Here is a 71672-nt window from a genome sequence, read left to right as displayed (position 1 = left end):
ATTTTCCCAGAACGCTGCTGCACCAGCCGAATATTCCCGCCTGTTACCGTAAACCGTTATTAATTATTAACGAATGGTGATATCTCCTATACTAGGATTTATCTCGATATTATTTCCCTGTATGTCACATCAGTTAACCACCTTCACTTCTCTGTAATTATGTAAACCAGTAATATATCCTGTTGAGTGTGCTGGATTTTCCCCTCAGCAGCCAGATGATAAAAACTTGGCCAAACACGTCATGACAGTAATATCGCTTCTCAATGCGGAAACTAATTCGTTAAATAGCTCTAACATGACTGAACCTACTTTGAAAAAAAACAGCTGTCACTCTCCGGTGACGCCGCGCGGCCGACGTCACGATCTCTCCCTGCGGCGCGAGAGCAGAGCTGTCGCGGTTCCGTGTAGCGCGGCTTCTGGAATGATCGTGTCTGTTTTTGCTTTCAGATCGCGGACCTTCAGGCGCTCCACTGCTCCCGCCAGGTACTGGCAAGTATCACGATTTAACTCAAAACTGGCTTTTGACTTGTTTGTGGGGGTGAATGAGTAAAATAGAACTGACAGTCTAGTGTAGGCATTTCATGGGGAGAAGTTTTGAAGCACATGAGTCAGGCTTGTTCAGAGAAATCTGATAAGCCTGCACTTCCTCTTTTTCTGACACAAATTCAAGTCTACAGGACATTGATAGTAAAGTGCTAACTTTGTGTGGTACACAACTTTTATATTCTGGAAATATAATGATATCTGTGTTTGTGCTTGTGCTTGTGAATGTCAGTGACCTGCTGGCTCTTGTTCACCCCACTGAAAATGCTCAAATAATACTTTGCAATTGCCATGGTATTTATCATTTTCACATATGTGACCCTGGACCACAAAACCAGTCATAAGGGTCAATTTTTCAAATTGAGATTTATACATCATCTGAAAGCTGAATATATAAGCTTTCCAATGATGTATGGTTTGTTAGGATAGGCTAATATTTGGTCGAGATACAACTATTTGAATATCTGGAATCTGAGGGTGCAAAAAATCAAAATATTGAGAAAATTGCCTTTAAAGTTGTCCAAATGAAGTTCTTAGCAATGTATATTACTAATCAAAAATTAAGTTTTCATACATTTACAGTAGGAATTTTACAAAATATCTTAATGGAACATGATCTTTACTTAATTTCCTAATGATTTTTGCCATAAAAGAAAAATCAATAATTTTGACCCATACAATGTGTTTTTGGCTATTGCTACAAATATACCCCAGCGACTGGTTTTGTGGTCCAGGGTCACATATAGGTATATGGAGTGTTTGCACTTACGCCACAGTTTGGTCAGTTAACCGGATGCGTGGCCATATTGGCATATTTGGATGTAAACAACAACATGGATTGCACGGTTAATGTACTACTGAATACTGAATGTATGCCGTCTAAACAACGACAAAAATGTGTGGAAGCTGCTTAATCATATAGAGAAGGACTTGGCAGAAAAGGGTGCAATATTCTGGCAAACTAAAGTTAAAAGGTGGAAAAGATATGTACGAGCAGTATTAATTGAGACGTTAGCGTAATAATTCAACTATCTGACCGGAAATGAGAAGAACAAACAGAAATCCTGGGTTCATTTGTTCCTCAGACAATTTTTTGCACTCTTCTCCTTTGTTATAACTTTTGTCAGTCTACAGTAGTCCAAATGTTTTCCCTGTTTTTTACTGATTAGTACAGCCCAAAACAGCAGCAATAATCGGCAAAATATGCAAGTTTCATTCAGTTCAGTAGTGTTGTTTATGTTCAGTGCTGCCAATATGGCCGGTTGATGATGTGTCATGAAAATGCTATTTAAAAAGTCTTTATGCCATGAACCAAGGCACTAGCTGTTCTGATACTAACACTTCGTTTTAAGTGAAAATTTCTCTCTTTCTTTCAGATAACCAGTAGCGGTCTGGCATCTGGCCAGGTGGAGAACCGTGGTCTGATCTCTCATGCCCCCAGCAGCCCCGCAGGTACAGCTGCTTATGACGAAACGTAAAAACTACTGCAGTGAATCGATTTTAAAAAATTAACTAATTAAATAATTGTACATTTTTTTTAAATAATCGTGATTAATCACAATGAATCCCACCCAGCAATAAAGTTTTAAATATATGCAATTTTAAATTGCAATAATTTTAGAAAACAAACATGAAGACAGTATATTTTAATATTTGTTAAATATTTTTTGTATGACTGAAGGTGAGTATCACTGATAACAATATTACTTATGTCTCTTGGAAATTGTTCTTTTTTCCTAATATTTAACCATTGACTAGGCATTCAACATTACACTATAATTGAGAGCTATTTTAAAATTGTATTTTTTAGACTTAAAAACGATCTTCACATAAACCCATTATTTACCTGTGCCCTTTAGCAAGTAGGAAATGTACAGAAAATGAGTAAAGTTAAAAATATAGAAGAAGATCCTTAAAGCTACAAAAGTTGATTTCCTCTTTTTCTTTTGTTCTTTGATTAACAGACATCACAGCAGCTGGTTATTAGCTTATTTGGCTGCTATTACTTTAAGAGCTGCCGCTGCTACACGTGACGTGGATCTGACACGCATGCTCGAAGTTTCATTTGCGCTTTAATATAAAATGATAGAGGACACCGCGCACTGCCACATTTGTATGTGCAATTGAAGCGCGCGTGCTACAAGCTCAGTATAACGGCTGACAGGACAGGTAAATTTGTTTTTACTGACATATGGCCTGACGACATCTTATCTGACTGCAGTTCACTGCTGTTCCACTGACACTCTTCGTCACTTGCACCTTTCCCCCTTTCCCGCACTCATTTGGCTAGTGCCTGGCGCTAAAGTGAAGTTCGAGTGCGAGTCTGAAAAGTCTCCCATTTAAAGTGGTCGTAAAGATGTTCAGTGACTAAATAAACACACTTCTTGTCAAGAAAAAAAAGAGATAGAAGCAGTTGTGAGTGGGGTGGCCAACCCTAGCCCCGTTAAATATTTTTAACGTCGTTAAAAAATTAAAACAATTAAGCGCCTGTGTTAACGCTCTAATGTTTGACAGCACTAGTAGTCATTTCAAAAATTAATTCTGACAGAATACCTGTGATGTAACATCTGTGGTTTTGTGTTTTTCATTTTGTGATTAGGAATGGAGAGCAGTCAACCAATCACCATCACAGACGCCGTCACACGGCGGAAGAAGAAACGCAGAACTCGGGCCGCGGACAGTTTCACTGGCAAATTTAGTGGTATTAAACCATCTAGAACATTACAGAAACTCTTATTAATCCTATAATGTGCACCTTGTTGTTCTTGGTTTACCCTCAGCATTTTTTTAGCCTGTATAATCGTGCATCATCAGATCTTTCAAAATGTTTGATTGCACATAACATTTCCTGATTGGGTAAGGTGTGACTCAATTCACAAGTGTGTGTGTGCGTTTGTGTTGTAGATCTGTACAAGCTGACGGACGAGCTGCTGGGTCAAGGAGCTTATGCTAAAGTCCAGGGCTGTGTGAGTTTACAGAACGGCAGTGAGTACGCTGTGAAGGTGAGATGTGAGTAATAGGGATATTAAAAAAAACATCTTTGAAGTCCTAATTCCACAAATTAAAGCCTTAAAGAGGGCTTAAATCAGAGCGGAAAGTCTTAATGTTATAAAGTCATGGCATTAAATGTTGCATCCACTGCAAAAAATGAATATTTTACTCAACATTTTTGTCTTTATCCAATACAAATATCCTTTAATCAAGATAAATTTGCTTGAGATGCAAAATGAAGTCTTGTTTTCTGAGAAATTGAACAAAATGAAGCGAGTTTGTTTGAAACATAAGCAAATATCTGTCAATTGGAAATGAAAACTTGTTTTCCCTTTAAGTTAAGTTACATTTTCTGAGCCCACTGGCAGATATTTGTTCTTTTTTAGTCATGAACTCACTTCATTTTAATGCATTTCACAGAAAGCAGGACTTCTTATATTATTATGCTTGTCAAGTAAATGTTTCTTGATATTTGCACTGTAAAACAAGACCGAAAGACTGATTAAGAGCATCATTATTTTTTGCAGTGTGATCAGAAGATACATTAAAAGCTGTTTTCATATTCTAGTGGTTTGGAACAGAGCTATTCAAAAGCTATTTTGAATAATTCATAATGTTTGTCAAACAAACATAATAAAACTTTTTTGTGTGTAACGTGTGGTTACTTTTCTCAGATAATCGAGAAGAATGCAGGTCACAGTCGCAGCCGAGTTTTCAGAGAGGTGGAGACGCTTTACCAGTGTCAAGGAAATAAGTATGATCTTATACCGCAATAGTCATTATACCTAATTATACTTTATATGTAATTAAACCTAATTCCAGAATTTACTGTAATTGATTTAGTTACTATTATACATAACTGCTCAGCTGCACACTTTGTGTTTCTCTCTACAGGAACATTCTAGAGCTCATTCAGTTTTTTGAAGATGACTGCTGTTTTTATCTGGTGTTTGAGAAGCTGCGTGGAGGTACTGTATAGTTATAGAGATAAAATACAGATGCATTCTCATTCTCAGTTGTTTTTTTCTAAATAGTTTTCCTTTTCCATTTCAGGTTCCATTTTAACACACATCCAGAGTCGAAAATACTTTGATGAGAGAGAGGCCAGTCATGTGGTCAGGGATATAGCACATGCACTAGACTTTCTGCACAACAAAGGTAAATACTATACATTTACTCTGCAGTCCACTGACCATGACTTAGTGTGTCATGATAAAGTGTGTTTACATAAACTCGTCTATCTATTTCCACAGGAATCGCTCACCGGGACCTTAAGCCTGAAAATATCCTGTGTGAATATACTGATAAGGTAACACATGCATTTTGACTTTGGTGACACCCTGTGTAGTTTGTCTGGCTACAGAAGGATTAGGGTTGAGAGAATCCAGAAAGACTAGAAACATTAATGACATACATAAAACATTAATGTACACTACTAAGAAAAGTCTGAGATGTAATAACTGGGATAATGTAACTATTTTCTGTTCTATTGTGATTTAAAATGTGATTTATTTCTAAATCACAGAGCTTCATGGCCATGATTTACTAATTTGTTCAAGTACAACATGGCCACAGTTTACCAAAACATGGGAACAAATTAGTAAATTAAATTAAAGGAGAAGCTCACTTCCAGAACAAAAATTTACAGATAATTTACTCACCCCCCCTTGTCATTGAAGATGTTCATGTCTTTCTTTCTTCAGTCGATAAGAAATTGTTTCTTGAGGAAAAATTAAAAAAATTATCTCCATATAGTGGACTTCAATGGTGCCCCCAAGTTTGAACTTCCAAAATGTAGTTTAAATGCAGCTTCAAATGGCTCTAAACGATCCCAGGTGAGGAAGAAGGGTCTTATCTAGCGAAACGATAGGTCAAAAAACAAGTTGACAATACTTTTTAACCTCAGACAATCTTGTCTAGTTCTGCGTGAACTGTTTTTTCCGGTTCAAGACAGTTAGGGTATGTCAAAAAACTCCCATCTTGTTTTCTTCTCCAACTTCAAAATCGTCCTACATCGCTGCAGACGTACCGACCCAGTGTTTATAAAGTGAACATGCAAAGAACAATAAACGCCCTTTACAAAAAGAGGTAAAACAGCAATGTAGAACGATTTTGAAGTTGAAGAAGAAAACGAGATGGGAGTTTTTCGACATACCCTAACTGTATTGACCCGGATTACATATGGGATTATTTTTGTGCCAATAAGAATGAACGTAACTTTATAAAACTGAACGTAACTTTCCAAGAAACGATCAAAAATATGCCACTGCAAAAGAAGAAAAACACAATGAAAATGAAAAAATGAACTCAGTCGCACGAATTTAACATGCTCTTCAAATATACTTCATTCTTTGTTAACGATTTTCAAAGAATCGTTTTCGCGAATCATGGATTCTGAATGCGTTGCCACAGCTTTCGCTTACGCTTCGCAAATTTTCGTTTGCTGTTTTGGCACAAACCTCTCGTGGGGGCGGGCTTAACAGTGATCTACTCTGATTGGCTAATGAGCTTTTGATGGACAGTTGCTCTCTGACCTGGAAGCACGGACGGTGACGTCAGTGGCGCAATACGTCGTGCTTTGTTTATAGAAACTATCAGAACTGTTGCACACTGTACATGAATAAAACTTTTATCGATGTTATTGATTAACGTTACTTTAGCAACACAAACTTACTTCAAGCTGCCCTGAGGGACAAGCTGAGGTGGAAGATGATGCCGCTCTGTGTCTCTCCTGGGAGCTCATCTTTAGAAACTAAGAGACGACCGTAGGTGAAATACTAATAACATTAATACTTAATATAAACAAAGCACGACATATTGCACACCCCAACAAATTTTCCAATATGCGCGCCACTGACGTCACCGTCTGTGCTTCCAGGTCAGAGAGCAACTGTCCATCAAAAGCTCATTAGCCAGTCAGAGTAGATCGCTGTTAAGCCCGCCCCCACGAGAGGTTTGTGCCAAAACAGCAAACGAAAATTTGCGAAGCGTAAGCGAAAGCTGTGGCAACGCATTCAGAATCCATGATTCGCGAAAACGATTCTTTGAAAATCGTTAACAAAGAATGAAGTATATTTGAAGAGCATGTTAAATTCGTGCGACTGAGTTCATTTTTTCATTTTCATTGTGTTTTTCTTCTTTTGCAGTGGCATATTTTTGATCGTTTCTTGGAAAGTTACGTTCAGTTTTATAAAGTTACGTTCATTCTTATTGGCACAAAAATAATCCCATAATTACACAGACTACACATGCATAATGCAGAGATGAGACAAGATGAGCATTTGAGGTTAAAAAGTATATAAATTGTCAGTTTGCTTCGAAAATGACCAATCGTTTCGCTAGATAAGACCCTTCTTCCTCTGCTTCACCCAAAAATATTATTCTTCTGTATTCTTCCAATTGACCCTTCGGAAAAACCCGCTCTCCGTAGTTACTGTTACTATGTCTGACAAACAGTGCCGCTCTCACACTACACATCATGTTCTCATGCAGTGAAAAATACATCGCAGAACAAATAGGAAACTGATAACACGCCGACAGACAAGTCAAAGCAGGTTACTTCTGGTATAAAACAAGGTCTCAGCGTTAAAATGTTGTCTTTTTTTAATAAATTCAAACAATAAATGCCATTTTGTGGCTCTTTAATGTGTCGTGACAGATCACTATATTGCCTTATTAGATCAATCGACACGTGAACCGATCGTCTTTTCTTATTTACTTAGAGCACGAAATAAACTAAACAAAAGAACGTAATTTATTTATACCATGGACAGATGTCAATACACACAATTTTTCAAGTTTAACACCACCGAAGTTAATCTACCCTTCTATCTGGTTTGTCAGACAAAATGGTCAGTTTGGCTTTATGATTGGTCAGATCGCCTGTCAATCAAGCTGTTTGTGAAGGGTCAGTTGGAGTTAAATTAAAAAATGTCCTGGCTCTTTCGAGCTTTATAATGCCAGTGGCTGTTGAGATTTTGAAGCCCAATAAAGTGCATCTATCCATCATAAAAGTACTCCACACAGCTTCGTGGGGATATTAAAGGACTTTTGATGTGAATTGATGCACTGCACTTTCGCGTTCGTCACCGTGTTCGCCTACATCATCCGTTGGAACGCCACTCTTGTGAACGCGCAAACGACAGTTAGCAGAAGCTACACTGTAAACAATAAAAAAACACAATTTGTTGAGTCAGCTTAAAATAATTTGTTACCCTGCTGCCTAAAATAAGTTTGGTGAACTTGAATTGTTAAGTTGTACTAAGTAACAACTTAGATATTTGTGTCTGCTAAACTTAACGGATGGGTAAGTAACCCAGCTGCCTTAAAATTTTAAGTTGATTCAACTCAAATATCTAAGTTGTCACTAAGTATAATTTAACATTTCAAGTTGAATAAACTTTTTTTGAGTTGACTGAACTTAAAATTTTAAGGCAGCCAGGTTACAAATTATTTTAAGTTGACTCAACAAATTGTTTTTTTTACAGTGTAGCGATTATGGTTTATAAATTTTTAAATATGGATATTTTTCTTAACACAAACACATCAAATTACATTAGAAGGCCTTTATTAATTCCCTGGAGTCATGTGGAGCACTTTTTTATATGATGGATAGATGCACATTTTTCTTCAAAATCTTAACAGCCATTCACTGCCATTATTTTTTTTTATATAGCCCCGATTAGCCTTTTTTAACAAAAATCGGAAGTGACGTCAGCGCAGGGTAAAGTCAGTTCCGCTACAGGTCTGTGCCTATTATATTAATATGCTCTTGTCTCAAATAATGCCTTTTACCTTTTCTTTTTTGTCTGCTTTCCAAGTTGTTATATAATCAACAAAGAAACAACATTTTACTTGTTTGTAATTTATATAGGCACTCAGACCGGTACTCGTCAATATAATATATGCGCAACATAGCGCCAGCTATAGTTTCTGTTCTCCATCTCCGGTATATTTAAGCGTATTTTCTCAATTTACTCAGTCATTTCCCTCGAATCACTACATCGTGGTAAATTATGACAGCGTTTATATCCAAATGCACATTTCCCCAAGAATAAATGAAACAATTCTGAGTCCGGATGATGCATAAACTCAATACAACAACGTAATCCAGATCCAAAAGGAATAAAGCCATTAATCGGAGTCATGTCTTATTTAGTATTATATTATTTTATTATGTATATCCCTGGGCACATTATGCAACGTACATTTACACCCTAAAGTTAATAATGCAAAGGAGAGCAAGTAGAAAATACAATATTACTTTCATAATAATAATAATAACAATATTAATCGCGAAAAAAAATGATGTGAAGAGTCATAATGCACAGCCAGCACCAAATACAGTACGGCAAAACTCAAAACTGTACTGTATTATAAGTGCTAACATTCATAATTAAATAAACATAGTATTTGTGATGACCAGACGCTGACACAAAGTTTTTGAATAAATGTTTGCTATTTTTAGAGTAAAACACCGGTATATATCATAGTATCATAGTATCTATTTTGTAAAAATAGACTTTGATTCCCGAACTTACTCTTGTTCAGTACGGCCGCTGCTGTCACCGGAAAAACGTTTACCCTGCAAACGCCAATCCGGAAGCCAGAAACACGGAAGTGTGAAAAAGGCTAATTGTATTCCTCTGAAAGAAGGAAGTCATATACACCTAGGATGGCTTGAGGATTAGTAAATAATGGGGTAATTTTTATTTTGGGGTGAACTATCCCTTTAAGAACTAACCAGTTTTAATTGTAATGAGTTTTTTTGCTCTTACTCAGGTTTCTCCTGTAAAGATCTGTGATTTTGATCTTGGAAGTGGAGTGAAGCTGAACAGTGCCTGTACCCCAATAACTACCCCTGAGCTCACTACACCGGTAACCACATCCTCACATTTGTGCTTTCGGCACCCTACAACTGTAAATGTGTAGAGTGGCATGTTTTGAGGGATGCTTTTTGTCCTCTAGTGTGGCTCAGCAGAGTACATGGCTCCCGAGGTGGTCGAGGTCTTTACGGATGAGGCTTCATTCTATGATAAGCGCTGTGACCTCTGGAGCCTTGGAGTGATTCTCTACATCTTGCTCAGTGGGAGTCCTCCCTTCACCGGCCACTGCGGCACCAACTGCGGCTGGGAACGAGGAGAGACGTGCCGTGCCTGCCAGGTAAGGCACATGCTGATTCAAAAATGTAGAGAATTTACGTCATCCAGCAGACAACTTAACAGTGTTGTCCTTTCGTGCTCAGAACAACTTGTTTGAGAGAATTCAGGAGGGGAAATATGAATTTAGGGATGGAGTCTGGGCTCAGATATCAGCCGATGCCAAAGATCTGATCTCGCGACTGCTGGTGCGAGATGCCACTCTACGGCTGAGTGCCGCTCAGGTCCTGAAGCATCCCTGGGTGCAAGGGGTAAGTCTTAAGCTCTGTTTTTCTTAAAGACATTTTAATTTAATCTTTAATAGGGATGGCCATAATAGGGAATTTCTGGGCTGATATCTGATAATAAAAAAGTGTTTTTAGTCAGTAATTTAGTACTAAATGAATACTTATTGCATTTTAACCCTTTCAGTAGGAATGACTAGATAATTAATAGGGTTTTTTCACCCAAAAATGAAAATTCAGTCATTTATTACTCACCCTCATGTCGTTCCAAACCCGTAAGACCTTCGTTCATCTTCAGAACACAAATTAAGATATTTTTGATGAAATCTGAGAGCTTTCTGACCCTGCATAGACAGCAACGCAACTGACACGTTCAAGACCACAGTTAAACCACAGTGTTATGAAGTTATGAGAATACTTTTTGTGCATAAAGAAAATGAAAATAATGACTTTATTCAACAATTTTTCCTCTTCTGCATCAGCCTTCGCCGTGTTTTCATGAGAGTGACAGAATTTTAGTTTTTGGGTGAACTATTCTAGTAACCTTAAATTTTTTAAGAAATTTGTACTTTTTATTTAACAACAATGCAATAAATACATCAAAAGGGACAATTAAGATTTCTACTTTGTAACAAAAACCTTTAATTTCAAATAAATACTGTTCTTTTAAACTTTTTATTCATTAAAGAATCTTGGGGAGAAAAAAATTATCACGATTTCTACAAAATTATTAGGCAGCTCAAAGTTAAAATGATTTTTTTGATAATAATAATTAAAAAAAGAATATTTCAAAAATTCAGCCTTGCATCACAGCAATAAATTACATTTTAAAAAATATTTAAAAAGAAAACATTTTAAGTTGTAGTAATATTTTACATTATTACTGTTTTAGTGTATATTTATAGTCTTTTTTTTTTTTTTGTAAAAATAAAAAAAAATCCTTCTTTCAAAAATATTATAAAATCTTACCAACCCCAAATTTTTGATTTATAGTATACATTATACAAATGAAATGTAATTATATAAAAACTATATAATATGTGTGTGTGTGTGTGTGTGTGTGTGTGTGTGTGTGTGTATATATATATATATATATATATATATATATATATATATATATTTACAGACACACTACCAGTCAAAAGTTTTTGAACAGTAAGATTTTTAATGCTGAAAAGTCGCTTCTGGTCACCAAGCCTTCATTTATTTGATCCAAAGTACAGCAAAAACAGTCAAATTTTGAAATATGTTTATTATTTAAAATAACTGTTTTCTATTTTAATATATTTTTAAATATAATTTATTCCTATGATCAAAGCAAAATTTTTAGCATTATTACTCTTCAGTCTTTAGTGTCACATGATCCTTCAGAAATCATTCAAATATGTTGATTTGCTGATTGCAATATGCTGATTTTTATTATTATTATTATTATTATCAATATTTAAAACAGCTGAGTACTTTTTTTTTCCAGGATTCTTTGATGAAAACAAAGATCCAAAGAGAAGCATTTATCTGAAATAAGAAAGCTTTTGTAACATTGTACACTATACCATTCAAAAACTTGGAGTCAGTATTTTTTTTTTTCTTTTTTGGGAAAGAAATGATAGAAATTAATACTTTTATTTAGTAAGGATGCTTTAAACGTATAAATAGTGATGATAAAGACATTTATAATTTCAGATAAATGCTGTCCTTCTGAACTTTCTATTCATCAAAGAAACCTAACAAATTCTACTCAGCTGTTTTCAACATAATAATAATAATAATAATAATAATAATAAATGTTTTTATAATAATAAATGTCCAAAAACTTTTGACTGGTAGTGTGTATATCATGTATATCATTATATGTACATTTACTTTTATTACATTTTTATTTACTCATTTAAATTTTCAGAATGCACCTGAAAGAGTTCTTCCAACTCCTCGTGTTCTACAAAGGTATTTGATTTTGTTGCAGTAGATTAAGATCTTCCAGTTTCTGTAATGTTTCTAACCGTCTCTCTGGTTGAACCCACAGAAACTGCAGCACCAAAGACCTGACACAGTTCGCAGCTGAAGCCATCGCGTTCAATCGGCAGCTGTCTCAGAAAGAGGAAGAGCAAGAGGACTTTGGTGCCGTGGTCTGCTCTATGAGGCTCTCCCCTCCATCTAACTCTAGATTAGCCCGACGCCGAGCTCAGTCCCAAAAACTACGTGCCAATACTTGACGCCTACCCACCGCACAGGTGCTCCAGTTATACTCGTGCACACCATGGTGCATTAGAACCCTTCATACACATACGGATGGGTTCTCAAGCAAACCGTAATCCACTCTAACCCCACGTATATGCACCACAAGCTCAGTGCTACCAACATGTAGCACAGACTAACCTTACACATACAAACCAAAAACATCAAGACGTTTCTAATTTATTTACACGTCTTTGTGAGTCATGTGAGTTTTGTTTTAAGCATCAGAAAATGTGCTTTTTGAAGTATTTATTACCAAATATTTATGGCTGGTGGTGATTGTCAGTCGAATATAAAAAGGGTGCTCAGCTCTGAGGGAATCTACAAAGGCTTTTAATCTACATTAATATTTATATTCTTAAAACTAGTTTTAACCATTTTAAAAGCCATTTGAGTTACTGTAAAGCACTGGACCTCTTGCTTTGTGACTTTTCTATTGTTTGTTTTATATAACGTCTAGCTGTAGTGTACTTATAACTGAGCGAATAATGTTTAGGTTTATTTGAGCTATGTAAATCCGTTCTGTCTGAGAGTAACATACCTTAAAATAACTTTCTGAGGTGCATCGCTATGTATGTCTTAAATGGAAATGCAATCGAGAGCTATTGCTGCTTTACTGAGGGTGCTGATGAGGTGTTATATCAGATATTTTCAGCTCAGATAGGTAGTAAATATTGCACAGTATGTATTTTTCATGTCTTTTCAGATTTCAGATGAATATATTTTTTCATTTTATGTATATTTTTTCATGGTTCTGCTTTGTCTTTTAGAGTGTTGAACATTATTTTGTTGTAAAGTTAAATATTTTTCTATGCATCAGGGGAGTTCAGTTAAAGAGATGTGAGTGTGTTTTAATTTTTCGGTTTGAGTTTAGTGCAAATTGTGCCAGTTTTAGGGGGCAGAGCTCCCAATGTGCAAAATAACGAAATGACCTCTCTATTACCTTTTGTATTATCAAATTATAAATCATACACGGTTGGTTTTTCCTGTTATTTCTTGCTCAAAATGCTATTTGAGGTAAGATGAAATGGTAAGAATTGTAAGTGGTATTTAATGTATGTACATTTATAAGTAAGTGTTGGGAAACATTTCATGTGCCAGGGATGACACTAGGGGGCGCTACCTCATGTTAATGGCTATGTTCTCAGTATTCAGTGCTTCTGTGATACTCTAATGGAGTAAATAAGGCTTTCAGAAATGCTGTCTGTGGAAACTTTGGGACAGACCACAGGTGTTAATTTGGTTTTCCAGTTTTGAGAAATAAAGTAGTTTGCACTGACACTTGAGTCTTTATTCATTGCACTTAATAAAGCAATACTGTGGATTGTTACTGTGTATAACAATGTAAATTTAATGATTGATATCATTATTTTGATCACACTGATTTAACCTGGCAAGCATGAAGATTTTTTTCTTTTCGTAAATTATAATAAATGTACCTCATGTAAATGGCCTGAATGAACAGCCAGTGCACACTCATTCCTGTGAGCACCTGAACGCGAATAAACACAGTAGACGAAAGGACAGGAATATAAACCTTTCCTCAAGGATTTTTTGCACTGAAAAGAGCGTGCTTTTATTCCTTTCTAGTCATGTGGAGGAGACTGAGGGGACAGGACTTGTCCTTCGATATGAAAGTATCACGACAACTTAGATGTGTAACAACTGTTTGCAAGTGAATTTACATTCTGCTAGCCGTGTTTGAGCAGATGTTGTGCATCATGTAACTTGTAATGTTTTAGCCAGACCTGAAAGCGTTGAAGGTTCATATGGAGGACGTAGTGTTGATCTCTGAGTTTAAGTGATGAAGCTGGACTCAATAGCGCCTCGGGCGGTGATGAGCGGGATTGCACCCATTGGAAGCGCTCAGATGAGTAGCTTCATCACAATCCGCCCAGACAGAAACGATGCGCTCCTCCAGCGGCTGAAGTTGAAGAATCACCAAAGAATCACCTAAAACTCGCGAAGATTCGTTAAATTAGAGGACAACACCGATCAACCCTACGAAATATATTCTTGTGGTGAGTTTAAAGAATTTACTTTTACCTGAAGAGCCGAGAGGCATTCATTTATTTTTAGAGTAATGTCGCCCGCGGTTTAATTACTGAGCTTGAATGTTTTTATATTGATTGGGTCTCTTAATAGGTTGTGTTAAATTACATATATTTAAATTGGGCCAAAGTCAAAAGGCTATAAATAGATTTAATTGGAAATAGAAATACAAATAATTTATACAAGTATAACATCTATCTATCTATCAATCTATCTATCTATCTATCTATCTATCTATCTATCTATCTATCTATCCATTTATCTATTTATCTTAGGTAGATTAAAAACAAAAATTATCTATCTATCTATTTATCTCTGTTTGTCTGTCTATCCATCCATCTATCCATTTATGTCTGTCCATCCATCCATACATCTATCTGTCCGTCCGTCTGTCCGTCCATCCATCCATCTATCCATCTATCTGTCTGTCCATCCTTCCATTCATCCATCTATCTATTTATCTGTCTGTCCATCTATCTGTTGATTTAACTATCTATCTGTCCATCTGTCCGTCCATCCATCTATCTGTCTGTCCATTCATCTATCTGTCCATCCGTCCATACATCTATCTGTCCGTCCGTCCATCCATCCATCTATCCATCTATCTGTCTGTCCATCCTTCCATTCATCCATCTATCTATTTATCTGTCTGTCCATCCATCCTCCATCCATCTATCTGTCCGTCCGTCCGTCCATCTATCCATCTATCTGTCTGTCCATCGTTCCATTCATCCATCTATCTATTTATCTGTCTGTCCATCTATCTGTTGATTTATCTATCTATCTGTCCGTCCATCCATCTATCTGTCTGTCCATTCATCTATCTTTCCATCCGTTCATACATCTATCTGTCCGTCCGTCTGTCCATCCATCCATCCATCTATCCATTCATCTGTCTGTCCATCCATCCATCCTTCTATCTATTTATCTGTCTGTCCATCTATCTGTTGATTTATCTATCTATCTGTCCGTCTGTCCGTCCACCCATCTATCTGTCTGTCCATTCATCTTTCTGTCCATCCGTCCGTCCATCCATCCATCCATCTGTCTATTTATCTGTCTGTCCATCTATCTGTTGATCTATCTATCTATTTGTCTGTCCATCCATCCGTCTGTCTGTCCATCCATCCATCTATCTGTCTGTCCATTCATCTATCTGTCCATCTGTCTGTCCATCCGGCCATCTGTCCATCCATCTATCTGTTCATCTGTCCGTCCATCCATCCATCTGTCCATCGATCAATCCATCTATCTGTCCGTCTGTCCATCCATCTATCTGTTCATCTGTCCATTCATCTATCTGTCCATCCATCTATTCATCTATCTGTCCATCCATCCATCTATCCGTCTATCTGTCTGTCCGTCCATCCATCCATCTATTATTCTATCTGTCCATCTGTCCATCCATCCATCCATCTATCTATCTATCCATCTGTCTGTCCATCCATCCATCCATCCATCCATCTATTCGTCTATTTGTCCGGCCATCCATCAATCCATCTATCTGTCTGTCTGTCCATCCATCTATCTGTCCATTCGTCCGTCCATCTATCTGTCCATCCATCTATTTGTCTGTCTGTCCGTCCGTCTGTTCGTCCATTCATCTATCTCTCCATCCGTCCATCAGTCTTATTATATATAATATTAAATATAAAAAATATCCATGATGTTCATGATTAAATTCCTTATGCAGACATAACGTCTGCTTAAAACACTGACATAACTGTTACACCTTGTCATGCAAACATACTGCGTAATAAAGTTTTATGATAGACTAATTTCCTCACAACCAAAGCTTTCACATCATCAGACTCATCTGGTCTTGACGGGACTAATTGAATTGGCTCGGCTCAGGGCCGGTGCTGACATGACACACAAACAGGCAGGCGGATGTTCGAATACTCATTACTGCTCTCCTCCTCGTTCTCTGTTTTCTCTCTCTCATTTCCCCTTTTTATGCAATGGCCGAGAAGGTCAACGGCATTTAGAGACCATGGTTTTCTCGAATCAAGATGCCCGGCCTGGACTAAAGAAGTCAGGTGAGAAAAGGGCGCTCCGCTCTCAGGGGTTGCCCTCGCCGGCTCTGTGCTGCGCCTGTGGTCTCTGCATCATGCTAGCGGGCATTAACATCACCCTTGTGGGCGCTCTCGCCTTTACCAAACTTCTCCCCTTAAACAACCCTCCCATCATCATCGGGCCCATCCTCCTCCTGGTGGCCTTTTCATTTTTCGGAGCATGTTGCATCTGCAGTCGACGACCCATCGGACAAACCTCTCGGATATCTGCCGGACGGGAACGTTGGCCGTTAATGAGGATGGGCGGAGCTGTGTTTGAGATGGAGACCAGTGAGCCCACCCTACAGGACACCACTGCCATTCAGCTCAGTCCAACTAACTCTCCAAGCTCCTCCCACCGCTGCAGCCCCACCCACCTTCCCGGGACTTCGCCCCTCCCTTCAGAAACCTCAAAGGGCACTGATTTGAGTTTACAAAACCCCACAGTTGGTGATTCGTACTCATAGTTTGGACATCAAACTCTGCGAACCTGCCTGCCTGCAAACGTCTACAATCATGGTCTTAAAATGAGACGTTTTTTACAGACATGTAATAGACCCTGTTTGGGACGAATTATTTGATGGGGGCGGTAATGAATTTCGCTCACAGGGTTAGTCTGACCTTTGGAAGAAGACTTTGGTGTTGAAATAAGAAAAGCATATCATAATTTCATCATCTCAGGCTCAGAATAGTATGAAAAGGAAGACTGGCTAATAAAGAATTATTGCAGTATCAATTTGAAAGTGTTTGATCCTGCGCTTCCATCTTTTCTGACAAATCAGATCTGGCAAATTGACTGAGCTGAAGTTAGTCCCTTAGAAACAGAAAATCGAGAACAGTTTTGGCTGGTAAAGGAATTTAGTTCATGAAGAAAAAAACTGACCTTACTCTAAAAGACTGCAGTGGAAAAAGATGTTTTTACTTAATTACGTGTCACATGTATACAATACAATAGTGAGTCTCTGGTAAAGAATTGTTGTAATCTGTGATTGTGGAATGTGTCTGATTGTATTGTTTTTGAAGATAAAAAATGTTTAGTTGTACTTGGGGGTGGGCGATATGACCACCTTCGATTTCAGTAATTATCAGTAAAATTTACTTAATGGTAACGATATATATCACAGTATAGTTATTTTTGCTTTAAATAAGGTCTTTATGATATCCAGTTATTTCATAATTCTTGTCTCCAGTGTCAATATCACAAAAAACTTGTCTAAAAACAAAACAAAAAAAAAACTCAAACTCACTGAAGACAAACTAATTACAAGCTACAGGACAAAACAACTACAGTAAAACAAATAAGAAATGCTACATACACTGTATAAAGTAATCAAATAATACTTAAAAATACTGCATATTCTTCACTCTGTAAATTAAATATATATATCTTAAAGTTACAAAAGTATGATGGCATTTTAGTGCCACTTTAAAAAAAAATCGAAGAATTGTGAAATGAAAGTCGTAATATTTAAAAAAAAAAAAAAAAAAATCAAAATTACGAGAATAAAGTCGTAGCAATACGAGAATAAAGTAGAAAAATTTTGAGAATGAAGTCAAAATTATGAGAATAAAGTTGAAATATTTTGAGAATGAAGTCAAAGTCGAAATTACGAGAATAAAGTCAAAGTATTTTGAGAATATAGTTGAAATATTTCGAAAATAAAGTCGAAATTACAAGAATAAAGTCGAAATATTTTGAGAATAAAGTCAAAAAATTTTGAGAATAAAATCAAAATTATGATAATAGTCAAAATATTGCATTAATAAAGACAAAATATTTCAAGAATAAAGTAAAAATTCAGAGAATAAAGTCGAAATATTTTGAGAATAAAGTTGAAATAATGAAAATAAAGTCAATATTTTGAGAATAAAGTCAAAATAATGAAAATAAAGTCAAAATATTTTAAGAATAAAGTCAAAATATTTTGAGAATAAAGTCGAAATAAAAATAAAGTCAAAATATGTTAAGAATAAAGTCAAAATATTTTGAGAATAAAGTCAAATTACGAAAATAAAGTCAAAATATTTTGAGAATAAAGTCAAAATATTTTGAGAATAAAGTCGAAATAACGAAAATAAAGTCAAAATATTTTGAGAATAAAGTCAAAATATTTTGAGAATGAAATCGAAATTACAAGAATAATGTCGAAATTATGAGAATAAAGTCAAAATATTTTGAGAATAAAGTTGAAATATTTCAAGAATAAAGTACTAGAATAAAGTCTAAATATTTTGCACATAAAGTCAGAATTAAAGGATAAAGTCAAAATATTTCTAGAATAGTCAAAATTACAAGAATAAAGTCAAAATATTTTGAGAATAAAATCAAAATTATGAGAATAAAGTCAAAATAACGAGAATAAAGTCAAAGTATTTTGAGAATGAAGTCGAAATTATGAGAATAAAGTCAAAATATTTTGAGAATATTTTCGAATAGTTGAAATTACGAAAATTAAGACGAAATATTTTGAGAATGAAGTAAAAATATTCAAGAATAAAGAATAAAGTACTGGAATAAAGTCTAAATATTTTGAGCATAAAGTCAAAATTACAAGAATAAACTCAAAATATTTCGAGAATAATAAATTATGAGAGTAAAGTCAAAATTACAAGAATTAAGTCATAGCAATTACAAGATTAAAGTTATAATATTTTGAGAATAGCCTATATTACGCATACATATGGCTTGGATTGGGAGCACCAGAAGAAATTCCAAAGTCTAAGCTTTCAAATTCTGTCAGTTTTATACAAAATACAAACAATGTCTTACAATAAAGAGTTTTTCATGCTCTTTAATGTGGCATGAGTTTAAGTGGCATATAAATCTTTCTATGTAATTCTCTAAACATTTCGATTTTATCCTCGTATTGCTACAACTTTATTCCCCCATCGTACAAAAGTGATTAAGTCAAAAACAGTGATGTTCTCTCTTTTGTTGTTTGATTAACATGACTGACTGCTGTCACTTTAAGAGCTGCCCGGATCCAATATACTGTTACTGTACATGTGTTCTCACACATTTTGACACATACAAGTGTGTGTTTTTAGCCGTTCAAGGCTTATAAAGCAGCAAAAATAACTTCCAATACTCCCACGCTCTATGAGCACCATCTTCACGTGCGCGCTCCTCTCAGACAGTGTGCGCATCTAGCGAAATTAGTTCTCATTCGCTGCTTAAAATCATTTGTTTGTAAACTGCAATGCGTAAAAACGTGTGCAAACAATATGTTTTTGTGACCACGTAGCACGTCACATGGGTGCGCAACCGCGATAGAGATGACAGTCCAAAAATCTCCACCGGTTGATAAATTTCTACTGGTTAATTATATCTACCGGTGTATCGCCCGCTTTTAATTGTAACTATCACATTATTAGTTTTAGAAAAATATGCAGTGATGATATCTGCAAACACTTGAAACTAGAGATGCACAAATATTATATTAAATTCTATCCCTAACTAATAAGCTGCAAATTAGGCTATTTTCATGCCGTGGCCATGTTAAATTAAAATTCTATAATATTTAGTACAAAATAAATTAAAAATAAAACATATGCCAATATCAAGTGAATGCAAGCATGACAACACTGTAATGCACAGTTTGAAAAATGAATTCATTTTGAGATTTGCTCAAGATTTAACAGTGTTATTAAAGATTAAGCAAGCATTAACTGATGGCAAATGTAGTATAACATGCTATGAAAAATGAAAAATTGCAAATATACATCATGCATCCCTACTTAAATCTACAAATATAGCTTAATATAATGTAAAACAAGAATATACAGTGTTCTGTTGTTTTATTTTGTATATTGTTGTTATTAAATATAATGGACACTTCAAGCTGACTTATGTCTCTCTGAATTGTTAATAAACTGTAACCCATTTCAGATCATCTCAATGAGTTTGTCTTTTATTGTTTTTTTTAATTGTTTTTTTTATTGTATTTGTCTTTCAATGTCTATAACTATGTCTGCTATTCTGTAGTCTGTTAGTTTACTTGCGGATATTGAGTCTCATTCGTGGCATCAATAACATTTCATTTGACTGTCTGATTAAATAATCTGTGGTGAGGAAATTGATAAGCGCATTGAAAAATCAGCTCAAATATTGGTAAAGTTAAGCGAGAAAGGACTAAGACAACTTCCTGTCAACACTTTACAAACAGCTGCTCCTCTACATCTGTTCCTCCTGATAACCCTGACAGACAAACACCTCACACCGGTCAAAGATTTACTCAAATAACAAAAAGACAACTGTGAAATCAGCCTCAGATATGTGAGCGATTGATCAAACCCTACCTGTGTAAGCCCATATTGAATTTATATCACAATGAACACAGAAACCTCTTATCGTACCACACAAATTTGTAAAAGCTCAGGCCTGTTTGTTTAATTGCGCTGCTGCACCATCTGTGCACACAACACAATTACTGCTGCATCTGAGACGCATCAATATTTGTTACACATGCACATTAGGATACAGCCAGTATAAATGACATCTGATATTTTCATCATGTGGCTTTACTGAAACTTCTGACGGCCTACTTATCAGAGATTTTCACCCATCTATATAAACACCTTTCTGATGTGTGTGAACTTTGTGTGTTTGTGCACACAATCAATGGCTGGATGACATTATAAATGGCAGTATAGTTCACTGCCTAATAATTGCTTGTTCTGCATCATTAAACAGTCTTAATGAGATCAGCACTTTGAAGCATTAGCAGTTTATGTGTTCATGAAGAGCGTGGTACACTAGGAGGGTTTGCACTTACGTCACAATTTGGTCAGTTACCCAGATGTGCAGCCATACTGGAGATACTCAGATGTAAACAACAGCATGGATTGCATGGTTAATGTACTACTGAATAGTTGTTCTGCTAACTTATGCTGTCTAAACCACAGAAAAAATGTGTGGAAGGTGTTAAATCATATAGAGAAGGACTTAGTAAGCAGGAAAGGGCCAATATTTTGACAAACTAAAGTTAATATGTGGGAAAGATACATACGAGCAGTATTAATTAAGATATCAGCCTAATATTTCACCTGTCTGACTTGAAATGATAAGAACAAACACAAATGTTGTCAAGATTCTTTCCCTGGAAATCCTGATTCGGTTTGGCCAACCACAAATGTCTTTTGTTCCTCAGACAGTTTTTTGCACTCTTCTCCTTGATTTGTTAACTTTTGGTAGTCTGTAGTACAGCCCAAAACATGACAATAATTGACCATTTTCAGCAGCAATAATCCGCAAAATATGCTACTTTCGTTCGGTTCAGTGACACTGTTTACATTCAGTGCCGCCAATATGACCGATTGATGACACGTCATGAAAACCCTCTTAGTAAACGTGCTATTTTAACATACTACAATATTTTAGTATTATTTTAAAGCTAAGTTCTTTGCGTTTTTCTGTAAGGTAAGTTATAAGAAGCATTTGGATTTAACCTATTATGTAAATGACTATAAATCTTAATCTTATTTTACCGATATCCTGCAGCCTTAGGTTACAAATGCATTTCTTGAAGGAGAAGTCCACTTCCAAAACAAAGATTCATATATAATGTACTCATCCCATTGTCATCCAAGATGTTCATGTCTTTCTTTCTTCAGTCGTAAAGAAATTATGTTTTTTGAGGAAAACATTTCAGCATTTTTCTCAATATAATGGACTGATATGGTGCCTCGATTTTGAGCTTCCAAAATGCAGTTTAAATGCGGCTTTAAATGATCCCAATGCGGTTGTAAACAATCCCAGTCAAGGAAGAAGGGTCTTATCTAGCGAAAATACAATTTAAATCATTTTTATTTTCAAACGCTAGTCTTGCCTCTCATTGAACTCTGTGTACTCTGGCTCAAGACAGTTAGGGTATGACGAAAAACTCCAATCGTATTTTCTCCCTCAACTTCAAAAATCATTTCAAAATCATCCTACATCGCTGCAGAAGTTCTGACCCCGTCTTTGCAAAGTGAACATGCAAAGAAGATCAAACACCCTTAACAAAAAAGGTAAAACAGTGATATAGGACGATTTTGAAGTTGAGGGAGAACATGAGATGGGAGTTTTTCAACATACCCTAACTGTCACGAACCGGAACAAAAACAGTTTAGGCAGAGTGAGAAAAGACAAGCGTTTGACATCAAAAAGTATATAAATTGTATTATTTTTATGAAAATAACCGATTGTTACGCTAGATAAGACCCTTCTTCCTTGGCTGGGCCCAGTGTTTCTCAGGGGGATGAAAAGCAAGTCTAAAAGTTATCCTGGTAATTTACTCACCCTCATATCATCCAAGATGTTCACATCTTTCTTTCTTCAGTCACGAGGAAATTACATTTTTTGAGGAAAACATTCCAGGATTTTTCTCCATATAGTGGACTTCAATAGGGATCATTGGGTCCAAATTGCAGTTTCAGTGCAGCTTCAGAGGCTCTACACAATCCCAACCGCGGAATAAGGGTAAGAGAAATGATTGGCCATTTTCTAAAAAAATTAAGGTTTATATAATTTTTAACCACAAATGCTCGACTTGCACTAGCTCTGTGATGCGTGTGTGCGTCTTTACGCATTACATAGTCACATTGGCATTTTCTTAGAGAACGACTGATTGTTTCACTAAACAAGACCCTTGTTCCTCGGCTGGGATCGTGCAGAGCCCTTTAAAGCTGCACTAAATTTGCAACTTGGACCGTCTACCTATTGATCCCCATTGAAGTCCAATATATGGAAGAAAATTCTTTTCGACTGAAGAAAGTAAAACATGAACATCTTGGATGACATGGGGGTGAGTAAATGAAAGTGAACTTCTCCTTTAAAGTTGTTTTCAGGTTTAAAACCTTTTGCAAATCAGTGAGTTTAAATGTGTGCTTGTTCTTCTTGTACAGCAGGTTTAGCTTCGATCACATCTTGAAAATGAAAGAACTGATTATGGGTTTGAATTTGGTCTTACTGGGAAAACAAGAAGATGGCAAAAGTGCAACAGGAAACACAATACTGGGACGAAAAGCTTTCAAGTCAAAAAGAACATCTGAATTCGTCGCAGAAGATGTGGTGGTGGAAGAATCTGGTTAGTGAAGTTTTTGGTAGCGCTGCTGGTGGTGTTGCTGGTGGCATTGTTGGTGGAGCTGTTGGTGGCCTTTATGGTGGCATTGCTGGTGGGCCTTTGGGTTTAGGAGGACCTGTTGGTGGACTTGTTAAGTGGCGCTGTTGGTGGGGCTGTTGGTGGTGCAGTCAGAGCTGCTAAAGGAGCTAACAGACAAGCTAATGAGAGTTGTGATTCCATGGTTGGTAATTTTATTAGATTTTAGAAACTAAAAAAAGAAAAAAAAAAAATTTTGTCACAGATTCATATTTGAATCCAGTTATTTATTCACCACTAAGAGACTTTGAGACTTCCAAAGCAATTACTCTACATATAGCATTGCAGTGATCAGGCTTCTGTCGCTCATAAAACAAGGCAAAAGAAAGTTAGAATTACTAATTCTAGTCACTAGAAGAAATTGTATTATCTTGATGTGAACAGTTTAAGTATGCTTACTTACTTTAATTAAGTTTCTGCTAAACACTCAAAAATCAGTGTACGGAATTAATGGGATAGATTTTAAAAATGGGTAAGGACATATAAAAATACATCTATCCATGTAATGTAGGGCAGATCATAAGAGGCCAGGTTTACCATACGCTAAAAAACACAAGTTGTTGAGTCAGCTTAAAATAATTTGTTACCCTGCTGTCTTAAAATTTTAAGTTCAGTTAACTCAAATAAGTTTATTCAACTTGAAATGTTAAGTTGTACTAAGTGACAACTTAGATAATTGTGTTTGTTAAACTTAAAAGCTGGGTAAGTAACCCAGCTGCCTTAAAATTTTTAAGTTGAATCAACTCAAATATCTAAGGACTGGATTAATAATAATTTAATTAGAAGGGTTATATTAACCTTTTAAGATTTTGCTTATATCTACAGTACATTGTAAATATATTTTTTGCTATTTTATTAAAAATGTAGAGAGGTAAATCAATAACAATTATTTATAACCATATTTCAAGTGTGATTTAAGAGATTTGTTGTATTTATGAATCCAAATTGTCTTGGTAAAAGGCAAAACGTTGATCATACTGATTGCATAGTAAAGGATTCATTAGTTTGAATATACACAGAACCAAAAACTATCATAAAATCTTAGTTGATAATTCAGTATACTTTATTTTTGACCAAACATCCCATGTTTCAGTAGTGATTCATTTTTTTATTTTTTTAAACTCCTTAATTTAGAGTTTAGGGTTCGGGACTGCCACCTCCTAATTGCAACCTACTAATTTATGATTTTAGATATATTAAGCTTACTGATATTTTAAATATTATTTTGGGTTTCAATAGATAATAGAAGGATCTTTGTGAGATTTCACATTCAAATCTTGCTTGATTTACAACTTTTTATAAAATAAATGAATAATTTGCAGTGTTTGTCTGTTAATGTACACTACCGTTCAAAAGTTTGGGGTCAGTACATTTTTATTGTTTCTTTTTTTTTTTTTTTTTCTTTTTTTTTTTTTTAAGAAATTAATACTTTTATTCACCAAGGATGTATTAAGTTAATAATTAAAAGTTTAATAAAAGTTCATAATAAATAATTTACATTGTTATAAAATATTTATATTTTGAATAAACACTGTACTTTTTAAACTTGTTATTCATGAAAGAATCCTGAAAAAAAAAAAAAAAAAATCACAGGTTCCAAAAAATATTTGGCAGCACAACTGTTGATATTATCCAACATTGATCATTCTAATAATAAATCCGCATATTAGAATGATTCCTGAAGGATGATGTGACACTTAAGACTGGAGTAACAGCTGATAAAAATTCAGCTTTTCATCACAGGAATAAATTCTATTTTAAGTATGTTAAAATAAAAAACATTATTTTATATTGTAAAAACATTTTGCAATATTACTGTTTTTTTCTATATTTTTAATCAAATAAATGCAGCCTTGATGAGCATAAGAGACGTCTTTAAAGACTATTACAAGTCTTACTGACCCCAAACTTTTGAACGGTAGTGTATATCAGTAATGGTTTGTATTCTTACCTATAATTTACAAATCAACAAAATTTACTGATTTATGAGAGAGAAACTAAATACACTAAATACAGAAAACTAAGACAAAACATTTACCCATTTTATAATATGCAAACAGAATCAAAGAACAGCATTCTTTTTACCAGCTTGTATAGCCTACTGCAAATTTAAAATTGATCATAAAGCATGTTACTCAGCTCAGCTGTATTACATGAGTTTAGATTGAAAACTTTAATTCAACTCTCACTAACATTCATTTAAAACGGTTTTAATAGTTAAAAGTTGATAGTTTGTAATGGTATTTGTAGTGGAAACCATTCAAATTTCTGTGATGGTTTCTTTTCAGCAGGTTACTGGGATTCACTACAGTAACCACAACATTTTACTGCTAGTTTGCAAACTGTAAGACGTACTGTTAAGGTGTTTCTTGACAGAGACAGGTCTTTTGACGAATAGTTAAAAAAACGTTCAGACTTTTGCACAACAACGACACCTAGAGGTCACAGGCTGGCAAACATAGGCTAATCAGCACTGACATTGGAAAGATTACACATGTAAGATTTCGACTGAATGTTTTTATGGTTGTGCAAAAGCATTTCATATTTATTATTCTCTAAACCAGATGTAATGCACACGTACAGACTTCCCACACATAAAACAAGCACATTCTGGATAATAATACTATTATTAAGGCGTTTTATTATTGATACATTATTTTTGGGTCTTATTTATGTATACTAAGGAATTACATTTGGCCAAAATCTTCCAGATCATTGTTCAATTGTTCCCCTGCACATGCATGCTATTTCAGTTTATTGTAACGATGCCCAGTCTGTCCTTCAACACTGACGCATGCGCAGACGCTCAGTTCCTGTGTCGCCATGTCTGCTACGCATGCGCATTGGCGCTCTCAAGCGGCACTATATATGAGCTGCCGAGCCTCTGCCCCATTCCACCTTCAGCCATTTTAAAGATGTTGGGAGCTGTGGGACGCTGCTGCACCGGGGCTTTGCAAGCTCTCAAGCCCGGGGTGACCTCCCTGAAGGCTCTTAATGGCGCTCCAGCAGCGTTGTTTTCTCGTAAGTAGAATTCATTGGTTTTTTATTAAAACGTTTGGTTTTAACGAAGCTCTTCTGACAGCAACGTCATCGCCGGCGCTAAATGGCAGCATGCGCGCAGCTAGCACAGGCCGCAAAGTTTTAACGGCTGCATTTTCAATGTTTCTCTTCGCCTGGTGTGTTACATGCGTGTTGTTTCCTGATGGAAATACTCCAACATAACGGAGTACTTCATTTGACAACGACATCTAATTCTGGTTGGCGTGAAAACAGGAATGACCTTTATGTGTCACGCAGAGGAGGCTTGCGCTGCTAGCTGTGTTCTCAGCTCGCTAGGTCATGGTACAGATAAACATGTGGAATACGATCACGAGTTAATGCAACCGCTTTTATAAACGTTTACAGTCTCTAAATGCAGATTGCAGTCAGATCCCATCAGATTGCGTATTTTTAACGTTATATCTACGACGTCGACTTGCTTGGGTTCATTCATTAGCCTGTTTTGACTTCTCAGGACATTGAGCAAACAAACTGTAATGACTAACTTAATCACAATAAAAACACTCGAGTATTTATATACATATTTTCAAGTGTTTTAATTACAGGTGTCTTCCGTGTCTGTTTTATGCGATATTGAGCGGTTTCTCTTTTTCTCTCTCTCAGGCAGGGATTATGCTGCCCCTGCCGCAGCTGCTGCCGCCGCCAGCGGGCGTATCGTAGCGGTCATCGGTGCCGTTGTGGACGTCCAGTTCGACGAGGGTCTGCCCCCTATTCTCAATGCCCTGGAAGTGGCCGGCCGTGACACCAGGCTAGTCCTGGAGGTGGCTCAGCATCTGGGTAACTAAAGCTTTACTGAATCAAGTAAATCCGGATTGAAACGTCACAACAGATTTTCAAGAGAACTATTTTTGCTTTTCTTTAGGTGAGAACACTGTCCGCACCATTGCTATGGATGGTACAGAGGGTCTGGTGCGTGGTCAGAAGGTTCTTGACACCGGTGCCCCCATCAGAATCCCTGTGGGACCCGAAACGCTTGGCAGGATCATGAATGTCATCGGCGAGCCCATTGACGAGAGAGGACCAATTACCACAAAACAGTGAGTTTAAAGCGCATTTATCCTCTTGTTTTGAGACTCAAGCTAATGTGGTGTTGAGTTGTTTGTGATCTGTTGTCCAGGACTGCCCCCATCCACGCTGAGGCCCCAGAATTCACAGACATGAGTGTCGAGCAGGAGATTTTGGTCACAGGAATCAAGGTCGTAGACCTGCTGGCTCCCTATGCCAAGGGTGGCAAGATTGGTATGTGTGAAAGTGCTACTGCTAAAAAATGATTGGGCTCAGATTTGTGTAATTAACACTTATTTAGCAAGGATGCATTAAACTGATCAAAGTGACACTTTCATAATGTTATAAAATTTCAGTTTTAAATTGGTGCTTTTTGTTCAGTTTCAATTTTTTTTTTTTTTTTTTTTCATAGAATGCTTTCAACATTTCATAAATGTTTGAGCCCCAAATCATAATATTAGAATGATTTCTGAAGGATAATATGATGCAGAAGATTGGAGTAAAGTTCCACTTTGGCGTCACAAAAATGTATATAAATTTTAAAATACAAATTTATTTTAAATTATAGTAATGTTTCACAATGCTACTGTTTTTGTTAGATTTGATCAAATAAATGCAGCCTTGGAGAACATTACAAACTTTAGAAATGCATCTTTCTGACTTTTCTGAATTTATATTTATATATGAATATGTATACAAACATATTTCTTAAATGTGTATTTAGAAATGTATATTTTCTTTCGTTTACTTTATTCTCCAAAGAAACAAGCGTGTCACCATCTTTAGAATATTGTCTTTGAACTTCTGTTTATGCAGTTATGCATAGTCTTAAGAGTAATTTAGCTGGTAAAGTGTATTTATGTATTGTAGAGTTTAAAGTTATTGTAAGCATTGTGATGTTTAAAGCAAGTGTCTTAAATATTAGTAGACCAGAAAGATTTTAAAACGAGCAGTTCATTTATAAATCCATTAGATCACTGTGGAAATGAAATCGGAAGACAGCAAATGCAGCGACTAAAAAGGAGTGGGGCTACATAAGGGCAATGGGGGGTGGGTCTGTGTATTTTGGATGCGATTAATCGATTTGACAGCGCTAAAAAAAAAAAAAACTTAAAATAGTTTATATAATAGTTAAGTTTAATATATAATAGTTTAATAGTTTACCCAAAAATGAAAACTTGCTCATCCTCGAGAGGTTCTAAACCTGAAGAGCGTGTGCATCCAAACTTAAAGAATATGGGGGAAAAAGAAGGAAGTCACTGGTGACTAGAAGCTGTTTGGTTACCTTTGTTTTTCAAAAAAAAAAAAAAAAAATCATGTTTTGTCTTTAGCATAAGAAACAAACTCATACAGGAGTGTGTGAGAAATTACAATTTTAGCTTTTCAACTATTTTTAAATGCTAACAATGTCTTATAATTTGCTTATTTTTGAATCCTGCAGTGCTTTAGCTAACTAAAGGCATCATATCATTCCTTCAGGTCTTTTTGGTGGTGCTGGTGTGGGAAAGACTGTATTGATCATGGAGCTGATCAACAACGTGGCCAAGGCTCATGGTGGTTACTCCGTGTTCGCCGGCGTGGGAGAGCGAACCCGTGAGGGAAACGATCTCTACCATGAGATGATTGAGTCTGGTGTCATCAACCTGAAGGACACCACCTCAAAGGTACATTGTAGATCTGAAACTCCTCAGATAAATCATTTAAAATCTGTGGCGAGTTACAAACTCCTCTTGGTTCCCGTTAGGTGGCGCTGGTGTACGGACAGATGAACGAGCCCCCAGGCGCCCGTGCCCGTGTGGCTCTGACTGGACTGACCGTTGCCGAGTATTTCCGTGACCAGGAGGGACAGGATGTGCTGCTCTTCATTGACAACATTTTCCGCTTCACCCAGGCTGGATCAGAGGTTCGCTTTCTGGTCATTTAGACCTGTTTTTAATCTGAATTGAGCGTTTAATTGACTGGCTTGTGTTCCTTTTCTCATAGGTGTCTGCCCTGCTGGGCCGTATCCCCTCTGCTGTGGGTTATCAGCCAACTCTGGCCACTGACATGGGTACCATGCAGGAAAGAATCACCACAACCAAGAAGGGTTCAATCACATCTGTGCAGGTACACTTCCTTCTGCTTGTACAGCAGACACTTGTGCTTCCCAGATCCCTTCATGTTCTACAGTGTCATTTGTCTCTCATAGGCCATCTATGTGCCTGCTGATGACTTGACTGATCCTGCCCCTGCCACCACTTTTGCTCACTTGGACGCCACCACTGTGTTGTCCCGTGCCATTGCTGAGCTGGGTATCTACCCCGCTGTGGATCCTCTGGACTCCACTTCCCGTATCATGGACCCCAACATTGTGGGAAGTGAGCATTATGATGTAGCCCGTGGTGTGCAGAAGATCCTCCAGGTGAGTGCCAAAGAATACGGGCTTCGTTTGAGGACTTTGCTCAATTTTTGAATTCCAATCTATGACCTTGAACCCACTTTTCTCCATCATAGGACTACAAGTCCCTGCAGGATATCATTGCTATTCTGGGTATGGATGAGTTGTCTGAGGAGGACAAGCTGACTGTGGCTCGTGCACGTAAGATCCAGAGGTTCCTGTCCCAGCCCTTCCAAGTCGCTGAGGTCTTCACTGGACACTTGGGCAAACTGGTGCCCCTGAAAGACACCATCAAGGGCTTCAAGGCCATTCTGGGTGGTATGTCTCAAGTCTTTGTTTCGTAATATAGTTATGTTTTTCTGTGTTGCTCATAGTGTTTCTGTTTCCCTAGGTGAGTATGATGCTTTGCCCGAGCAGGCCTTCTACATGGTGGGCCCCATCGAGGAGGTCGTCCAGAAGGCAGAGAAACTGGCTGAGGAGCATTCGTAAAAATGAGTCTGTTTAAGTGTCAGAGCGGGTTGAATGAAATGGAGGAGCACTTGGTTTGTAACGTCACATTCAAAAACAAATTGTATCTTTATCGCTGGTCATTCTGAAGTTCTATTTAATGTTTCCAAATTGTGAAGATGGAAATAAAACTGTCTTACCGTAAACCATTTCTCTTGGTCCAGTGTGTTGTGTTTTTTTTTTTTTTTTTTTTTTTTTTTTTTTGTTATAAATATGTATTTACATGTGTTTTGTTTTACTTTTATTTATTTATTTTTTTTTTTTTTTTAGGGTCATAACCCTATAAAGCCCATTTTTAACATTCGATATGTCTCCATTACAATGATTGGAAACTTGCTAAATCAATTAAGGATTTCTAAGGGCTCTAAATTACTAAGATAAAAGCTTTGCTGAAATGTGTACATGGTCTACATTTGAAGTGGATCAAAACCTGTCAACAAAATTGTCCTAAAACCAAAACAATTTTTTTTTTTTTTTTTTTTTTCTCCTTCTTAGAACAACTTTGAAATATTTTAACCCCCTTCAAAAGTTGGTGTGTATGTTTTTTTTTTTTTTTTTTTTTTTTTTTTTTTTTTTTTTTTTGAGTAAAAGGATGTTGAGTCTATGCTATGGAATCTCTAATGATTTTAACAAGCATAACTTAATATTTTAAGATGAATATTGAAACAATTTTGAAAAGATTTGAAGAAAGGCTCTCAGTTGTTGAATAGCATTGTTTTCCACACAAAAACTACAGAGCTTTGATTATCTCCCATGCCATTATAAAAAAACCTCATTGATTTACAATATTGGTGTTATTTTACTTTTAGAAATATAAATAACATCTACACCAAATTGTAATTTTGCTCTTAAAACAAAAGGAAGTTTTTGAGTTTTATTTAAAATTTAAGGAACAGCTGTTGAATTTATAGACTTATGGAAAAAATGTAAAAAGTTCATTTTAAACGTTAAAGTCTTGATTTATTAAGTTGCCTGATAGAAAACCTGCTATGGTGTTCGTACTTTCATACAAGCCATTCTAATAAAGACGAGACAGAATTCACCTGTTGCATTCTGGGATGAACAAGGATAAAACGGTAACGAAGAATAGAGAGGACAGTTGGTAAGCCAGTTTTGAACCAATTTGGCTGAATCCCTCACCACGCCTTTTTGCACAACAGCTGTATATTTTAGTGTTTGACAAACCACGTGTCATTTCAGCATACAATGCCCAAAAGCATCACTATGGATGTTTGGAAAACTGACTACCACCATTTCAGTAGTTTCAGCAACTTTTTCATATGTGTGCATTTAAATAACAAAGCCTTTAAAATGGTCTGCAGATCTGTTGAAATCAAATGTAAATATTTTGGTGCTGCTGTCAAAATTTGGATCTGCAATGTGTCCCAGCAGAGCTCAAATTGGATTAGTGTACTGTGAGCCTTTTTGAAAACTGGCCACATGGTGGTGCCATTGCAAACACTCCGAAATGAGGCTGTAGCTGCTGTTCAAGCTGACCATAACTAATCCACATAAGCAGTCTGTCTATATTGCAGGTTATCACCTCACTTTGGATAAACACTCAGTGGAAGGTGGAACAAAACTTTATAGTGCAACTAAACATTTCAACATCAAAGCAATCTTTCCTCAAAAGTCCTTCAATCTGTAGGTTAAATCAATGCAAAAGCTGTAGTAACAAAAACATCTTTCTCAGTGCCTCATCTTTGGTCTTTGAAATTATTGGCGATAATCTGGGAATACTTTAAGGAGAAGTTCACTTCCAGAATTAAAATTTCCTGATAATTTACTCACCCCCATGTCATCCAAGATGTTCATAGCTTTCTTCAGTCGCAAAGAAATTAAGGGTTTTGAAGAAAACATTCCAGGATGTAGTGGGCTTCAATGGGGGCAGGCAGGTTGAAGGTCCAAATTGCAGTATCAATGCAGCTTCAAAGGGCTCTACATGATCCCATTTGAGGAATAAGCATTTTATCTAGAGAAACAATTGATCATTTTCTTAAAAAAATACAAATTTAGAACCACAAATGCTCATCTTGCTCTAGCTCTTTAAGCATTACGTAATCACACTGGAAAGGTCACGTGTGGCCATTTTCTCCTCCAACTTCTAAATCATCCAACATTGTTTTACCTTTTTTTGTAAAGGGTGTTTAACTTTCTTTGCATGTTCGCTTTGTGAACACTGGGTTGGTACTTCCAACCTACATTATGTATTGCCTTTCCAATGTGACTACGTAATGCATGAGGTTGGGCTAGTGCAAGATGAGCATTCGTGGTTAAAAAGTTTTTTTGTTTTTTTTTTGAGAAAATGACCAATTGTTTTGTTAGATAAAACACTTATTCTTCAGCTGGGATCATGTAGAGCCCTTTGAAGCTGCACTGAAACTGCAATTTGGACCTTCAAACTGTTGATCCCCCATTAAAGTCCACTATGGAGAAAAATCCTAGGTTGTTTTCCTTAAAAAAAATTAATTTCTTTGGGACTGCAGACAGAAAGACATGAAGATCTTGGATGGGGGTAAGTAAGTTATCAGGAAATTAATATTGTAGCCTACTCAGCCATTTTGATGGTCACAACAGTAAATAAATTGCAAAAATATCACCTTTGAGCAGCTGACAGTCAGAGATGCAGGTGGGAAAATAAGAGAGCAACAGAATTGTGCATCTCACCTCGATGAGTAACAGGTACAAGCTGCACAGCTGAGACGGCATGTTCAGTGCAGTTCAGGGCAGTTCACCATCTGGCATCTTGGAGAAATTCTCTTTCATCCAGTTAAACACACTGGAAGTACACAAGGGCATTTCACAAAATTTCACAGAGAAATTATGTAACATGGCACACCAGACCAATAAATGCTTAAAAGTTCTTGCATAAATGCTTAAAATGAAGGACTTTGTGCAGATCACAGTTAAGTTGTTTATTATTTTTTATCACAATAAACACTACCGTTTGGGGTCGGAACTCTTTTTTTTTGGGAGAAGGGATAATAAGAATTTTTTCATGCAGCAAAATAACATATTAGCATGATTTCTGAATAGTCATGTGACACTGAAGACTGAAATAATGATGCTGAAAATTCAGTTTTGCCATCACATAAAAAATATGAAAACAGGAAACTCTTATTTCAGTTTGTAATAATAGTTCACTATACTAATGTTTTTACTGTATTTTTGATCAAATAAATGCAGCCTTAAGCATAGGAGACTTTTTTAAAACATTAAAAAATCCCACATTTTGAACTTTTGTGTACTTTATCACTGCTCTTACATTTCATGTCATCCAGATGGATGGTGGACACTCTTGATGAACATGATTTTCCCAGCTCCTCCTCTCAAGCATGCTGCCGCAGCACAGGCTCCGCACACGTCCAGATGGCTTGCAAGGAGCGTTATGAAGCCAGTCACAGCCTGTGATGAAAACATACTCACTGCCACTCACTCAAACTCTCTCAAGCTCCTGGTACCATCCATCTACGTGAAACAGAACCATGACATGATTGTCAAAATATAAAGCTGGGAATATACAGACAATAATCATAAATCAAGGAGCATCTACAGGAATGCATTTTTTATATTTTACTTAAATGTTTAGAATGTTTTTCATAAGCATTATTTTGTGAGACATACTTAAAGTCCATGTTAAGGCAATTCAGAGAATTGTTTCTTAAACATTATAAATAGTGTATTGCTGAAAGGCGTTAAAAAGACTGTGAACTATGTAGTACAGAATTGTGAAGTTAAACTGTTAAACAGCTTTTCACCATTTATGTGTTCAGGATTTTTTGCCTTTATGAAAATCAACCATGGTTTTACTACAAAATAAACCAAAAAAAGCATGGTTACTATAGTTAGCACATGGTAACCACAAATTAACCATGGGTTTTACATAGTTTAACCATGTGTAGTAAATTGTGGTTAAACAAATGATAATCAAGACGACAAAAACACATAGTTACCTCACTTTCACTATAAAATAACGATTAATTTTTGTAAAGGTGGGCAGGCCTGAAATCGGTGAAGCCACTGGGCATGCATGGCCCCTCCCCCAAAACTGACGTTATAATAACTAGAGCGCATTAGCATCAGTGGTTCGCCCACTTAACCGCAAATTACTGTCATTGCCGTTTGTTACTAGAGCCTACAGTTTGCTATAGCTATGTCTTTGTCACGTAAATGCATATTACCAAACGTTTGGCTGTGTAAATCCAATTAAGCTGCTAAAAGGAGCATCCATTCTGGTTGTAGCGGTGTTTGACAGTTGAGAGAGGCGGCAACTTTCCCGCAAGTGGGCGTTGTTTTGTACAGCAAAAAACAGTTGGATGCAAATGAAACCAGAAGCCAAACCCATAAAATTTACAAATGGCCACACACACTCTTACAGGAAGAAAACGGTGGATATAATTGTAAGACTTTTAGGGAATTTTCAGTTGTCAAACTTCTGAATTTTTGTGAACTCAGCAAGAACATTTATTATACACTTCAGTTCCCTTTTCTGTGTAAGGAAACTACAGGGTTTTTTGGAACTGTTTATTTCACAAACCATAATTCAGATCCCAAATGTCACCCATGGTGTACTTTAATCAAGTAAGTTTTGCTGTAAAGGAATAGTTAACAAAAATGAAAATGTGCTAAAAATGTACTTACTCTATTCGGACGGCAATTGTTTCTCATGAGGACGTAAGCAATTTTCACCTTTTACAGGGGGTAGTCTGTGATTTTATTTGCCGCCCAAATCCAGGATGTCTGTGTTTTTCTCTCAGGACCCTCGTAAAAATCCCCGGCTGAATTGCCTACTGTTTTTTGATGAAGCATATTTCTGGAATGCTTAAAAGTATTTAAAAGAACAATACTTCATAACTGCTTCATCACAGCGAGTGGGAGCAGAAAGCGAAGAACAGCACGTAAACATTCAAAATGGGTCTTTATTATGGCAGTAGCAGTAGGGGTGTGACGGTGAGGAAATTTTCCTGGGGGGTATTTGGGGGAAGGTTCGTTAGCTTTCCCTCTTTTTCACACTTATCTTCGTAAATGTCTGTGCGCATTTTACTTTCACTTTCGAACTGCAATCCGGCGTCAATTGATTGAATGGACAACAATAAAACAGTACGACAAACTCACTTGTATTAAGCATAAAACATGATGGCTGCTGTTAGAATGAAAGTTCAAACAGCTGATAAAACATCACAATGATTCATAAGTAATCCACATGACTACCGTCCATCAATTAACATCTTGGAGGATTTATTTGTGATGGACTTATTTCTTGCAAACATGCAGGGTGGACTGGAGTGGTGTGGATTACTTATTGTGATACTATTATTGTGATGTTTTTGTCAGCTGTTTGGACGCTCTTTCTGACGGCACCCATTCACTGCAGAGGATCCATTGGTGAGCAAAATGAAGACCATTGATTCTTAATTTTTCTAAATTTTGATTTGGATTCACTTTTGAATGATTCAAACAAACAAATTTCCCGTAATTCCCATAAATCACTGTTTGATTTCTATAATTATTGTAAGAGTGCAACAGGGTTTTGTTTGTGAGGTCAATCACATATGGAGTGTTTACAGTTTTAAAATGAGTGTGGAAAGAGGCGGAGCTATAAAAGGATCTGACCTCTGAGTTAATGATTCACTTTTCTGTATTTGGATTCTGCGTAGCGGATCTCACATGTGTCTACTTCATTATTATTTAAAAATCATTTTGGATTGGTTATGTATATTAGAGTGCTTTATAAAGACTTTTACGGTATATTTGATGGTTCAGTTCTTGTTGCATCCAAACACGTTGATTCTGCAGTGCATGAAGGGTCACCCGTGTCCTGTCTGGAAACATGCTGAGGTGAATGACCCCACAAGCATTTACCTTGATTTAGTCAATCTGAGAAACAGTTCTCTGAAATGCAGCTGTGTCTTTAGGCATCACCTAAATCTTATGCTCATAAATACAAAATACTAAATACAGTCACTCAACCATGACTTATTTTGCATAAAATGACTGCAAGACAGATGACCATCCATTGGATGCTCCTCAAAAATCCAGGTGATGCTCTCTGATCTATTTGATCTCAAATTTAATGAGATTTTGAGCATAAATGTCAAAATACTATCATAATAATCATCATATCTTGTGAGCACTTGTGGCTGAATAGCTGTATTGATTTTTTTGGGGCAATTATCTCATGTCAGTGTTTGTATACGGAGGTCATTCACCCTCCCTGACAGAACAAACCTGCCGGACAGTTACCTCACCTGAGCCAAACCGACCAAGACATTTAACTACATACACAAACTGTCTGCAACAACTGAGAGATTCACTCCAACACAGCTGAAGAGGAATCCACCCAGACTTTTGCTAAGAACATGACTGGATTTTAGGAGTATCCTGGGAAGAATATTCAATATAAAGCAAATAAATAACAGAAAACACTTTGGATCAGCAAGGTACGTTTTTAGTGTTGGGTTAAATTTGAAATGATACATTAAGTTCTTCTGTGATTCAATTATCCTGAAGCATCTGTTTTCTAAATGCCATTAAGACAAGAACAGGCAGAACGATGCCAGGAAGCGTAAAGCTGCGCAGCGTCAAGAGGCTTGGACAGGAAAATAATGGTTATGAATTTTCAGATGAAGGTAAACTGTTTAGTTAGTAATCTTTTAAAACTATTCTCAAATCTATAACACACCTTATTCAGATGTTAATGAACGTACTGACTCTCTTACAGAGGCAAATGGTGATTACATGTAAGTTCTTAAGTACATTTGTTTTTTCACAATTAAGCAATCTTACTTTTTAAAGTTTCTTTCACTGAAATTGTATTAATACAGGACAATGGCTTCTGGAAAGGATAAAAAGTAAGTATCTTTTTCTCATTTTTCTTGATGACGGATGCTTATTTTATTACAGTTACTTTAAGCACCACAAACTATTTCATTCACAGGTCCAAAAATGGCCAGACATTAGAACCAGCCATCCGTGTCAGCTTCTTTCAGCTGGTAATACCTTTATATTATAACAAGAAGGAATATAGGAATATGAAATCATGCCTTTTAAATAAGCTTCTGTTTTCAGGAGGTACTATGTTTTGTGACTGTCCTGTTTAGGTTAAAAATATATTTTTACATGGATTTTACTAGATGAACACCTGTTGGCTACGATAGTGAACTTGTCATTTTTAAAGTCATAAGTTCACTTCCAAAATGAAAATTTCCTGATAATTTACTTACCCCCATGTCATCCAAGATGTTCATGCCTTTCTTTCTTCAGTTGAAAAGAAATCTTTTTTTTTTTTAAGAAAAACATTAAAGGAATTGACTTTGGGATCAATGGGTTGAAGGTCCAAATTGCAGTTTCATAGGAATAAGGGTCTTATCCAGCAAAACAATTTCATGTTCTTAGAAAAAAACAAAAAACAAAAAACAAAAACAAAATATATATATATATATATATATATACAACACTACTGTTATAAAAGTTTGGGGTCAGTAAGACTTGTAATGGTCTTTAAAGAAGTCTCTTATGCTCATCAAGGCTGCATTTATTTGATTAAAAATATAGAAAAAAACAGTAACATTGCAAAATGTTTTTACAATATAAAATAATGTTTTTTATTTTAACATACTTTGAATTTATTCCTGTGATGAAAAGCTGAATTTTTATCAACTGTTACTCCAGTCTTAAGTGATCCTTCAGAAATCATTCTAATATGCGGATTTATTATTAGAATGATCAGTGTTAGATAATATCAACAGTTGTGCTGCCAAATATTTTTTGGAACCTGTGATTTTTTTTTCAGGATTCTTTCATGAATAACAAGTTTAAAAAGTACAGTGTTTATTCAAAATATAAATATTTTATAACAATGTAAATGATTTATTATTAACTTTTAATAAACTTTTAATTATTAACTTAATACATCCTTGGTGAATAAAAGTATTAATTTCTTAAAAAATATATATATATACTTTTTAACCACAAATGCTTGTCTTGTACTACTCTGATGCATGTCCTCATGTATTACGCAATCACGTTGGAAAAGTCACACGCAGTTAGTTCTTCCTTCGTCTGTTTACTTCGGTCAAAGAGTATAGAAGTACCAAGAGGCGAAACTCAATAGAACGCTCCATAGCAACAGTTCCGCCCATGACATAACTGTGCTGCCGCCATTTTGGACTGACACCTACACAAAACGCCGTAGAATAATACGAGCCAGTCGCGCTTGACCAACTTACAATGACTTATGTAAAGTTTGTATATATATGTATTTATATCTAAATTAAATATTATAGACAGGTCCCCTTCACCAATTGACTAAACTGTTTCATACTGCTTACAGGGCTCTCAAGTTTTGGAAAAAGTTTGGAGTGAGATTACTATTAGGGGAGGAACCTCTCAAATATTTGCAGCATCGGCCCCTCTGCGCCACGGAATTCTTTCAAGTTTTTGATAGAAATTCAATTTTATCTATTGTTCAAGATTGACCAGCACAAAATAGAAATTATCACAACTGGTAAATCTGATAAAAGTCAAATTCATACAAAATTAAAAAAAATGTTTTATATATTTAAAAAATATAAATGTATCAAAAATAAAAAGAAAGTTGGCCCCAAACGAGCCAAATTAACAGCAGTGCTCAATGTACATACTGTACACATACAGTAGGATTGCAGAACCTGCCCTGAACATGTAGTCTATTTCAAGCTGTGTGTGTGTGTGTGTGTGTGTGAGAGAGAGAGAGAGAGAAAAGGCCTACACATTTCTACTTATGAATGGCATTTTGTATTGCAAGTGTTTTTTGCACATTTTGATGCCTTGATGACAGTGGTAGGGGCTCAAACTTAACTACACTAACTAGTAGTCGAATGATGTAATTTAATACAAAATAAAATCTGTTACAGTTACTGAGAAACAATGTACAGTTAGATTACAGTTGCTTAAGAAAATGTTAACGATCCACACACACAGATTTGATTTCCAAAATTGCGTTGACTGGTTTAAAATATGAGACACCAATGTTTCAGGAGTTTAGGACACAGAAAAGGACACATGCTTATTTGATAACTGAATTTTAGAAAAGTAATCAAATGTAATCAGTTACATTACTTTTAAAGCACTTAAAATAGTTATGCTACTTATTACATTTTAAATAGGGTAACTTGTTATTTGTAACCCATTACATTTCCAAAATAACCTTCCCAACAGTGTTGGTACATTTGCATTTTTGAAATATATAAAACAATTTATTTTTATAAATTTGTCTGTCTTTTATCAGATTTACCCAGGGTGTAGTTTGTGAAAAAAGCAGAGGTGGGATTGCTTTTGAATACTTTTTTCTCTCTCCATAGGTGGAGGTTGAACCAACTCCAGTAAAGCTATAGCCTAAGTAACCTAATGGTAGTGTAATCTGTTAACAATGCACATTATATACCGTTTTTTTTAGGCAAGTACCAGATAATGAGTGCCATGTCGTGAAATGTTTTAATACGACGAAAACTGTCTAACGTGATCACAATTTAATAAACACATTGTAAGTTAGGCCTATTAACTGTAATGATTTCATTTCAAACAACGAATAAATTATATAGAGAAAGGAGCAAAGAACACAGTATCAACAAAGCTTTTTGAAACTCCGAATCAGTAAACCACTGCGTCGCAAAATGATTTCAAAGCGCTCCAGTCGGATCGCGAATCATTCGATTCAGAACGGGACTTCAGAGCGCCTGTCACGAATCATTTGATTTAGATCGGAACTTAGGAGCGGGTTCGCGGGATGTTCTTATCACCACTGGGGATAAAAAAGATTCAGCAGAGGCAGGGATGCATAGACCAGAGTGGGAGAAATAGAATGGGACAAGCTGTCCCTTTCTCAGCGTGAGAAATACAAGGTGTGGCGTTAGAGCGTGTGAGCTGGTTGAAATGTGTTTCACGGTAAATGCGTGAGACTTAAGAGCCCTGTGCTTACTGTTTACCAAGTAAACCGATACAATTACTGCAAACCCTTTACTTACCCATATCTATGTTCTATTGTATTTTTTCCTTGTTAAGTTAAAAACTTAATGTAGTGAAATAACCAGATTCGATGGTAGTGATAGAGTCAGACACACTCAAATTTATTTATTCACAATGTAATTTTTTTTATTAAAAAATACATTTATAAAAAAATGGTACACATTCATAAAAAACTGTTCAAATTTATCACAAAATATGAACACCTAGCAACCATTGTCTCAAGGACTCCAACTATTGTGAGGTCTCTGTAATTTGTCATGTATTAAGTGAACACTGAACTGAAAATAGTAATAGATCAAAATCAAATAAGCAACAGAGATCAAAACCACCACCGGCAAAAAAAAAAGTCGGTTTGGAGAATTGTGTGAAGAGTTTTGCAAAAGTGACCTAAGTATTGAGAAATGTGTCCTAGCGTCTGTAAAAAACTGTATTAACCGTATATAAAATTCAGCCCGCCAAAGTGGTAAGTGGGGGTGACTGTGTTACCCGCTACAGCTGAAATCAACCTGCATTTGGCGAGTTGGCGGATGTTAATGTCAAGCAGTCCTGCTAACAATTTAATATGTACTGTAAAATCAATTCATAGTTAAAATATTTCCCCTTGTTATTATTATTACCTTTGTGGATCACTTGGAAACCGGTTAAACGCAAAATCATGCCTGGTGGATTGATAATTGCTGCAATTTATTGCAGCTCACTGCTTACGTTTCAGCCACTCGCTCGCTCGCATCTTCTACACACTTATTGCAGGTGTCAGTCCAAAATGGCGGCAACGCCTCCGCAGCGCCATCTATAGACTGTTGCCCATATCAGTACAGAGTTTCGCCTCTTGGTACTTCTATACTCTTTGCTTCGGTTCAGAAAGGTAGGGAAGGGCGAAAAACTCCATCTTATTTTCCCCTTCATCTTCAAAATCGTCCAACATCGTTGTTTTACCTTTTTTGCAAAGGGCATTTGACTTTTTTTGCACATTCGCTTTGTAAACACTGGGTTGGTACTTCCGCCTACGTGTGACCTTTCCAACGTGATTATGTAATGCATGAAGTCGAGCTAGTGCAAGATGAGCATTTGTGGTTAAAAAGTATGTAAATTAGCATTTTCCTGATCCCCACTGAAGTCCACTATATGGAGAAAAGTGCTGGAATATGTTACTTAAAAACCTCAATTTCTTTTCAACTGAAGAAAGAAAGAAATGAACGTCTTGGATGACTTGGGGGTGAGTAAATATCACCAAATTTTCATTCTCGAAGTGAACTTCGTTGACCCCAGGTTAATGACTGTCTGTAACTGCCTTATTATGTGACCAGCAGTGGTGTAAAATCAAGGGTTTGTGGTTTGAAGAGTTCATCTGAATCAAATTCTGTTTATGATATTGCAGCAGGCCAATTTTTGGTCTATTTGAATATTATGCACAGCCGATAAAAGCTCTGCTAGTTGTTTTATTGTTGATTTCCCCCGAAGTTTCGCTTCGCCACCTGTCGGGAGATCTGCATGATGATATTCGGGAGCATATGCGCAGTCGCTCATGGCTCGGCGCAGCCGCTGATTCTGCTCGTGTTTGGGTTGCTGACGGACGCCTTCATAGAGTACGACATCGAGCTCAACGAGCTTACTGACCCGGAGAAAGTATGTGTGAACAATACTATACAATATAGAAACCTGACGGAGGAAGAAAACCTGGCAATGAACATGACCAAACCGTGCGGGTGAGAGCAGGTTTTCACATTATCATTTTTACGAAACAGTATCGATTCTTGCATCCCAATAATCGATTAGTCTACTCTTGCCTGTTTTCAGTTAATGAACGGAACGTTGTAGTGCGTCTACCATCAAATACTTTTACTGTTACTTTTGAAATGAAAGAAAAGTCTCAGAATTCGAATTCTATCCGTTTTATTACAATGTTCAAAAAATAAATACGGTTGGCGCTGTTTAATGTGGAGTTACAGATCGCTGTAGCGCCTCAGTTCAAGAGAGGCAGCAGTGAACGAAATAAACAGTGAAGGATATAAACATTAATAAACACTGGAGGTATGTTAAAAGAAAGAGTACAACTTACCGAAACCGTGTTCTGTCTCATGTAACCGTTAATCGCTAGGCTATGTTCACACTTGGCGTCTTTTTTGACAAGAAAAAGTTGACAACGGCGCTTTTTTAGTAAAAAAAGAAGCTGGCAGCGTTGCAGCCGAGGGCGTCTTTTGTTGCTATAACAACAGCTGCAATCGTATGAATCTCGAGAAAAGGGGAAGCTCGCTCTTGCGCTGGTGTTTTATTAATATTTTTTTTATTTTTATTTATTTATTTTTTTTAACATTTTTGCCCTTTACTTGATAGGGCAGTATTTAGACGGGATCGAGAAGGATCTGCGAGTCTGCGGGACGCCCGAAGCGCAGCGGCGTTGATGTTAACAAAAACCGACGCGCGGCTCCGATAGCCTTGTGGGCAGCGCGTCGGTTTTTAAAGTTAACGGGGAGAAGAATGTCGGTTAACAACAATGAAATAAAAGTCTATCAACCGGCACCGTCTCCATTTTTCTTGCTGTTCTTGTTGTTATGGAAACGACAGGTCTCGCTACTCGCTTGTCATTGGTCAGCTGTCAAAAAGGCGCTTGAAGTAGGGCGTTCTTTTCAGAAAAGTTGAACTTTTTTCAACTTGAAAAGACGTTCTGAGCTGCAGAAAAAGACGCCGGCGGTGGCGTTTAAAAAAAGCGCTCATGACTTTTTTGAAAAGACGGTTTACTCCATAGAATTATAATGTAAAACAGACGCTGGCAGTTTGAAAAAAGACGCCAAGTGTGAACGTATTCGGTTTTTCAGTCGCGGAAAGATGTCAGCGTACGCCTTGTAAACATGCCATGTCATGTAACCTCGCATTTACCTCAGAAAAACATTCGGTGACCATAAAATTATTAGACAGCTAGAAAAATGAATCGTAGAGTGGATCATTTTTTATACGCACCATATAACATATTCATTATTACATTTTTTTTTTTACTGTTATTCAGTGTTTAAATAATGTTTTAATAAATCCTTAAAGTTTTTATGACAGCCACTATTTAAATGTTTATATTTAAAAAATATAATTATGTACTTTATTATAAAAACGTTGTTGAGTGTGTAATTTAAGCGTTTGTATTACCTTCAATATTATTACAGCACTACCTAATTTTGCTATAAGTTTGATTGCAACATATAATTCATTACTATATATATATATATATATATATATATATATATATATATATATACTGTAGAAAGTTTTAATTTTAAAGCTGCTTTGCTTTACAAGTACTGTACCTGATATCCAAAATAATCGAATTGCAAGTTTATGAATGAGAATCAAATTGTGAAATTTGTATCAAAACCCAGCCCTATATATATATATATATATATATATATATATATATATATATATATATATCCTAACATACAGTGTTGGGGAAAGTTACTTTTAAAAGTAATGCATTACATTATTGAGTTACGTTACTTAGTTACTTTTTATGGAAAGCAATGTGTTACTTTACTTTTGCGTTACTTTTAAAATCTGGGCAGGGCTTGATTGTTTGTTTTTAATATAAAAAGTTATATTTTTGGCAAATGTAAAAGCCTTTTCACACCAAAAGCTTCAGGCTTTGAGAAAAGTAAATTCATGTCTGTACAGTAGAATGCAAAAGAAAAAAAATATAAACTCTTTAGCAATAAAAAAAAAGGAAAACAAATGTTAGATTATCTTTAGCAATTTTTGCTTATTAGTATGGTTGAACTGGATCATTGAAGGTCGGCAGCAAAGACATCAGTTAATAAAATGGGATTAAATGCATAAAGGATATTTGTATTATTTAACGTTTAATTATTGCAGGTTGCCTCATATTCTGAGTTGAATTTCACTGTTTTTATTTATTTTGAAGAATACTGAATCTGTTTTTTGTGAGTGAGATGAATTAATGCATGTTCACGTTTATTCTAGAACTAACATCTTACTCCCGATTTCTCTCAACATGGGGACAGGAGAGCTTTTAGGCAATAAATGGGGGGGAAGTAACTGGCGTTACTTTACTAGTTACTTGAAAAAAGTAATAATATTACGTAACTTACGTTATGTTACGTTATATAACGCTTTACTTAACTTGTAATGCGTTACCCCCAACACTGCTTATATATATATAAGTAACAAAGTTACTTAAACGATTCAGAATATTGATACTTTTGATGCTTTTATAGTGCTTTTGATTATACATATTTTATTCTTTAATTAACAAAATATAGTTGGAAGAAATTAGAGATTTCTATTTTTCAGCAAACCTCAGAAAATCAAATTTTACTTTATAATGTTAAAATGCATTTCATACGTTTTTAAAATGTATTTAAAATGTAATGATGTGTGTGCCCTTCTGCTCCAGGCTACTGGACATTGAATATGAAATGACCAATTTCGCCTACTATTATGTAGGCATTGGAGTTGCGGTCTTTCTTCTCGGATACCTTCAAGTGAGCCTTTTAAACTGCTTCTCTCTTGTTTTTGTAAAATGTGAACTTTGTAAAAACCTTACTAACGTGCATCATTTTTGACCTTATAGTTAATTTTAGGTTAGACCTAAAGGGGTTTGTATGTGTTTTTTTCTTCCTCAGATCTCTTTATGGGTCACTGCAGCCGCACGTCAGATTCAGGTCATCAGGAAGATGTATTTCAGGAAGGTCATGAGGATGGAGATCGGTTGGTTTGACTGCACCTCTGTGGGAGAGCTCAACACGCGCATGTCCGAGTACGGCACATTCAAACACTTTCCAGAGCACAAACACAAGTTACCTGATATTGTATCGTCTCATGTGTGCCTCCATATAATCCTAGTGATATCAACAAGATAAACGATGCCATTGCTGATCAAGTGGGGGTCTTCATCCAGCGCTTCACTACATTCCTGTGCGGTTTCCTCATGGGTTTTGCGAAGGGCTGGAAGCTAACGCTGGTCATCATCTCAGTGTCTCCTCTCATTGGCTTAGCAACGGGTCTCATGGCTTTGGTGAGAAAAGAAAATTAATCCAGTTTTTATCCAAAATTCATACATTTTTAGACAAATGAGATGTCACTTTGTTTGCTTTTGCTTGTCTAGTTTGTTGCAAAGCTGACGGGAAAGGAGCTACAGGAATATGCTAAAGCAGGTGCTGTAGCGGATGAAGTTTTATCCTCTGTACGCACAGTGGCAGCATTCGGCGGAGAGATAAAAGAGGTGGATAGGTAACCATCATCTTCATGCATTATGACTCCCACACTGCACTGTAATCGCTACTGATTGTGTGTTATTTTCTAACCCTTGAACTCTTTAAATGTGTGTTTTCTGCAGGTATGACCGTAATCTGGTCTCTGCCCAGCGATGGGGCATCAGGAAAGGTCTTATCATGGGGTTTTTCACTGGGTACTTGTGGTTTATCATCTTCTTGTGTTATGCACTGGCCTTTTGGTATGGATCCAGCCTAGTAGTGGACACAAAAGAGTACAGTCCAGGAACATTATTGCAGGTACACACACATCAAGGTGGACTTTTTTGTCAGTTGTTGTTTGGATATCACATGTTTTTTGTTGACAGGTATTTTTGGGAGTGCTCATTGCTGCAATGAATCTGGGCCAGGCAGCTCCTTGTCTGGAGGCTTTTGCTGCTGGAAGAGGAGCCGCCACCATTATTTTTGAGACCATAGACCGGGTAAGAACCACAAACAGCCCACATCACAAAAATCAGTAGCATCTAATATTCACATCACTAAAAAAGACTAATATCTGTGTTGTTATTGTTCACTAAAATGAAAGGTAAAGCTATATATAAGGTTTTTGTTCACTGAAATGAATCTAAAATAAAATATAAATATTAGATAAAAAACTTAAACGATAATGGGAAATGTTGCCATGGTACTAACATTATTAAAACTAAAATGTAAAATGAACATAAATGAAAGCTAAACAGAAAAAAAAAAAAAAAATGACAAAAGCACATAACAAAATGACTAAAACTTGAATTCAAATTAATGAAAAAATGAAAACTGACAGTAGAAAAACAAAATCAAATTTAAAATAATAAATACTAATCAGTAATACTAAAATAAAATTAATTGTGAAATGTTTTTTAAAAAATCCTGAAAATCCGTAAACAGTAATCAGCTTGTTTAAGGATAGTTTTGTAAAATTAGGAAGAAATATAAACACTTGTATTTTTTAAAATTAATTTTTCATTGGTTTTGTTATATATATATATATATATATATATATATATATATATATATATATATATATATATTTTTTTTTAACATTTGGTTGTAACTAAAAATTGAAAATAAAAAATAAAACAAAGTAGAAAAGTAATAATGAAAAATAACAAAAACATAAAATAATAATTACTATAAACATACATACATAACACTAGAATAAAACTGATTGATCTAAAATGATTTTAAAAATAAAAATCACACTAAAAATCTTTAATGAAATGTAATTTAAACCAGTAAATAATCAGCTTGTTTTAAAATAGTGATGTAAAATTAACAAGAAATATTAACACTTTTTTAAACATTAATTTTTCATTTAATTTGTTTAGTTTTTATTTTTAAAATCAGTTAATGAGAAAAATAGAATGAAAAGTAGAGAAATAAAAGCTTACTTAAAATAATAATAAATACTATATTCATACACGTAATACTAAAATAAAATTGATTCAATCTAAATCTGTTTTAAAATAAAAATCACACTAAAAAAGCTTTAATGAGATCTAATTTAAACCTGTAAATAATTAATTTTTTTATTTTAGCTTGTTTTAGTGATGTAAAATGACAAATATTAACACATTAATGTTTTTTATATATATTTTTTATCCATTTTTGTATTTTTTATTTTAAAATTTGTTTAACAAAAATAATGAAAATATTGACAGTAGAAAATAAAAGTTAATAAAAAGAATAAATAGTAGTCATATAAATAATATTAAAATAAAACTGCTCAATCTAAAATCTTTTAATAATTAAAAAAAAAAAGCTAATAAATAATAACAAATAGTATAGCCATATATAAATAATATTAAATTAAAACTGATTAAATCTAAAACACTAAAAAAATTGCATTTGAAAATCTTCAATGAGATCTAATTCAAACCTGTAAATAATCAACTTGTTCTAGGATAGTGATGTAAAATTAAGACTCTTAAAACTGTTTTTTTGTGAAGTGTAATTGAAATAAGTGTATGGTTGTATGTCTGATCTTCCCCACTTGGTATATATTTAAAAATAAAATGAAAAATAACATTGCACAGATGGGAAATGAGTGTTAAAGTCCTCCTATGCTGGATTTTAGTAAGTGTAAGTAAAAGCGAACAGAATAAAAATGCACAGAAAGCACAACGCAGGAGCAAATCAAAAGGAAACAGCTGTTTTATTGCATGTCTGACTTCTATCTTACACCAGACTCTGTCCGGGACTTTCTAGAGTGATGGATTGACGGGAATGTTGTCTTATTTTCAGGAACCACAGATTGATTGTCTCTCTGAGGCTGGATATAAGTTAGACAAAGTGAAAGGAGATCTGGAGTTTCATAATGTAACTTTTCATTACCCATCTCGACCTGAAGTAAAGGTAAAGCTGAAATTTACACCAGTACAGTCACACCATCTGGTCCAGATGGCTCTCTGCTATGTTCCTACTTTAAAGAAACTCTCCTCACCTCCTCCTCACAGATCCTCGATCAGCTAAATTTGCAGGTACAGTCAGGAGAGACGACAGCATTTGTGGGTCCCAGTGGTGCTGGGAAGAGCACAGCCATCCAGCTCATCCAACGATTCTACGACCCCAAAGAAGGGATGGTAAAGGAACATCACTTCTACATGCTGCAGTATTATTGGTGTACAGTACATTGTTCAGAATCTTGCAATCTTGTGTTACTTTCTTTCACTCCAGGTTACGCTGGACGGTCATGACATCCGAGGTCTGAACATCCAGTGGTTGCGTAGTCTGATCGGAATCGTGGAGCAGGAGCCTGTTCTGTTTGCGACCACCATTGCCGAGAACATCCGATACGGGCGGCCTGGAGTCTCCAATGATGACATCATCGCAGCTGCCAAAGAAGCCAATGCCTACAACTTCATCATGGACCTACCACAGGCAGGAGACCACCTAACACAAACTCACATACCAGAACATACACAGAGCTCATAATGAAAGTGAAAATGAAAATTCTGTCATTAATTACTCATCCTCAAGTCGTTCCAAACCCGTAAGACCTTCGTTCATCTTCAGAACACAAATTAAGATATTTTTGATGAAATCCGAGAGCTTTCTGACCCTGCATAAACAGCAACGCAACTGACACGTTCAAGGCCCAGATAGGTAGTAAGGACATCGTTAAAATAGTCCATGTGACATCAGTGGTTCAAGCGTAATTTTATGAAGCTACGAGAATATTTTTTGTGCGCAAAGAAACAAATGACTTTATTTGACAATTTCTTCTCTTCAGTCGTTATGAGAGTGTCATAAAATTAAGGTTGAACCTCTGATGTCACATGGACTATTTTAATGATGTTCTAACTACCTTTCTGTTTTATATATATATATATATATATATATATATATATATAAAACATTCTAAAAATTACAAAATGTGAAGACCGAGATGATCCCTCAAGGGTTATTTTACTCAAAAATGAAAATTCTGTATTATATATAAATTCATGACAAAATCATGCATTCTTTTGTTTCCAATATTTCAAAATCCTGAATGTTTCCTCAAAAGGTTTAAATTATATACATAACTCAGAATGGATGCATTAAATCAACCAATTATACAGACAATAAAGACATTTATTGATATCATGAACAATTTCAAATAAATGCAGTTCTTTTGAACTTCCTATTCATCAAAAAACAACAGGAAAAAATTAGTGCTTTTAATTGATAAAAAAAAAATATTAATTGCACATTTTTTCTGAAACTTTTCACTATTAATCACGATTAATCCCACCTAACATTAAAGTTTTTAAATTTACTTTAATATTGCAATAATTTTACCTTCAATCTTCAAATTAATATAGAAACAACATAAAGACTGTATATTTTTAATATTTAATATTAATAAGAAAGTCTTTTTGTGACAAAGGTCCGATCTCCTCAATGCACTCTTGTCATAAATTAATCTATTACTTTTCCTACATAATTTGTAACACAAAACAGTGGTAAAATATCTATTTAGGTGTCTTAGACCTTTCCAACGATATATAGTTTGTCATGAATAAATTAGGATTTATTTGTAATTTATTGAAGTAAATGTAGGCGTCCCAAATACAGAACGGTGACAGTTAGGGGGTTAAAAAAATCTTTACATAAACCCATTATTTACCTATGCCCTTCAGCAAGTAGGGAATACACAGAAATTGAATAAAGTTATTAAACACTAAACACTAAATTAAATATAGATAGAATCTTTAAAATGACAAAAGTTATTGATTTCCTAATTTTTATTTTGTTCTTCAATTAACAGATCACAGCAACTGGGTTATTAGGTTATTTAGCTGCTATAACTTTAAGAGCTAACGCTTCTGAACATGGCGAGGATCTGACGTGCATGCTCGTACTTTCATTCGTGCTTTAATGTGAAATGATACAGGCTACAGCGTGTACCACTGCATTTTTGTGTGCAAAAGGGTGCATGCTACGAGCAGTGTAACGGCTGACAGGACAGGTCAATTCATTTTTACTGACATATGGCCTGACAACATTTCATCTTGCCTGTGCTTGTTTGACTAGTGCCTGGCACTGAAATGAAGCTGGAGTGCGTGTCTGAAAAGTCTCCCGTTTGATGTGGCCCTAGCCCCCTGTCCCTGCGTTAAATATTTTAAATGGCGTTAATTGGAAAAACACGCTAATTTTGACAACACTAGCATGGGTTCCACAAAAATATTAAACAGCACAACTGTTTTTGACATTGATAATAATAAGAAATGTTTCTTGAAATATTTCACAATATTACTGTTTTTACTGTATTTATGATTACATAAATGCAGTTTGGTAAGCATGAAAGATTTTCATTGTTTTTCAAAACAATTAAAAACTTCTTACAGCCCCCAAATAGTAGTGTGTATATAACACACGTCTCTTTTTTAAAATCATTCAAAATCATTGAATTTTTAAAAAATCTTTTTGTTTTAGAAATTTGACACTTTGGTAGGTGAGGGTGGAGGCCAGATGAGTGGCGGGCAGAAGCAGCGAATCGCAATAGCCCGGGCGCTGGTGAGAAATCCCAGAATCCTCCTCCTGGACATGGCTACATCAGCTCTGGACAATGAAAGTGAAGCTGTTGTACAGGAGGCTTTAGACAAGGTCAGCAACACACACAGATACTCTGCCTATGTCAAAGTAGTAGACGATTACATCAGTCTCACTGAAGACACAACCATTAATCCCCTGTTGCAGGTCAGACTGGGTCGCACAACCATTTCTATCGCTCACCGTTTATCCACAATAAAGAATGCCGATGTGATTGTGGGATTTGAGCATGGCCGTGCCGTGGAGCATGGAAAACATGATGAGCTATTGGATAGAAAAGGTGTTTACTTCACCTTGGTCACTCTTCAGAGCCAGGGAGACAAAGCCCTCAATCAAAAAGCCCAACAGGGTGAGTAACACACTCTTCCTTTCCTAATGCTAGTACTCTGTGTTAAAAGGGTAGCTCACCCAAATATGGAAATGCTGTCATTATTTACTCTCATGTTGTTCCTTTCTTCTGTTGAACACAAAAGAAGATATTTTGAAGAATGTTGGTAGACAAACACTTGACGGTAGCCATTGACTTCCATCATATGGAAAAATACTATGAGTACCGTCAGCTGTTTGGTTACCAACATACTTAAAATATTTAATTTAAATTTTTGGACAAACTGTCCTTTTAACGTGACGCGTGTCAATGTTCTCCGGTGCAATGAACTCTGTGGAGCAAAGCCCCCGGAACTGTGACGTGGTAAAGTTTAAATAATTAAATCTTTGAACCCATTGCCACTGACCTTTTGAAAAAAAGCCACTTGACACTTCTTGTTGTTAGTGTGTTGTTATAATTTTGTCCCACAAACTTTTTTGAGTAAAAGCAATTAAGATGAAATAAAAATGATCTTGAATACCTCACAATTGCTTATTATTAATATATATTAACCTATGTATCAGTGGTATTTTCATAATATTTATATACAGTTTTATGCAAAAGTTTGGGAACCCCTTGCAGAATCTATGAAAATGTGAGTAGATTTAACAAAATAAGAGAGATCATACAAAATGCATGTAATTTTTTATTTAGTACTGTTCTGAGTAAGATATTTTACATTAAAGATGTTTACATATAGCCCACAAGACTAAAAAATTATTAAAATAACCCTTTTCAAATGAATACTGTGTTTACCTGGATGATCTACGACTGTTGTTTTGTTTTGTTTTGTGATGGTTGTTCATTGTCCCTTGTTTATTTTGAACAGTTATATTGAGCACTGTTCTTCAGAAAAATCCTGTGGGTCCTGCAGATTCTTTAGTTTTCCAGCATCTTTTGCATTTAAACCCTTTCCAGATTTGACTGTATGGTTTTGAGATCCATCTTTTTTACAGCGAGGACAACTGAGGAACTATTAAAAAAGGTTCAAACATTCACTGATGCTCCAGAAGCAAACACAATGCATTAAGAGCCAGGGGGTGAAAACTTTTGAACAAGATGAAGATGTCAACATTTTTCTTCTTTTGTTGAAATATTTTTTACTGTCCTTCAGAAGCAACAGAAGATACTTGCATGTTTCCCAGAAAACAAATTAAGTACAATTTACCTTGATCTTCAGATTAAGAAAGTTTTCACCCCCCCAGCTTTTAATTATCGTGTTTCCTTCTGGAGCATCAGTGAATGTTTGAACGATTTTTAATAGTTGTGTTTGAGTCCCTTAATTGTCGTCAATGTGAAAAGATGTATCTTAAAATTATACAGTGAATGCTGGAAAGGGTTCAAATATGCAAAAAATGAAAAACTGAAGAACCTGCTGGAGCTGGAGGATTTTTCTGAAGAAGGGTGCTCAGTTTAACTGTTCAGAGCAAAAAATGAACCACCGTCGCAAAACAAACAAACAAACAAACAAACAAAAAAAAAACAGTTGTAGATCATCCAGGTAGCCACACACACAGTATTTTGAAGGGGATTATTTTAATAATTTCAGCTATTTTTGCTCTTGTGGACCATATGTAAACTTATTTACATTTTTATTTTACTTTATTTCGGATCGATTTCAATTAAAAAAGTAATATTTTTAGGTAACAATAACAACACTGATTTACATTATATTGCAAATTTACCCTCATGGCGTTTGCACTGATCGTTGCTTTAAAGGTAATCGAAGGTATTAAGACTTTTATAGCTTAATATACCACAAATGTTGTCTCTTACTGAAATATGTAGTAGAAAAACCATGAAAGACTTGCCTTATTTTAAAAAACCGTATCATTTTATACATATTTTGGACTATGGGGGGCGCTATTATTTTGATGATGTGAAATCATTGCATTCGGTGAGCTACTGGAGCTACCTGTTGCACAACTCAGAAAATAAAATACTGATAGAATGCCATATTGTGCGGCATTTGATTGTAATTTTCAGTCGAAGGACAACAAGTGAAGTGTCATAAGTCTTCACTGCTTTCCTAGCAAGAGGAAAGAGGAGAAAAGAATGGGAAGATGCCAGTGGACAAATAAAAAAAAATTCCTAAAGACCCGCGTCTTTGTTCTCTCAACTTCAGCTCTGTTGCCTTTGAGGCCTTTAGTAGACCACAGCTACTGAAAGAGCTTAAAACAGCAGAGACAAGAAATGCTAGATGCTATCCTGGCAGGATGAAGGTGCCACTGAAGGAGTTTCTCAGCATGGATTTCACTCTATATCCAGGGGCGTTTAGACTTCTTGTGGGGCAAAATCAATGGTACTTGCATCTGGTTTAAGCCTACACTTATATCCATCACCACCTGTAAGTTCTGTCAGTAGCTGTGGTCATTGGATTAGTATTTTTCTGAATTGTTGTGGTAAAAATAGTAACAGGCAGTGCCAGTAGCTCACCGAGTACAACCACTTCATGTCATTGAATAATGGCACCTCCCTTAGTCCAAAATATGTATAAAACGATGTGGATTTTTTAAAAAACGAGATATCATTTACGTTTTATGACGTAGTTTTGATCGCATATCTTTAAGCATGAAGTACTATAGTAAGCGAATAAATTGCTGTAATTCTAATCTTTCTGTCTCTCACTCTTCTCAGAGATGGAGGCAGCTGAAAGGCATCACGGTGATGCAGAGAGAAGGAGTCTCAGCAGGGCAGGAAGCTATCGCGCTAGTTTAAGGTACAAATTGTGAAGTAGCATGTTGCGAACCTATTTAAATAATCCCAAAAACATCAATGTTAAAAATGTAATTCCCTATGGAGCTTTTACTTTCGGAACCCAACTGTTGCACTCTATATTTCCTTCTGAAAACGTAACAATTTAGTTTAGTTTGGAATTAGGAGTGTTAGCATTAGTAGTTTTTTTAGTGCCTAAAACACTGCATATAAAGTCAGCTCTATTTGTAATGCAGTGGTAAGTGCCTAGAAGTGTGTAAACGTCACAGTATAATAGTCTTTCACTCTTCCATCTCACTCTCTTTCATTGTATCAGGGCATCTGTTCACCAAAGATCTCGATCGCAGCTGTCAAATGTTGTACCTGAATCCTCTGTGGCCATTGCTGGAGAGCTGGCCCCTCGCTTCTATTCTGAAACCCGCGTTTCACAGGAGAAGGTAAAGGTTAGAGCTCTTCAACACCATGGGCCTGATGTTGAGTATTTTGCAAACACTTATGTGTGTGCGTACTGTGCCTACTGTAGAGCGGCCTTCTTGATGACGATTCAGAAGAGGTGGAACCAGCTCCAGTGGCTCGTATTCTGAAATATAACGCTCCTGAATGGCCTTATATGCTCTTTGGAAGCTTTGGAGCAGCTGTGAATGGGGGGGTGAACCCCGTCTACGCTCTTCTCTTCAGCCAAATCCTAGCGGTGAGGTTTCAGCCTGCTATTCTCCTGTAGTACATGTATTTCAGTAGGCGTGACTTCTCAAATCGCTCTCTTTACCTGCAGACCTTCTCAATGACCGACCCAGTTGAACAACGGAAGGAAATTAATGGAATCTGTATGTTTTTTGCTGTTGTTGGTTTGGTTTCATTTTGCACTCAGACTTTGCAGGTTTGTCTTCATATTAAGCCTTTTCATTAGATTTCTGTCAATTATTACATACATACTCTTTTTGGGCATTGATGGTTTTACTATCTTACTTTACCTAGTAAAATACTATCTAGACAGTATTTATTACAGCTAGTTCTTTCATTTTTCCTTTCAGGGCTATGCATTCTCTAAATCTGGGGAGTTGCTGACTCGTAGACTGAGGCGCCTAGGTTTTCAGGCGATGTTGGGACAGGAGATCGGCTGGTTTGATGATCACAGAAACAGCCCAGGTGCTTTGACCACAAGACTGGCCACTGATGCCTCACAAGTCCAGGGAGTAAGAAAAACATTTAGCAGATACTTTTTTTTCTACCATCTAGATGGCACTTTTCTATAAAAACGAAGCTTAATTATGCTTAAATAACACCCCAGGCCACAGGTTCTCAGATTGGCATGATCGTCAATTCTCTGACCAACATCGGTGTGGCCATTATCATCGCTTTCTACTTCAGCTGGAAGCTCACTCTGGTCATCCTGGGATTCCTGCCCTTCCTGGCTCTTTCTGGAGGGTTTCAGGCTAAGATGTTAACTGGATTCGCCAAGCAGGACAAAGAGGCCATGGAGGCAGCTGGACAGGTGAGCTCAGGCTAGACTAGAGTATGGGTAAAATCTGGGGATGCACCAATGCTAAATTTCTCCTGGCTCTTCCAAGCTTCATAATTGCAGTAAATGTGCAATAAAGGGCAATAGAGTGCATCCATCCATCATAAAAAAAAGTGTTTCACATGGCTCTGGGGGGGTTAATAAAGGCCTTCTGAAGTGAATCAATCTGTTTGTGTAAGAAAAATATCCATATTTAAAAATCTCTAGCTTCCACTAACTCTCTTACGTGCGCTCACAAGAAAGTGACGTTCTAGCACAGGGGTGGCGAACTCCGGTCCTGGAGAGCCGCAGCCCTGCAGAGTTCAGCTCCAACCCCAATTAAAACTCACCTGCCTGTTGCTTTCTAGTAACCCTTCAGACCTTAATTAGCTTGTTCAGGTGTGTTTGATTAGGGTTGAAGCAAAACTATGCAGATCTGCGGCTCTCCAGGACCAACGTTCGCCACCCCTGTTCTAGCGGATGACGTAGGACGTAGGCATAGCGTAAGCTCCGATGAGAATGTGCTAGTCCCGTGAGAACCAAGTTTTGGTTACAGCACTGCTCAATTAAAGCGGAAGAGACTCACGGTCCTGGGGTGGCTACAGGGATCATGGTTGCCATGTTACAAAACCAGCCCAACTGGTACTCAAAACTAACCCAATGGCTCAAATTGCTCCAAAATTGCATTCCAGAGGGTCCCACCATGGTAGAAATTAATTACGGTTCAACTCGTGAACTAAAAAAAACAGGCTGCAGCAGCAGTATAAATGTAGCCCAATTTGGTGGGAAAACCACAGACTTGGCAACACTGACAACAGTATGTTGCATCACATTTAAAAGCAACAAAACGGCATTTATTGTTTGCATTTTGTGATAAAATAACAGAAACTGACAGCTGAGACTTTGTTTTTTATTCAAAGTAACAAAACACAAAGCACTTTGCGAATATTGGGTGGGAGGCAAGCTGCAGTGAAGGAAAACAGAGGACCTGGCAACCCTGGTCTGAACTACAGGTGATTCACAGGACCAAATAGAAACTGCATTAACTGCGCTATATTTTAAGTAAGACTCAAATTGCTCCAAAATTGCATTCCAGGGGGTCCCACCATGGTCGTAATTAATTACGGTTCAACCCACAAACTAAAAAAACAGGCTGCAGCAACCATATAAAAGTAGCCCAATTCTGTGGGAAAACCACAGACTTTTCAACACTGACAGCAATATGTTGCGTCACATTTAAAAGCAACAAAACGGCATTTATTGTATGAATTTTGTGATAAAATAACAGAAACTCAGAGCTGAGACTTTGTTTTTTATTCAAAGTAACAAAACACAAAGCACTTTGCGATTACTGAGTAGGAGGCAAGCTGCAGTGAAGAAAAGCAGAGGACCTGGCAACCCCGGTCTGAACGATATTTTAAGTAAGACTGCGTTAATGTGTTACTATTGCATTAACTTTAACAGCCCTGAATTCTACACAAAAGATATTTTCTTCAGACACAAGCTGTAGTCTGACACATTTTTCCACCCCCTTTTGATTGACATGATATAATTGACTGATGCATCAGTACATATCAAGTGAAATCACCCACCTATTAGCTTCTGTATCTGGCATTTTGAATGTCTCTTTGTTTCTGAGTTTAGATATCCGGGGAAGCTCTGAGTAACATCCGAACCATTGCCGGCCTGGGAAAAGAGCGTCATTTTGTGGAAATGTTCGAAGCACATTTGGAGGCTCCATACAAGGCCGCGCTAAAGAAGGCTAATGTTTACGGTGCCTGTTATGGGTTTTCCCAATGCGTGGTCTTCATGGCAAACTCTGCCTCCTATCGATTTGGTGGATACCTGGTCCAGCAAGAGGGGCTACACTTCAGTTATGTTTTCAGGTGAAATAACAGTGAACAGTGAAAAGTGTTTTGTTGGTGTCCACCGTGTAGTTGTAAGTAAATGGCGGTCATAATAAGGTGAGGTTCTGTCACTACAGGGTGATTTCAGCGATTGTAACCAGCGGCACAGCTCTCGGCCGAGCGTCATCATACACACCAGACTACGCCAAAGCCAAGATCTCTGCTGCGCGATTCTTCCAGCTACTCGACCGCGTTCCCAAAATTAGTGTCTACAGTAATGCAGGAGACAAATGGGTAATTCATTTATCAATACCAGTTGTTTTTGTCCCATTTTTCCCAGAAAAGTCATTAAGTCACAGCGGGTCAAAACTGCATTGTTGACAGAAAGAAAACACATATAAGGGACATTTAAATAATTACATTCAGAAATAATGTAAAGAAAAATGAAATGTTTACAAATGTTTTAATCACTACAAACATTTATTTTTGTTTCCCCTCAGTAGACAAAAATCCTTCACATTTAACAAATCAAAAAAACAACGATCATGCAACACTAAAGACTGGAGTTATGATGCTGAAAATTCAGCTTTGCTTTACAGAAAGAAATTTTTTTTTAAAATGTATTAAAATAAAAATGGTAATTAAGTTGACTGTTTAAGCGAATTGATCCAGCTTATGGTTTTTCAAAAACTAGACTATCAAACCATTGAAAATCAACAGGCTAACATGTTAATCACGTTAAAAACATGCTAATTATGCTAGAAACATGTTTGCATTAAGCTAACAACATGCTAATCATGTTAATAACATGATATCAACATGGTAACATGTTAATCACATTAAAAACATGGTAGCAACATATTCAAGCTAGAAAAATGTTTGCAATATGTTAACATGCTAATCATGCTAGAAACATGTTAGCAACATGCTAATCGTGCTAAAACGTGCTACCAATATGCTAAAAATGCTAACCATATTAACAACAGGCTAATCATTTTATCAACATGTTGATCACATTAAGCATATGTTAGCAACATGCTAAAACATGTTTACAACATACTAATGTTAACAACATGCTATCAACATGTTAATCACATTAAAACATGCTAGCAACATATGCTAGAAACATGCTTGCAATGTTAACATTCTAATCATACTAGAAACATGTTAGCAACATGTTAATCGTGCTAAAACATGCTAGCAACATGCTAGTCATGTTAACAACATGCTATCAACATGCTAATCACGTTAAAAACATGCTAACTAGATGACAATAATGCTTGCAGTATGTTAACAACATGCTAATCATGTTAAAAACATGTTAGCAAAATGCTAGCAACATGTTAATCATGCTTCCAATATGTTAACAACCTAACATGTTAATCATGTTAAAAACAAGTTCGCAACATGCTAGCCACATGCTAATCATGGTACAAACATGCTTTCAAAATGTTAATGCTAATCATGCTAACAACAGTAATCATGGTAGACATGTGGTATCAATATACTGATTATGGTAAGAACATGCTACCAGCATGCTAATCATGCTAAAACATGCAACATGTAAATCATGTTAGAAACATGTTAGCAACATGCTAATAACATACTGATCATGTTAAAACATGCTAGCAGCATGTGAATCATGTTAGAAACATGCTAACAACATGCCAACATGTTAATCATGCTAGAAATATGATAGCAACATGCTAATCATGCTAAAACATGCTAGCAACATGACAAACATGCTAATTATATTAACAACATGCTATCAACATGTTAAAATATGTTAGCAACATACTAATGTTAACAACATGCTAGCAATATTTTAATCACATTAAAAACATGTTAACAACATATCAATAATGCTGGAAACATGCTCGCAGTGTGTTAACAACATGTTAATCATGCTAGAAATATGCTAGCAACATGCTAATTGCTAAAACATGCTAGCACTATGCTAAACACACTAATCATATTAACAACATGTTAACCCTGGTGAAAAAAAAACAGCATATGCTGGTTAGGTATGTTTTGGTGCTGGTTTAAGCTGGTCCTTGACCAGCAACATGACCAGCATAAACCAGCATCAAAACCTAACCAGCATATGCTGTGTTTTCAACAGGGAATAATGTTAACATTTTAAATTTAGTTCGTTTTATACTTTATTTTCATCAAATAAATGTGACCTTGGTGAGCATAAGAGATTTCTTTCAAAAACATTTAAAAAATCCTAATTATTCCAAACTATTGAAAGGTAGTGTACATTTTAGAATCATCTTATCTGTTACAAGACTGAACATAATTTGTCATATTTAGAGTATAGGCTCTTATATACAAATGTAGAAGATATACTGACAAAATATTTTATACATTGTATTTTAGCACTGCGTTGTTTCTTTGTGCAGCAATATGTTCTGCATAGGCAGGAAGACAGTCTGACCATCTGACAGTAAACTGTCTCTTTCCCTTTCTTTTAGGACAATTTTAAAGGGGACATTGAGTTCATAGACTGCAAGTTCACATACCCGTCCCGCCCAGACATTCAGGTTCTGAATGGTCTGAGTGTGAGCGTTAGGCCGGGTCAGACTTTGGCCTTTGTGGGCAGCAGCGGCTGTGGCAAGAGCACCAGCGTTCAACTACTGGAGCGATTCTACGATCCTAGCAGTGGACGTGTGGTAAGAACATGCTGTTGGGACGTTTCACAAATATTTTGAATTGGGTTTTTGCATCAGTGTGTTTTATAACCTAATCATTGTTCTTTATCGATTAGCTCATTGATGGCCGTGAAACTTCTCGGGTCAACGCTGCTTTCCTGCGCTCTAAGATTGGGATTGTCTCTCAGGAGCCAATTCTGTTCGACTGCAGTATAGCCGAGAACATCCGCTACGGAGACAATCAGCGCAAGCTCAGCATGGACGAAGTCATTGCCGCAGCCAAGAAGGCCCAGCTGCATGACTTTGTCATGTCACTTCCTGAGGTGTTCAGTGGGCCATATTATGAGATTTTAGAATTTAGAGTTGTGGGGAGCTCTACTTTAAAGGAGAAGTCCACTTCCAGAACACAATTTAGAGATAATGTACTCACCCCCTTGTCATCCAAGATGTTCATGTCTATCTTTCCTTAGACGTAAAGAAATTGTTTTTTCTGAGGAAAACATTTCAGGATTTTTCTCCATATAATGGACTGATATGGTGCTCCGAGTTTGAACTTTCAATGAAAATAACCAATTTTTTTGCTAGATAAGACCTTTCTTCCTCGACTGGGATTGTTTACAACCGCATTTGGGATCGTTTGAAGCCGCATTTAAACTGCATTTTGGAAGTTCAAACTCGGGGCACCACTATATGGAGAAGTCCACTATATGGAGAAAAATCCTGAAATGTTTAATTAAAGTAAGAAGTAAGAAAGTAAGAAGTAAGAAAGACTTGAACATCTTGGATGACAAGGGGGTGAGTACATTATCTGTAAATTGTTGTTCTGCAAGTGGACTTCTCCTTTAATTCTGAAATGACAGCTAATTCAGTGACTCTGACCAATGTAATTGATTTGTGTGAAATATATATGTTTATCTTTTTTATGTGTCCCATGATGCAGAAATACGACACTAATGTTGGTTCTCAAGGTTCCCAGCTTTCCCGTGGCCAAAAGCAGCGTATCGCCATAGCCAGAGCGATCATACGAGACCCCAAAATACTGCTCCTTGATGAGGCCACCTCAGCACTGGACACAGAGAGTGAGAAGGTAAGCAGGAAATCCAGAACAAGAGTTTGAGAAGATCTTCCTGTTGTTGAGAACTCATATGTTTTTGTGTGTGTGTGTGTCAGACTGTACAGGATGCACTGGATAAAGCCAGAGAAGGCAGAACATGCATCGTCATCGCTCACCGTCTCTCTACTATCCAGAACTCTGACATCATAGCTGTGATGTCACGGGGTTACGTCATCGAGAAGGGCACGCATGACTATCTCATGGGCCTGAAGGGCGCATATTACAAACTCGTCACGACCGGAGCGCCCATCAGCTAATCTCACACTCAGCACTTAGGAGAACTAGACAGGATTTCCTGCATTCAGATATAATGATAAATCAGCTGATATTTGGCTGATTACCATGCCTTCTTAACGGAAATATTTTTACTGAATTTCGAGTAAATACTGTGTGCAAGAAAATGTATTTCACAGTATACAGTGTACATTTCAATTTCTATAATTGAATTAGTCTATATCAAAACACATTTCAAAATAACATTACTTCTGATACTTCTAATCTAATAACTGAATGCTGAAAACAAAAACTTCCATGTTTGTTGTTGTATTCCTTGCGAAATGAATGTATTTATGTACTATCAAATAAAAAATTTATTGATTAAACAAAAAAGCAGAGACTGAGCGACATGACCTAAGTAAAAGCTTTGAAGGATTAGTTCACTTCCAGAATAAAAATTTCCAGATAGTTTACTCACCTCCATGTCATCCAAGATGTTCATGTCTGTCTTTCTTCAGCTGAAAAGAAATGGAGGTTTTTGAGGAAAACATTCCAGGATTTTTCTCCATACAGTGGACTTTAATGGGGATCAAGGTCCAAATTGCAGTTTCAGTGCAGCTTCAAAGGGCTCTACGCAATTCCAGCCGAGGAGTAAGGGTCTTTTCTAGCGAAACGATAAGTCAAATTTATAGACTTTTTTTCCACAAATGCTCATCTTGCACTAGCTCTAAAATGCACATACGTAATCAAATTGGAAAGATCATGTGCGGTTAGTTCTTTGTCTGTGTATTTTGGTTCAAAAAGGTAGGGTAGGGCGAAAAACTCCATCTCATTTTCTCCTTCAACTTCAAAATTCTCTGACATTGTTTTACTGGGTCAGTACTTCCGCCTACATCACGTGTGCGTGCTTACATAATGCTTGAGGTCAAGCTGGTGCAAGATGAACATTTGTGGTTAAAAAGTATATCAATTTCTTTTTTTTTTTTTTTTTTTAGAAAATTACTGTTCGTTTTGCTGGATAAGACCCTTGTTCCTCAGCTGGGATCGTGTAGAGCCCTTTGGAATATACGCTAATTTGACTAGAAACACTTGACACTGTAAACGCAAAGCATTCTTCAGGTTAAAAGTCAGACTGACTTCCGCGTTCAGGAAAAACGTTTACAGATTTTGAAACATGTTTGGCATCACAAATAAGTGGACTCCACCCCTCCTCTACACATGCCAATCAGATGATGTCAACATTACGCTGCCCAATCATAGCACATTCTAGGTTCAACCAATTATATTGTACACTACGATCAGATAATTTCTTTCTTTCTTTCTTTGAAAAATTGCAAATATCATTTAATTTATTTGTGAATTTAATTGATTATTGGGAAACTGCTAACATATATTTGTGGATTTTGTTCATTTGCTTATTTTTTAGAAGCTTTTAACATTAATTTGTGGATCATAATCAATTTATTTGGAAACACCCGAAACTAACAAGACAGGCAATCTAACCTTGATCATATGTTTTTGACATAATTTTGACCCCATGGATGTTCAGTGAAAATAAGTGAAACTTAGCAAAATGGCTAATACACTTACAGCACCTTTTGTCTTGCTTAAAGCAGCATAGTATGAGCCATAGTATATCCCTTTAGTATATAAATATTCTTGACAGGTATATTATTCACAGTCAAGAATTAATCCGTGACGAGACAAATCCCTGACCGTAAACGATGCCGCGCAGGGTTGCCAGATTTTTACAACAAAACATTTTATGACGTGCATAATCTTAACTAGCATCATTCAGTGGGTTAAGCACTTCAAATAGGCTATATTTCTTGCACAGCTGATGCTCGAAATGATCAAAAGTAATCAACACAAGAATAAAATCGTTACTGTATAATACAACAAGACCAAGATACTGGATTTAGCTTATTTATTAACAGTAAGCTTATTCATTAAGTAATGTTAATACAGCCAACACTTAGCATAGTTAGCATATAATGAAAATGGCATCCAAACTTACAAACAAAGCAACAGATGTTAAGTAGTTTAGTTTTGTAGTTTAAGAATGTAGTGTGTTTAAAGTATATTTAGTATTAGAAAAAACAGGTCAATAAATCACCTCAGAAGTCCACATCCAGTTACGAATTTATTCGCTGTTGTCTATTAAGTTCAAAAGTGTCTGTCTGTTGCAGCAAGCGGTCTAAGATTTGACCAGCTTCATCAAAAAATTGTTCAATCTTTCCGATATTCTGTGAAGATAAAATTCGGGCCACAACCGCAGAGGCAATAGCTTGTGATTGGCAGGTGTTGTGGACCACGCGGTGTCTGACCTTCTTACCAGGTTCGATGATTAAGAAACCCGCCTTTACCGGAGGACCTGGTGTGGTGGACCGCTCTCTTACATGCTGCCTCAAGTAACCCGTGTAGAGCTGCATTAACCGCGCCAACCCTGTTCGGTAGGACAAACGCAGCGATTCGGCAGTGCCTTTAGGGACGGATGCCAAACGAATTCCGTGCATCCTCATGTGCAGGTGGATTGCCGCTCCATTGATCCACTGCTTGAGGCTGTACGTGTTCATCTGATGATCTACAGTCATGCTCTCGTAGAGCTCGATCAGAGGGTATTTCAGCTTCTGGTCATAGAGTTCGGTTATTTCTCCCATTTGGTCGATGTCATTGGCCTTCTTAGACACCAGTTTGAGGTACTCGCTCACAATGCTGCCGATTTCCGAAGAGTTATCCGATCCGAATGGCTTCTTAAACGGGTCAGTGGTCGAACCTTGCGTCTGACTGACAATACTGGATACTAGAGCTTCAAGCAGGAAAGATAAAGCGAGCGCCACAACCCCAACACCCCCGTAGGATACGTTTGCGCTTTGTCCGAAAATAGAGGTGAGGTTGGTGTCTAAAGCCACCAGCTGGTCTGTGGTCAGGTTTTGCTGGACGGCCGTATACTGCAGGTTGAGTGCGGTGCTGGAATTGAGGGACAGGAGGTTTGCCACCGTCCCATCAAGAGTGATGTCAGGGAGGATCCCACCGTCCTGGGCGACCCTGTAAATACTGTCTATAAGTGCTGGAGATGGGGTGCATGGATGATTTCCCATGCTTAAATGCTTTATTCTGTTGTTCTCAGTTGGTCAAACATGAATGAATTCTCAGACCAGATGTTTTGAAATGGCCAAAGTACATGGTTTAATCCATTCATGAGCAAACAATTTGACAAGTCAGGTTAAACATTGACAGATTCAAAAATGTGAACCTGGAACCATGTGGGAAACACTCTTAAAGGATTAGTTCACTTCCGGAATAAAAATTTCCTGATAATTTACTCACCTCCATGTCATCAAAGATGTGCATGTCTTTCTTTCTTCAGCTGAAAAGAAATTAAGGTTTTTGATAAAACATTTAAGGATTTTTCTCCATATAGTGGACTCCAATGGGAGCCAATGGGTTGAAGGTCCAAAGTGCAGTTTCAATGCATTTTCAAAGAACTTTACACAATCCCAGCCGAGGAATAAGGGTCTTATGTAGTGAAACGATCAGTCATTTTAAATCACAAATGCATGTGATGTCTTCATGCATTACTAATGCTAGTGCAAGATGAGCATTTGTGGCTAAAAAGTATATACATTTTTAATTTTTTTGGAAAATGATAGATTGTTTTGTTAGATAAGACTCTTAATCCTTGGCTGGGATTGTGTAGAGCCCTTTGAAGCTGCATTAAACCTGCATTAAAACCCCACTGAAGTCCACTATATGGAGAAAAATCCTGGAATGTTTTCCTTTAAAAACCTTAAATTCTTTTCGACTGATTAAAGAAGGAAATAAACATCTTGGATGACATAGGGTTGAGTAAATTATCCGGAAATGTTTATTTTAGAAGTGAACTAATGCTTTAAAAATAAAAGTTTCAAACTGTTGTTTTTGCAGCAATGCTATTGAAGAACCATTTCTGGTTCCCCAAAGAACCTTTCAATAATCAGTTCTTAAAAGATCCATTTTTCTTCTTGTGAAGAACATTTTAATTAAAGTTTGTATCTCATAATTCTGACTTAACTCACAATTGTGTATTACAAAGTTAGAACTGTGAGATATAAACTCGCAATTCCGAGAAAAAAGTCAGAATTCGCAGTTTATATTTTGCACATCTGACTTTATTTCTCAGAATTGCAACTTTATATCAGACTTCAGAACTTGCAACTGCGAGTTACAACATGCAGTTCCATGAAAAAAAGTCAGAACTGTGAGATACAAGCAAGCAATTATGAGAAATAAAGATCTGCGATAAAAACTTGCAGAAAAATATTCAGAGAAAAATGTCACTATTGTGAGATTTAAACTTGCAATTCTAAGAAAAAAAAGTCAAAATGGTGAGTTTATAATCTGCAATTCTGACTTTCTTAGAACTGCGAGTTTATATCACACAATGCTGTCTTTATAACTTGCAACTGCGAGTTATATCATGCAATTCTGAGAAAAAACAATTATGAGAAAAAAAAAAATCAGAATTATCAAGTTTGTATCTCACAATTCTGTATATTGTATTTCACAATTTTGAGTACATATGTCACAATTCTGACTTTTTTTCCCTCACAAATGTGGGTTGTATCTCACAATTATAACTGTTTTTCTTGCAACTGCGAGTTTTAACTCTCACAATTCTTTTTTTTCTTCTGAGAATTATGCGATTGCAATTCTGGGGGCAAAAAGACTGGACTATGTTCTTAGAATTTAGAGTTTAAATCTCACAATTCTGACTTAACTCGCATTTGCATTTTAGAAAATTAGAATTCCGAGGTATCCTCGCAGCTCTGAGAAAAAAATCATTATTGCGAGATATAAACTCGCAATTCTTAAAAATAAAAAAAAACTGCTCATATTTTGCAATTCTGACTTCATTTCTCAGAATTGTTTATATCCTGCAATGCTGAGTATATAACTTGCAACTGTTATATCATGCAGTTCCAAGAAAAAAAAGTTTGAATTTTAAAATAAAGTCACAATTACCTTTTTTTTTTTTTTTTTTTTAAATTTCTATTCAATGGTGGAAATGGGGTTTAGTAAATAAGTAAGAAACAACTATGGAGTGTTTATATTAAAAAAAAAAAAAAAGCGGAACTATTGTCTTCCACAGTGGATTCTCAAGTTAACAGTTTAATGGCTGGTTCAAAAGGGGACGCGTTTTTGCTTTGAAAAATGTGAGACACAGACAGCGGAATAAGGAAAACGCAAAGTTTTGAGATGCGTTTTTAAAAGCTTATAGCTTAACTCAAGCACCGCGTTTTTACAACGCTGTGCAATGCACGAGACGCAGCTGTTTACATAGAAAAACTTAAAAAAAAAAAAAAAAAAATGTATATAGTGTGAATGGCCCCTAACAGATGAGCCATAGTCTCCATTACTAATTTAAAAACATCACTTTAGAACTTGTAACAAAGGAACGTTGCTTCAATAAAAGCTTACACCTGAATCGAGTGAGTGGTGCGACACAACATCCCCAACAGTAAACTGATCCCTCGTTCCATTTATGACGTACTGACACAAAGTTCAAGTGATTTGCAACTACGGTTGCAAAGGGGTGGAAAATTTTTGGTAAATTTCCAGAAACTTTCCAAAAATTCCCAAAAGATTCCAAAAAATTCTGGAAAGTTTCCAAAATTTACTGGAAATTTTCCACCTTTATGAAACCCTGTTTGCAACAGAAAATTGTCAAATCTGGTGTATAATTACTGTATTAAAATATTACTGTATTAAAAACTCACTGTATTATTAGAGAGAGATGGACTGAGCGAGTGTGATTACCTCTAACACAGCATTCATTCTTCAGATCAGTCTCACATTTATATAACATTAGTTTGAATGTCCGCTAAGGAAAGCGATATCTTTATCGTACTATCCTTTCATCTATTAAAGGGATTTCCTATGGTAACACTGCTCACTGCATTTGCTGGCTGCTCTTGTAAAAATGCTCTTTGTAAAGAAAAACAAAAGTCAGTGATGTTACCTCTTAACCAGTGAATGATTTATTACAAAACAACATCAGACAAACAGTTATAACATTAAAAAATATTTATAAAAAGTATGTTTTTTTTTGTTTTTTTTTTTACAAACACATACCAATAATCAAGAAGTCTTAACAATTCTGGAAAAATGGAAGAAAGCATCAGCACATCAGGATATAGAGAATGGATTTCCAGTGCTTTGAAGCTCTAGTGTGAATGCAAGGGCTGATAGTGACCCTGTCTGAACACGATCCACACGACAAACACCTTATCCACTAAAGTCTGTTATTACAGAGGGATAAAATGTCACAATGGGGTCTGCATAACATGAAGCTGTTAATACATTACTGTAATTCAAATGCTTGATTATACTTGACCATTAAACACATATTGCACTCAGGATGCCATGCCAACGTGTACTGTGTATTAACTTAACATGCAGCATGCAATTGGTTGGCTGATAGGCAGAAAAATACGGCCTATTAAAATGTACACAAACTTGTCTCGCTTACGATTACAGCAGCCAGATTCCAAAAAGTTACAGAGAGGTCGCAATTAACAATAAACCTCAAAACAGAAATGTTGAACTTGTCAGACATGTGCTGTGCTATAAATAAAGAAGTCCTTACTGACATCTAATTGCACCTTCTCATGCAATAAAAATACTGTCCCGTTAGATTCAAACAACAACATATTCAATTTAGAAAAAGTGTTTTGGAAGAGAGTCATGCATATGAACACACAAACATCCAGTCTGACGTTTGCAACGACATCACACTGAACTTTAAAACCATAATCTAGCTAAAGCCTTCACCCCTTGACTTCAGTTTAGTTAAAAACAGGCCATACAGATCCCTTCGCACAGTAGAAATTCAAATATATATAAAAAATGTAAACATTATTCCAAGTACAAAAGCTTGTGAGGACAGGCCAACGGTCCATGGAAAACTTCTGATGCTGTGATTTGTCACGCAGTGATTTGTGCACACGTGAGTGAGTTCCAGTTAGTAGGTGTGTGACTGCATGCTTTACTACTACTTTAAATATTTCAGAGGTGTCCGTGAGCCCGTTCCGTCTTAGCACCTGTGAACTTTTTTTAGATTGTAGGTAAACTGAACATGCAAAGTTGGGTGAAAAAAACAAAACAAATAATAGCAAGAATATTTAAGGAAAATTAAAGACATGCAAAAAATAATTGTGGGAACTGTAAAAATATCCCTTAAAGGAATAGTTCACCCAAAAATGAAAATTTTGTCATTAAAGGAGAAGTTCACTGCCAGAACAAAAATTTACAGATAATTTACTCACCCCCTTTGTCATCAAAGATGTTCATGTCTTTCTTTCTTCAGTTGTAAAGAAATAGTTTTTTGAGGAAAGCATTTCGGGAGTGTTCTCCATATAACGGACTTCAATGGTACCCCCAAGTTTGAGCTTCCAAAATGCAGCTTCAAAGGGCTCCCAGCCGAGGAATAATGGTCTAATCTAGTAAAAACGACTGGTTATTTTCTAAAAAAACAAAAAAAAAAAACAAAAGACAATTTATATACTTTTTAACCTCAAATGCTCATCTTGTCTAGTTCTGCATTGTGCATGCGTAGTCTGTGCAACTCCGGGTCAAGACCGTTAGGGTATGTCGAAAAACTCCCATCTCATTTTCTCCCTCAACTTCAAAATCGTCCTACATCACTGTTCTACTTTTTTTTGGAAAGGGCGTTTGACCTTCTTTGGATGTTTACTTTGTAAACACTGGGTCGGTACGTCTGCAGCGATATAGTACAATTTTGAAGTTGAGGGAGAACATTTTTCGACATACCCTAACTGTCATATATAGGAATACACAGTGCACGCAGAACTAGACCAAGACGAGTGTTTGCAGTAAAAAAATTACATAAACTGTTAATTTTTTTCAGAAAATAACCAATCGTTTCGCTAGATATGACCCTTCTTTTAGAGCCTTTTAAAGCTGCATTTAGCATTTTGGAAGTTTCAACTTGGGGGCACCATTGAAGTCCACTATATGGAGAGAAATCCTGAAATGTTTACCTCAAAAAACTATTTCTTTACGACTGAAAAAAGAAAGACATGAACATCTTGGATGACAAGGAGGTGAGTATGTTATCTGTAAAATTTTTGTTCTGGAAGTGAACATTTCTACTTTATTTACTCACTTGATCCAAACTCCTAAGACGTTCGTTCATCTTCAGAACACAAATCAGATATTTTTGATAAAATCCGAGAGCTTTCTGACCCTGCATAGACAGCAACACAACTGACACGTTCAAGGCCCAGAAAGATAGTAAGGACATTGTTAAAATAATCCATGTGATATCAGTGGCTCAACCGTAATGTTATGAAGCTACGAGAATACTTGTGTGTGCAAAGAGAACAAAAATGACTACTTTATTCAACAAACCCAGCAACGCAACTAAAAAACAAAAATGCCTTTATTCAATTATTTTTTTTTCTTCCGTGTGAGACACTGACACTGAAAAGAGAAAAATAACTGAATAAAGTCATTTTTGTTTTTCAGTTGCGTTGCTGGGTCAGAAAACTCTTGAATTTCATCACAAATGTCTTAATTTGTGTTCTGAAGATGAACAAAAGTCTTACAGGTTTGGAACAACATGAGGATGAGTAATTAATGACAGAATTTTCATTTTTGGGTGAACTATACCTTTAAAAATTGAATGGATGGATGGATGGATGGATGATGTTTGGATTTTGAATGTTAGTTCACCCAAAAATGAAAATTCTGTCATTATTTACTCAAACATGAATAAGTTTCTTTCTTCTGCTGAACACAATATAAGACATTTTAAAGAATGTGGGTAATCAAACGGTTTCTGGTCACCACTGACTTCCACAGTATGAAAAAAACACTAAGGAAGTCAATGGGGACTAGAAACTGTTTTCAAAATAACTTCTTTTGTGTTCAACAGAGGAAAGAAACTCATACAGGTTTGGAACAACATGAGGGTGAGTAAATGCTGACAGTATTTTCATTTTTGGGTGAACTCTCTCTTTAAAATTGAATTGATGTTAGGATTTTAAATGCTAGTTCACCCAAAAATGAAAATCTGTCATTATTTACTCACTGTCAAGTTTTCCAAACATGTATGAATTTCTTTCTTCTGCTGAACACAATAAAAGCCATTTTAAAGAATGTGGGTAATCAAACTGTTTCTGGTCACCATTGACTTTCATATCATTAAAAAAAAAAAAAAAAAAAAAAAAAAAAAAAACACTAAGGAAATCAATGGGAACTAGAAACCGTTTTCAAAATATCTTCTTTTGTGTTCAACAGAGTAAAAGAAACACACGCAGGTTTGGAACAACATGAGGGTGAGTAAATGACAGTATTTTCATTTTTAGGTGAACTATCCCTTTAAATTAAAATATTTAAATCAAATTCATCTTAAACAAACAAAAATGGTAAAACATATTTGGTTCGATGCACAATTTAAAAAAGAAAAAACATTATACTGTTTTTTTTGGACACCTTGACCAACATGTATGACTTGTGGGGTTTCCACAGTTGAAGCCCAAATGCTCCAAAAACACTTTGAGATTGTGAAATAATACATGAAAGAGCCACACAACAACTCCATTCAAATATCATTTGAACTTGTAGCTTTTAAAAAAATCAGACACAAAGTAGGTGCAAAAACGAAATGATTTTGAAGCATTTGCACATTTTCATAGAAAAATCAAGCTTCCCTCAACAGGTTCACAGAAGGTGAGAAAAATGTTCTAGCAACCATTAAGTCCTCTTTTTGGCCAACAGTACGTCTCCAGTGTACTTATAAATAAAAAAAAAGCATAAATATTCCCTGCATAAGACTAGCTTACTTTCATTTACACGCTAATAAAAACACTCCGCTCGGTAATTACGCGTGGCAACAAACATCTCAGCGGGTGCGTTGAGAATCCTGCGGATATGTAACAGTCTTCAGTCGTTCATCTTTCTTTCAGTTTGCTTTCTTCTGGACTCTGATGCTTTTCTGGTTTCGCTGCATTTGCGATCGTCTCGACGGCTTCTTTGTCACCTTGATTCGGACAACATGACACGTTCTCCTCAGCCTCTTCCTCGTCTTCATCCGAGCAAAGCCTCCAGTCATCCGCTTCCTCGCTTTCTGACCCCTGCACGGCGATTTGGGGAACCAGCGGATTCCTCCTCGCCCCGCACTCCTCCTCGGACTGCGTTTCGCCCATCATCTGTTTGGGGCGCGCGCTAGCGGACGTGGCCGTCTGAGCGGGTATCTGCGGCACCCTGTCGTCCGGTTCATCAAAGCTCACCTCCTGAACAGCTTCTTGTTTCTTAAATGAATCTCGGCGCTCGGAGAGATTGAGCTTGCGCATTACGACAATCTGCTCCATGCGTTCTCCAGGCCAGTCCCTTAATCTCTGGGCGCACAGGTACCCGCCCAGCCTGCCGTGATCCGCCGTATACGTCGCACCGCAGGCCCCCTCCGGCTCTGTGTCTCCCAGGACGTCCACCTCGCAGTGCGGGACCTCCAGCGTGTGTCTGCGGGCTGCGTGGGGCTTTTTGTCAGCGAACAAAGCCCCGGAAAGTTTCTCCGCAGACTGGACTCTCTTAAGCAGAGGGGAACGTGGAGGTTC

At 36.4% G+C, this 71672-nt stretch overlaps 5 protein-coding genes across 12 annotated transcripts in view; 4 read left to right on the top strand and 1 right to left on the bottom strand.

Moving 5' to 3' along the window:
- The window catches only part of mknk1 (MAPK interacting serine/threonine kinase 1), a 14440-nt gene extending 1010 nt beyond the window's left edge, over positions 1 to 13430 (top strand). The window contains exons 2-14 of one of the 2 annotated variants that reach the window (XM_051122298.1): positions 448 to 489; positions 1920 to 1995; positions 3143 to 3244; positions 3448 to 3545; positions 4209 to 4288; positions 4429 to 4502; positions 4588 to 4692; positions 4788 to 4843; positions 9316 to 9411; positions 9502 to 9696; positions 9779 to 9943; positions 11817 to 11860; positions 11940 to 13430. In XM_051122298.1, the coding sequence (XP_050978255.1) occupies positions 448 to 489; positions 1920 to 1995; positions 3143 to 3244; positions 3448 to 3545; positions 4209 to 4288; positions 4429 to 4502; positions 4588 to 4692; positions 4788 to 4843; positions 9316 to 9411; positions 9502 to 9696; positions 9779 to 9943; positions 11817 to 11860; positions 11940 to 12129 (1323 nt within the window). In that variant the 3' untranslated portion in view covers positions 12130 to 13430. The remainder of the gene's footprint in view (positions 1 to 447; positions 490 to 1919; positions 1996 to 3142; positions 3245 to 3447; positions 3546 to 4208; positions 4289 to 4428; positions 4503 to 4587; positions 4693 to 4787; positions 4844 to 9315; positions 9412 to 9501; positions 9697 to 9778; positions 9944 to 11816; positions 11861 to 11939) is intronic. The other variant, XM_051122299.1, reaches the window with a different exon arrangement.
- A 645-nt stretch (positions 13431 to 14075) lies between these two features.
- LOC127172859 (transmembrane protein 275) lies at positions 14076 to 16778 on the top strand. Its single transcript, XM_051122318.1, has 2 exons — positions 14076 to 14172; positions 16177 to 16778. Exon 2 carries the CDS (start codon positions 16197 to 16199, stop codon positions 16722 to 16724), a length of 528 nt encoding a protein of 175 aa, XP_050978275.1. The 5' UTR covers positions 14076 to 14172; positions 16177 to 16196; the 3' UTR covers positions 16725 to 16778.
- A 9476-nt stretch (positions 16779 to 26254) lies between these two features.
- On the top strand, positions 26255 to 30496 carry atp5f1b (ATP synthase F1 subunit beta). Its single transcript, XM_051122297.1, has 10 exons — positions 26255 to 26417; positions 27060 to 27233; positions 27319 to 27493; positions 27574 to 27695; positions 28941 to 29125; positions 29206 to 29364; positions 29445 to 29567; positions 29650 to 29862; positions 29955 to 30156; positions 30230 to 30496. The coding sequence occupies exons 1-10, from the start codon at positions 26312 to 26314 to the stop codon at positions 30325 to 30327; spliced, it is 1557 nt and encodes a 518-aa protein (XP_050978254.1). The 5' UTR covers positions 26255 to 26311; the 3' UTR covers positions 30328 to 30496.
- Positions 30497 to 36585: 6089 nt separating this feature from the next.
- On the top strand, positions 36586 to 61530 carry abcb11b (ATP-binding cassette, sub-family B (MDR/TAP), member 11b). The gene is made up of 29 exons (XM_051122291.1): positions 36586 to 36785; positions 36881 to 36974; positions 37067 to 37085; positions 37170 to 37196; positions 37283 to 37337; positions 41812 to 42056; positions 44750 to 44837; positions 44979 to 45112; positions 45199 to 45370; positions 45461 to 45585; positions 45692 to 45866; positions 45935 to 46048; positions 47850 to 47960; positions 48062 to 48187; positions 48282 to 48485; positions 50526 to 50696; positions 50790 to 50991; positions 53647 to 53728; positions 54041 to 54161; positions 54248 to 54415; positions 54497 to 54601; positions 54756 to 54917; positions 55013 to 55216; positions 56867 to 57108; positions 57207 to 57363; positions 59547 to 59744; positions 59840 to 60046; positions 60664 to 60810; positions 60894 to 61530. The coding sequence occupies exons 2-29, from the start codon at positions 36899 to 36901 to the stop codon at positions 61092 to 61094; spliced, it is 4038 nt and encodes a 1345-aa protein (XP_050978248.1). The 5' UTR covers positions 36586 to 36785; positions 36881 to 36898; the 3' UTR covers positions 61095 to 61530.
- Positions 61531 to 67250: 5720 nt separating this feature from the next.
- The window catches only part of mast3b (microtubule associated serine/threonine kinase 3b), a 43648-nt gene continuing 39226 nt past the window's right edge, over positions 67251 to 71672 (bottom strand). For all 7 annotated transcript variants that reach the window (XM_051122284.1, XM_051122286.1, XM_051122283.1 and 4 more), the window contains one exon: positions 67251 to 71672. This exon is cut by the window's right edge and continues 311 nt beyond it. In XM_051122284.1, coding sequence (XP_050978241.1) covers positions 71010 to 71672 — 663 coding nt within the window. In that variant the 3' untranslated portion in view covers positions 67251 to 71009.

The sequence above is a fragment of the Labeo rohita genome, chromosome 11, assembly GCF_022985175.1.
Source record: "Labeo rohita strain BAU-BD-2019 chromosome 11, IGBB_LRoh.1.0, whole genome shotgun sequence".
NCBI lineage: Eukaryota > Metazoa > Chordata > Actinopteri > Cypriniformes > Cyprinidae > Labeo > Labeo rohita.
Note: the sequence above shows the minus strand (reverse complement) of the source record. Positions and strands in the feature narration are given on the sequence as shown.

What these genes read in the sequence shown, in the direction of transcription:
- LOC127172859 (XM_051122318.1), top strand. Translation starts at nt 16,197, where the DNA reads ATGGTTTTCTCGAATCAAGATGCCCGGCCTGGACTAAAGAAGTCAGGT.
- atp5f1b (XM_051122297.1), top strand. Translation starts at nt 26,312, where the DNA reads ATGTTGGGAGCTGTGGGACGCTGCTGCACCGGGGCTTTGCAAGCTCTC. An exon ending in TGCCAAGGGTGGCAAGATTG is followed by an intron (nt 27,696 to 28,940) that starts GTATGTGTGAAA and finishes TCATTCCTTCAG; the next exon opens with GTCTTTTTGGTGGTGCTGGT. An exon ending in GTTCAATCACATCTGTGCAG is followed by an intron (nt 29,568 to 29,649) that starts GTACACTTCCTT and finishes TGTCTCTCATAG; the next exon opens with GCCATCTATGTGCCTGCTGA.
- abcb11b (XM_051122291.1), top strand. Translation starts at nt 36,899, where the DNA reads ATGCCAGGAAGCGTAAAGCTGCGCAGCGTCAAGAGGCTTGGACAGGAA. An exon ending in CAACGGGTCTCATGGCTTTG is followed by an intron (nt 45,371 to 45,460) that starts GTGAGAAAAGAA and finishes TTGCTTGTCTAG; the next exon opens with TTTGTTGCAAAGCTGACGGG. An exon ending in TCTTCAGCCAAATCCTAGCG is followed by an intron (nt 54,416 to 54,496) that starts GTGAGGTTTCAG and finishes CTTTACCTGCAG; the next exon opens with ACCTTCTCAATGACCGACCC.